Here is a 72,089-nt window from a genome sequence, read left to right as displayed (position 1 = left end):
TGATATCCAACTCCTTCCCATTCCAATCCTCAGACCCTTCCTATAGCATGAGATGTGATATCTCAATGCTTCTAATGTCAAACTTGAGACCCTACCTATAGCATGAGATGTGATATCCAAGTCCTTCCCATTCCAATCCTAAGACACTTCCTATAGCATGAGATGTGATATCTCAATGCTTCTAATACCAAACTTGAGACTCTTCCTATAACATGAGATGGGATATCCAACTCCTTCCCATTCCAATCCTGAGACCCTTTTGATAGCAGAGATGTGATATCTCAATGTTTATACCAAACCTGAGACCCTTCCTACGGCATGAGATGTCATATTCAACTCCTTCCCATTCCAATCCTGAGACCCTTCCTATAGCATGAGATTTGATATCCAACTGCTTCCCATTCCAATCCTGAGACCCTTCCTATAGCATGAGATGTGATATCTCAATGCTTCTAATACCAAACCTGAGATCCTTCCTCTAACATGAAATGTGATATCCAACTCCTTCCCTTTCCAAACCTAAGAGCCTATCTATAGCATGAGATGTGATATCCAAGTCCTTCACATTCCAACCCTTAGACCCTTCCTACAGCATGCAATATGATATCTCAATGATTCTAATAACAAACCTGAGACCCGTCCTATAACATGAGATGGGATATCCAACTCCTTCCCATTCCAATCCTGAGACACTTCCGATAGCAGAGATGTGATATCTCAATGCTTATACCAAACCTGAGACCCTTCCTATAACATGAGATGTGATATCCAAATCCTTCCCGTTCCAAACCTGAGACCCTTCCTTTAGCATGAGATGTGATATCCAGCTCCTTCCCATTCCAATCCTGAGACACTTCCGATAGCATGAGATGTGATATCTCAATGCTTCTAATATCAAAACTGAGACCCTCCCTATAGCATGATATGTGATATCTAAGTCCTTCCCATTCCAATCCTGAGACCCTCCCTATAGCATGAGATGTGATATCCAACTCCTTCCCATTCCAATCCTGAGACCCTTCCTATAGCATGAGATGTGATATATCAATGCTTATACCAAACCTGAGACCCTTCCTATAGCATGAGATGTGATATCCAACTCCTTCCCATTCCAATCCTGAGACCCTTCCTATAGCATGAGATGTGATATCTCAATGCTTCTAATACCAAACCTGAGATCCTTCCTATAACATGAGATGTGATATCCAACTCCTTCCATTCCAATCCTGAGACCCTTCCTATAGCATGAGATGTGATATATCAATGCTTATACCAAACCTGAGACCCTTCCTATAGCATGAGATGTGATATCCAACTCCTTCCCATTCCAATCCTGAGACCCTTCCTATAGCATGAGATGTGATATCTCAATGCTTCTAATACCAAACCTGAGATCCTTCCTCTAACATGAAATGTGAGATCCAACTCCTTCCCTTTCCAAACCTAAGAGCCTATCTATAGCATGAGATGTGATATCCAAGTCCTTCACATTCCAACCCTTAGACCCTTCCTACAGCATGCAATATGATATCTCAATGATTCCAATAACAAACCTGAGACCCGTCCTATAACATGAGATGGGATATCCAACTCCTTCCCATTCCAATCCTGAGACACTTCCGATAGCAGAGATGTGATATCTCAATGCTTATACCAAACCTGAGATCCTTCCTATAACATGAGATGTGATATCCAACTCCTTCCCATTCCAATCCTGAGACACTTCCTATAGCATGAGATGTGATATCTCACTGCTTATACCAAACCTGAGACCCTTCCCATAGCAGGAGATGTGATATCCAACTCCTTCCCATTCCAATCCTCAGACCCTTCCTATAGCATGAGATGTGATATCTCAATGCTTCTAATGTCAAACTTGAGACCCTACCTATAGCATGAGATGTGATATCCAAGTCCTTCCCATTCCAATCCTAAGACACTTCCTGTAGCATGAGATGTGATATCTCAATGCTTCTAATACCAAACTTGAGACTCTTCCTATAACATGAGATGGGATATCCAACTCCTTCCCATTCCAATCCTGAGACCCTTTTGATAGCAGAGATGTGATATCTCAATGTTTATACCAAACCTGAGACCCTTCCTACGGCATGAGATGTCATATTCAACTCCTTCCCATTCCAATCCTGAGACCCTTCCTATAACATGAGATTTGATATCCAACTCCTTCCCATTCCAATCCTGAGACCCTTCCTATAGCATGAGATGTGATATCTCAATGCTTCTAATACCAAAACTGAGATCCTTCCTCTAACATGTAATGTGAGATCCAACTCCTTCCCTTTCCAAACCTAAGAGCCTATCTATAGCATGAGATGTGATATCCAAGTCCTTCACATTCCAACCCTTAGACCCTTCCTACAGCATGCAATATGATATCTCAATGATTCCAATAACAAACCTGAGACCCGTCCTATAACATGAGATGGGATATCCAACTCCTTCCCATTCCAATCCTGAGACACTTCCGATAGCAGAGATGTGATATCTCAATGCTTATACCAAACCTGAGATCCTTCCTATAACATGAGATGTGATATCCAACTCCTTCCCATTCCAATCCTGAGACACTTCCTATAGCATGAGATGTGATATCTCACTGCTTATACCAAACCTGAGACCCTTCCCATAGCAGGAGATGTGATATCCAACTCCTTCCCATTCCAATCCTCAGACCCTTCCTATAGCATGAGATGTGATATCTCAATGCTTCTAATGTCAAACTTGAGACCCTACCTATAGCATGAGATGTGATATCCAAGTCCTTCCCATTCCAATCCTAAGACACTTCCTATAGCATGAGATGTGATATCTCAATGCTTCTAATACCAAACTTGAGACTCTTCCTATAACATGAGATGGGATATCCAACTCCTTCCCATTCCAATCCTGAGACCCTTTTGATAGCAGAGATGTGATATCTCAATGTTTATACCAAACCTGAGACCCTTCCTACGGCATGAGATGTCATATTCAACTCCTTCCCATTCCAATCCTGAGACCCTTCCTATAGCATGAGATTTGATATCCAACTCCTTCCCATTCCAATCCTGAGACCCTTCCTATAGCATGAAATGTGATGTCTCAATGCTTCTAATACCAAACCTGAGATCCTTCCTATAACATGAGATGTGATATCCAACTCCTTCCATTCCAATCCTGAGACCCTTCCTATAGCATGAGATGTGATATATCAATGCTTATACCAAACCTGAGACCCTTCCTATAGCATGAGATGTGATATCCAACTCCTTCCCATTCCAATCCTGAGACCCTTCCTATAGCATGAGATGTGATATCTCAATGCTTCTAATACCAAACCTGAGATCCTTCCTCTAACATGAAATGTGAGATCCAACTCCTTCCCTTTCCAAACCTAAGAGGCTATCTATAGCATGAGATGTGATATCCAAGTCCTTCACATTCCAACCCTTAGACCCTTCCTACAGCATGCAATATGATATCTCAATGATTCCAATAACAAACCTGAGACCCGTCCTATAACATGAGATGGGATATCCAACTCCTTCCCATTCCAATCCTGAGACACTTCCGATAGCAGAGATGTGATATCTCAATGTTTATACCAAACCTGAGACCCTTCCTATAACATGAGATGTGATATCCAACTCCTTCCCGTTCCAAACCTGAGACCCTTCCTTTAGCATGAGATGTGATATCCAGCTCCTTCCCATTCCAATCCTGAGACACTTCCGATAGCATGAGATGTGATATCTCAATGCTTCTAATATCAAAACTGAGACCCTCCCTATAGCATGATATGTGATATCTAAGTCCTTCCCATTCCAATCCTGAGACCCTTCCTATAGCATGAGATGTGATATCTCAATGCTTCTACCAAACCTGAGACCCTTCCTTTAGCATGAGATGTGATATCCAACTCCTTCCCATTCCAATCCTGAGACCCTTCCTATAGCATGAGATGTGATATCTCAATACTTCTAATACCAAACCTGAGATCCATACTATAACATGAGATGTGATATCCAACTCCTTCCCTTTCCAAACCTGAGAGCCGTTCTATAGCATGAGATGTGATATCCAGGTCCTTCCCATTCCAATCCTTAGACCCTTCCTACAGCATGCAATATGATATCTCAATGCTTATACCAAACCTGAGAACCTTCCTATGGCCTGAGATGTCATGGCCTGAGATGTCATATACAACTCCTTCCCATTCCAATCCTGAGACCCTTCCTTTAGCATGAGATGTGATATCTCAATGCTTATACCAAATCTGAGACCCTTCCTATAGCATGAGATGTGATATCCAATTCCTTCCCATTCCAATCCTGAGACCCTTCCTATAGCATGAGATGTGATATCTCAATGCTTATACCAAACCTGAGAGCCTACCTATAACATGAGATGTGATATCCAAGTCCATCCCATTCCAATCCTTAGACCCTTCCTACAGCATGCGATGTGATATCTCAATGATTCTAATACCAAACCAGAGACTCTTCCTATAACATGAGATGGGATATCCAACTCCTTCCCATTCCAATCCTGAGCCGCTTCCGATAGCAGAGATGTGATATCTCAATGCTTATACCAAACCTGAGACCCTTCCTATAACATGAGATGTGATATCCAACTCCTTCCCGTTCCAAACCTGAGACACTAACTATAGCATATGTGATATCCAACTCCTTCCCATTCCAAACATGAGACCCTTCCTATAGCAAGAAAGTAATATCCAACTCCTACCCATTCCAATCCTGAGACCCTTCCTATAGCAAGAGATGTGATATCCAAATCCTTCCCATTCCAATCCTGAGACCCTTCCTATAACATGAGATGTGATATCCCACTCCTTCCCATTCCAACCTGAGACACTTCCTATAGCATGAGAAGGGATATCCAACTCCTTCCCAATCCAATCCTGAGACCCTTCCGATAGCAGAGATGTGATATCTCAATGCTTATACCAAACGTGAGACCCTTCCTATGGCATGAGATGTGATATCCAACTCCTTGCCATTCAAATCCTGAGTCCCTTCCTATAGCATGAGAAGGGATATCCAACTCCTTCCCATCCAAACCTGAGACCCTTCCGATAGCAGCGACGTGATATCTCAATGCTTCTACCAAACCTGAGACCCTTCCTTTAGCATGAGATGTGATATCCAAATCCTTCACATTCCAATCCTGAGACCCTTCCTATAGCATGAGATGTGATATCTCAATGCTTCTAATACCAAACCTGAGATCCTTCCTATAACATGAGATGTGATATCCAATTCCTTCCCATTCCAAACCTGAGACCCTTCCTATTGGATGAGATGTGATATCCAACTCCTTCCCATTCCAACCCTGAGACCCTTCCTATAGCATGAGATGTGATGTCTCAATGCGTCTAATACCAAACCTGAGATCCTTCCTATAACATGAGATGTGATATCCAACTCCTTCCATTCCAATCCTGAGACCGGTCCTATAGCATGAGATGTGATATCTCAATGCTTATACCAAACCTGAGACCCTTCCTATAGCATGAGATGTGATATCCAACTGCTTCCCATTCCAATCCTGAGACCCTTCCTATAGCATGAGATGTGATATCTCAATGCTTCTAATACCAAACCTGAGATCCTTCCTCTAACATGAAATGTGATATCCAACTCCTTCCCTTTCCAAACCTAAGAGCCTATCTATAGCATGAGATGTGATATCCAAGTCCTTCACATTCCAACCCTTAGACCCTTCCTACAGCATGCAATATGATATCTCAATGATTCTAATAACAAACCTGAGACCCGTCCTATAACATGAGATGGGATATCCAACTCCTTCCCATTCCAATCCTGAGACACTTCCGATAGCAGAGATGTGATATCTCAATGCTTATACCAAACCTGAGACCCTTCCTATAACATGAGATGTGATATCCAAATCCTTCCCGTTCCAAACCTGAGACCCTTCCTTTAGCATGAGATGTGATATCCAGCTCCTTCCCATTCCAATCCTGAGACACTTCCGATAGCATGAGATGTGATATCTCAATGCTTCTAATATCAAAACTGAGACCCTCCCTATAGCATGATATGTGATATCTAAGTCCTTCCCATTCCAATCCTGAGACCCTCCCTATAGCATGAGATGTGATATCCAACTCCTTCCCATTCCAATCCTGAGACCCTTCCTATAGCATGAGATATGATATCTCAATACTTCTAATACCAAACGTGAGATCCTTCCGATAACATGAGATGTGATATCCAAATCCTTCCCCTTCCAAACCTGAGACCCTCCCTTTAGCATGAAATGTGATATCCAACTCCTTCCTATTCCAATCCTGAGACCCTTCCTATAGCATGAGATGTGATATCTCAATGCTTCTAATACCAAACCTGAGATCCTTCCTATAACATGAGATGTGATATCCAAATCCTTCCCCTTCCAAACCTGAGACCCTCCCTTTAGCATGAGATGTGATATCTCAATGCCTCTAATACCAAACCTGAGATCCTTCCGATAGCATGAGATGTGATATCTCAATGCTTCTAATACCAAACCTGAGATCCTTCCTATAACATGAGATGTGATATCCAAATCCTTCCCATTCCATTCCTGAGACCCTTCTGATAGCATGAGATGTGATATCTCAATGCCTCTAATACCAAACCTGAGATCCTACCTCTAACATGAAATGAGATATCCAACTCTTTCCCCTTCCAAACCTGAGAGCCTTCCTATAGCATGAGAAGTGATATCCAAGTCCTTCCCATTCCAATACTGAGACCCTTCCTATAGCTTGAGATGTGATATCCAACTCCTTCCCATTCCAATTCTGAGACCCTTCCTATAGCATGAGATGTGATATCTCAATGCTTATACCAAACCTGAGAGCCTACCTATAGCATGAGATGTGATATCCAAGTCCATCCCATTCCAATCCTTAGACCCTTCCTACAGCATGCGATGTGATATCTCAATGATTCTAATACCAAACCAGAGACTCTTCCTATAACATGAGATGGGATATCCAACTCCTTCCCATTCCAATTCTGAGACCCTTCCTATACTATGAGACTTGATATCTCAATGCTTCTAATACCAAACCTGAGACCCGTAATATAACATGAGATGTGATATCCAAATCCTTCCCCTTCCAAACCTTAGACCCTTCCTTTATCATGAGATGTGATATCCAACTCCTTCCCATTCCAATCCTGAGACCCTTCCGATATCATGAGATGTGATATCTCAAAGCTTCTAATATCAAACTTGAGACCCTCCCTATAGCATGAGATGTGATATCCAAGTCCTTCCCATTCCAATCCTGAGACCCTTCCTATAGCATGAGATGTGATATCTCAATGCTTCTAATACCAAACCTGAGACCCTTCCTATAACATGAGATGGGAATATCCAACTCCTTCCCATTCCAATCTTGAGACCCTTCCGATAGCAGAGATGTGATATCTCAATGCTTATACCAAACCTGAGATCCTTCCTATAACATGAGATGTGATATCCAACTCCTTCCCATTCCAATCCTGAGACACTTCCTATAGCATGAGATGTGATATCTCACTGCTTATACCAAACCTGAGACCCTTCCCATAGCAGGAGATGTGATATCCAACTCCTTCCCAATCCAATCCTGAGACCCTTCCGATAGCAGAGATGTGATATCTCAATGCTTATACCAAACCTGAGACCCTTGCTATGGCATGAGATGTGATATCCAACTCCTTGCCATTCAAATCCTGAGACCCTTCCTATAGCATGAGAAGGGATATCCAACTCCTTCCCAATCCAATCCTGAGACCCTTCCGATAGCAGCGACGTGATATCTCAATGCTTCTACCAAACCTGAGACCCTTCCTTTAGCATGAGATGTGATATCCAAATCCTTCACATTCCAATCCTGAGACCCTTCCTATAGCATGAGATGTGATATCTCAATGCTTCTAATACCAAACCTGAGATCCTTCCTATAACATGAGATGTGATATCCAATTCCTTCCCATTCCAAACCTGAGACCCTTCCTATTGGATGAGATGTGATATCCAACTCCTTCCCATTCCAACCCTGGAACCCTTCCTATAGCATGAGATGTGATGTCTCAATGCGTCTAATACCAAACCTGAGATCCTTCCTATAACATGAGATGTGATATCCAACTCCTTCCATTCCAATCCTGAGACCCGTCCTATAGCATGAGATGTGATATCTCAATGCTTATACCAAACCTGAGACCCTTCCTATAGCATGAGATGTGATATCCAACTGCTTCCCATTCCAATCCTGAGACCCTTCCTATAGCATGAGATGTGATATCTCAATGCTTCTAATACCAAACCTGAGATCCTTCCTCTAACATGAAATGTGATATCCAACTCCTTCCCTTTCCAAACCTAAGAGCCTATCTATAGCATGAGATGTGATATCCAAGTCCTTCACATTCCAACCCTTAGACCCTTCCTACAGCATGCAATATGATATCTCAATGATTCTAATAACAAACCTGAGACCCGTCCTATAACATGAGATGGGATATCCAACTCCTTCCCATTCCAATCCTGAGACACTTCCGATAGCAGAGATGTGATATCTCAATGCTTATACCAAACCTGAGACCCTTCCTATAACATGAGATGTGATATCCAAATCCTTCCCGTTCCAAACCTGAGACCCTTCCTTTAGCATGAGATGTGATATCCAGCTCCTTCCCATTCCAATCCTGAGACACTTCCGATAGCATGAGATGTGATATCTCAATGCTTCTAATATCAAAACTGAGACCCTCCCTATAGCATGATATGTGATATCTAAGTCCTTCCCATTCCAATCCTGAGACCCTCCCTATAGCATGAGATGTGATATCCAACTCCTTCCCATTCCAATCCTGAGACCCTTCCTATAGCATGAGATGTGATATATCAATGCTTATACCAAACCTGAGACCCTTCCTATAGCATGAGATGTGATATCCAACTCCTTCCCATTCCAATCCTGAGACCCTTCCTATAGCATGAGATGTGATATCTCAATGCTTCTAATACCAAACCTGAGATCCTTCCTCTAACATGAAATGTGAGATCCAACTCCTTCCCTTTCCAAACCTAAGAGGCTATCTATAGCATGAGATGTGATATCCAAGTCCTTCACATTCCAACCCTTAGACCCTTCCTACAGCATGCAATATGATATCTCAATGATTCCAATAACAAACCTGAGACCCGTCCTATAACATGAGATGGGATATCCAACTCCTTCCCATTCCAATCCTGAGACACTTCCGATAGCAGAGATGTGATATCTCAATGTTTATACCAAACCTGAGACCCTTCCTATAACATGAGATGTGATATCCAACTCCTTCCCGTTCCAAACCTGAGACCCTTCCTTTAGCATGAGATGTGATATCCAGCTCCTTCCCATTCCAATCCTGAGACACTTCCGATAGCATGAGATGTGATATCTCAATGCTTCTAATATCAAAACTGAGACCCTCCCTATAGCATGATATGTGATATCTAAGTCCTTCCCATTCCAATCCTGAGACCCTTCCTATAGCATGAGATGTGATATCTCAATGCTTCTACCAAACCTGAGACCCTTCCTTTAGCATGAGATGTGATATCCAACTCCTTCCCATTCCAGTCCTGAGACCCTTCCTATAGCATGAGATGTGATATCTCAATACTTCTAATACCAAACCTGAGATCCATACTATAACATGAGATGTGATATCCAACTCCTTCCCTTTCCAAACCTGAGAGCCGTTCTATAGCATGAGATGTGATATCCAGGTCCTTCCCATTCCAATCCTTAGACCCTTCCTACAGCATGCAATATGATATCTCAATGCTTATACCAAACCTGAGAACCTTCCTATGGCCTGAGATGTCATGGCCTGAGATGTCATATACAACTCCTTCCCATTCCAATCCTGAGACCCTTCCTTTAGCATGAGATGTGATATCTCAATGCTTATACCAAATCTGAGACCCTTCCTATAGCATGAGATGTGATATCCAATTCCTTCCCATTCCAATCCTGAGACCCTTCCTATAGCATGAGATGTGATATCTCAATGCTTATACCAAACCTGAGAGCCTACCTATAACATGAGATGTGATATCCAAGTCCATCCCATTCCAATCCTTAGACCCTTCCTACAGCATGCGATGTGATATCTCAATGATTCTAATACCAAACCAGAGACTCTTCCTATAACATGAGATGGGATATCCAACTCCTTCCCATTCCAATCCTGAGCCGCTTCCGATAGCAGAGATGTGATATCTCAATGCTTATACCAAACCTGAGACCCTTCCTATAACATGAGATGTGATATCCAACTCCTTCCCGTTCCAAACCTGAGACACTAACTATAGCATATGTGATATCCAACTCCTTCCCATTCCAAACATGAGACCCTTCCTATAGCAAGAAAGTAATATCCAACTCCTACCCATTCCAATCCTGAGACCCTTCCTATAGCAAGAGATGTGATATCCAAATCCTTCCCATTCCAATCCTGAGACCCTTCCTATAACATGAGATGTGATATCCCACTCCTTCCCATTCCAACCTGAGACACTTCCTATAGCATGAGAAGGGATATCCAACTCCTTCCCAATCCAATCCTGAGACCCTTCCGATAGCAGAGATGTGATATCTCAATGCTTATACCAAACCTGAGACCCTTCCTATGGCATGAGATGTGATATCCAACTCCTTGCCATTCAAATCCTGAGTCCCTTCCTATAGCATGAGAAGGGATATCCAACTCCTTCCCATCCAAACCTGAGACCCTTCCGATAGCAGCGACGTGATATCTCAATGCTTCTACCAAACCTGAGACCCTTCCTTTAGCATGAGATGTGATATCCAAATCCTTCACATTCCAATCCTGAGACCCTTCCTATAGCATGAGATGTGATATCTCAATGCTTCTAATACCAAACCTGAGATCCTTCCTATAACATGAGATGTGATATCCAATTCCTTCCCATTCCAAACCTGAGACCCTTCCTATTGGATGAGATGTGATATCCAACTCCTTCCCATTCCAACCCTGAGACCCTTCCTATAGCATGAGATGTGATGTCTCAATGCGTCTAATACCAAACCTGAGATCCTTCCTATAACATGAGATGTGATATCCAACTCCTTCCATTCCAATCCTGAGACCCGTCCTATAGCATGAGATGTGATATCTCAATGCTTATACCAAACCTGAGACCCTTCCTATAGCATGAGATGTGATATCCAACTGCTTCCCATTCCAATCCTGAGACCCTTCCTATAGCATGAGATGTGATATCTCAATGCTTCTAATACCAAACCTGAGATCCTTCCTCTAACATGAAATGTGATATCCAACTCCTTCCCTTTCCAAACCTAAGAGCCTATCTATAGCATGAGATGTGATATCCAAGTCCTTCACATTCCAACCCTTAGACCCTTCCTACAGCATGCAATATGATATCTCAATGATTCTAATAACAAACCTGAGACCCGTCCTATAACATGAGATGGGATATCCAACTCCTTCCCATTCCAATCCTGAGACACTTCCGATAGCAGAGATGTGATATCTCAATGCTTATACCAAACCTGAGACCCTTCCTATAACATGAGATGTGATATCCAAATCCTTCCCGTTCCAAACCTGAGACCCTTCCTTTAGCATGAGATGTGATATCCAGCTCCTTCCCATTCCAATCCTGAGACACTTCCGATAGCATGAGATGTGATATCTCAATGCTTCTAATATCAAAACTGAGACCCTCCCTATAGCATGATATGTGATATCTAAGTCCTTCCCATTCCAATCCTGAGACCCTCCCTATAGCATGAGATGTGATATCCAACTCCTTCCCATTCCAATCCTGAGACCCTTCCTATAGCATGAGATATGATATCTCAATACTTCTAATACCAAACGTGAGATCCTTCCGATAACATGAGATGTGATATCCAAATCCTTCCCCTTCCAAACCTGAGACCCTCCCTTTAGCATGAAATGTGATATCCAACTCCTTCCTATTCCAATCCTGAGACCCTTCCTATAGCATGAGATGTGATATCTCAATGCTTCTAATACCAAACCTGAGATCCTTCCTATAACATGAGATGTGATATCCAAATCCTTCCCCTTCCAAACCTGAGACCCTCCCTTTAGCATGAGATGTGATATCTCAATGCCTCTAATACCAAACCTGAGATCCTTCTGATAGCATGAGATGTGATATCTCAATGCTTCTAATACCAAACCTGAGATCCTTCCTATAACATGAGATGTGATATCCAAATCCTTCCCATTCCATTCCTGAGACCCTTCTGATAGCATGAGATGTGATATCTCAATGCCTCTAATACCAAACCTGAGATCCTACCTCTAACATGAAATGAGATATCCAACTCTTTCCCCTTCCAAACCTGAGAGCCTTCCTATAGCATGAGATGTGATATCCAAGTCCTTCCCATTCCAATACTGAGACCCTTCCTATAGCTTGAGATGTGATTTCCAACTCCTTCCCATTCCAATTCTGAGACCCTTCCTATAGCATGAGATGTGATATCTCAATGCTTATACCAAACCTGAGAGCCTACCTATAGCATGAGATGTGATATCCAAGTCCATCCCATTCCAATCCTTAGACCCTTCCTACAGCATGCGATGTGATATCTCAATGATTCTAATACCAAACCAGAGACTCTTCCTATAACATGAGATGGGATATCCAACTCCTTCCCATTCCAATTCTGAGACCCTTCCTATACTATGAGACTTGATATCTCAATGCTTCTAATACCAAACCTGAGACCCGTAATATAACATGAGATGTGATATCCAAATCCTTCCCCTTCCAAACCTTAGACCCTTCCTTTATCATGAGATGTGATATCCAACTCCTTCCCATTCCAATCCTGAGACCCTTCCGATATCATGAGATGTGATATCTCAAAGCTTCTAATATCAAACTTGAGACCCTCCCTATAGCATGAGATGTGATATCCAAGTCCTTCCCATTCCAATCCTGAGACCCTTCCTATAGCATGAGATGTGATATCTCAATGCTTCTAATACCAAACCTGAGACCCTTCCTATAACATGAGATGGGAATATCCAACTCCTTCCCATTCCAATCTTGAGACCCTTCCGATAGCAGAGATGTGATATCTCAATGCTTATACCACACCTGAGATCCTTCCTATAACATGAGATGTGATATCCAACTCCTTCCCATTCCAATCCTGAGACCCTTCCTATAGCATGAGATGTGATATCTCAATGCTTCTAATGTCAAACTTGAGACCCTACCTATAGCATGAGATGTGATATCCAAGTCCTTCCTATTCCAATCCTGAGACACTTCCTATAGCATGAGATGTGATATCTCAATGCTTCTAATACCAAACCTGAGACTCTTCCTATAACATGAGATGGGATATCCAACTCCTTCCAATTCCAATCCTGAGACCCTTTTGATAGCAGAGATGTGATATCTCAATGTTTATACCAAACCTGAGACCCTTCCTACGGCATGAGATGTCATATTCAACTCCTTCCCATTCCAATCCTGAGACCCTTCCTATAGCATGAGATTTGATATCCAACTCCTTCCCATTCCAATCCTGAGACCCTTCCTATAGCATGAGATGTGATGTCTCAATGCTTCTAATACCAAACCTGAGATCCTTCCTATAACATGAGATGTGATATCCAACTCCTTCCATTCCAATCCTGAGACCCTTCCTATAGCATGAGATGTGATATCTCAATGCTTATACCAAACCTGAGACCCTTCCTATAGCATGAGATGTGATATCCAACTCCTTCCCATTCCAATCCTGAGACCCTTCCTATAGCCTGAGATGTGATATCTCAATGCCTCTAATACCAAACCTGAGATCCTTCCTCTAACATGAAATGTGATATCCAACTCCTTCACTTTCCAAACCTGAGAGCCTATCTATAGCATGAGATGTGATATCCAAGTCCTTCGCATTCCAATCCTTAGACCCTTCCTACAGCATGCAATATGATATCTCAATGATTCTAATAAAAAACCTGAGACCCGTCCTATAACATGAGATGGGATATCCAACTCCTTCCCATTCCAATCCTGAGACACTTCCGATAGCAGAGATGTGATATCTCAATGTTTATACCAAACCTGAGACCCTTCCTATAACATGAGATGTGATATCCAACTCCTTCCCGTTCCAAACCTGAGACCCTTCCTTTAGCATGAGATGTGATATCCAGCTCCTTCCTATTCCAATCCTGAGACACTCCCGATAGCATGAGATGTGATATCTCAATGCTTCTAATATCAAAACTGAGACCCTCCCTATAGCATGATATGTGATATCTAAGTCCTTCCCATTCCAATCCTGAGACCCTTCCTATAGCATGAGATGTGATATCTCAATGCTTCTACCAAACCTGAGACCCTTCCTTTAGCATGAGATGTGATATCCAACTCCTTCCCATTCCAATCCTGAGACCCTTCCTATAGCATGAGATGTGATATCTAAATACTTCTAATACCAAACCTGAGATCCATCCTATAACATGAGATGTGATATCCAAATCCTTCCCCTTCCAAACCTGAGACCCTCCCTTTAGCATGAGATGTGATATCCAACTCCTTCCCATTCCAATCCTGAGACCCTTCTGATAGCATAAGATATGATATCTCAATGCTTCTATACCAAACCTGAGATCCTTCCGATAGCATGAGATGTGATATCTCAATACTTCTAATACCAAACCTGAGATCCTTCCTATAACATGAGATGTGATATCCAAATCCTTATCTTCCAAACCTGAGACCCTCCCTTTACCATGAGATGTGATATCCAACTCCTTCCCATTCCAATCCTGAGACTCTTCTGATAGCATAAGATATGATATCTCAATGCTTCTATACCAAACCTGAGATCCTTCTGATAGCATGAGATGTGATATCTCAATGCTTCTAATACCAAACCTGAGATCCTACCTCTAACATGAAATGTGATATCCAACTCTTTCCCCTTGCAAACCTGAGAGCCTTCCTATAGCATGAGATGTGATATCCAAGTCCTTCCCATTCCAATCCTGAGACCCTTCCTATAACATGAGATGTGATATCCAACTCCTTCCCATTCCAACCTGAGACCCTTCCTATAGCATGAGATGGGATATCCAACTCCTTCCAAATCCAATCCCGATACCCTTCTGATAGCATGAGATGTGATAACCCAATGCTTCTACCAAACCTGAGACCCATATTATGGCATGAGATGTGATATCAAACTCCTTCCCATTCTAATCCTGAGACCCTTCCTATAGCTTGAAATGTGATATCCAACTCCTTCCCATTCCAATTCTGAGACCCTTCCTATACCATGAGACTTGATATATCAATGCTTCTAATACCAAACCTGAGACCCGTCCTATAACATGAGATGTGATATCCAAATCCTTCCCCTTCCAAACCTTAGACCCTTCCTTTATCATGAGATGTGATATCCAACTCCTTCCCATTCCAATCTTGAGACCCTTCCGATATCATGAAATGTGATATCTCAATGCTTCTATCAAACTTGAGACCCTCCCTATAGCATGAGATGTGATATCCAAGTCCTTCCCATTCCAATCCTGAGACCCTTCCTATAGCATGAGATGTGATATCTCAATGCTTCTAATACCAAACCTGAGACCCTTCCTATAACATGAGATGGGAATATCCAACTCCTTCCCATTCCAATCCTTAGACCCTTCCTACAGCATGCAATATGATATCTCAATGATTTTAATAAAAAACCTGAGACCCGTCCTATAACATGAGATGGGATATCCAACTCCTTCCCATTCCAATCCTGAGACACTTCCGATAGCAGAGATGTGATATCTCAATGTTTATACCAAACCTGAGACCCTTCCTATAACATGAGATGTGATATCCAACTCCTTCCCATTCCAATCCTGAGACCCTTCCTATAGCATGAGATGTGATATCCAACTCCATCCCATTCCAATCCTGAGACCCTTCCTATAGCATGAGATGTGATGTCTCAATGCTTCTAATACCAAACCTGAGATCCTTCCTTTAACATGAGATGTGATATCCAACTCCTTCCATTCCAATCCTTAGACCCTTCCTACAGCATGCAATATGATATCTCAATGATTTTAATAAAAAACCTGAGACCCGTCCTATAACATGAGATGGGATATCCAACTCCTTCCCATTCCAATCCTGAGACACTTCCGATAGCAGAGATGTGATATCTCAATGTTTATACCAAACCTGAGACCCTTCCTATAACATGAGATGTGATATCCAACTCCTTCCCGTTCCAAACCTGAGACCCTTCCTTTAGCATGAGATGTGATATCCAGCTCCTTCCCATTCCAATCCTGAGACACTTCCGATAGCATGAGATGTGATATCTTAATGCTTCTAATATCAAAACTGAGACCCTCCCTATAGCATATGTGATATCTAAATCCTTCCCATTCCAATCCTGAGACCCTATAGCATGAGATGTGCTATCTCAATGCTTATCCTTGATTCCTGTAGTAAATTGATTTCCTTTGCAGGCCGACTCCTGTCACGAATGCCTTGTCTGCATGCATTCTCTCCTGGCCATTCGCTCACCGTGGCTATTTGCCTACCCCCTTCCTCTCTCAGTGGATGGACTTCTCCATCCTAGCCTCCTACCACTCAACTCCGCCTACTTGGAGAATTCAACATGAACCTGTATGCTTCCTGACCTGGAATTTTACGAGATCTGCAACTCTTCATGTCGCTGGCCCTACACACTGCAGGGAATACTCAGGATTTTCTGATCTCAGACCTCCCCCTCTGTAACCCTCTCAACAATCCTCTCCCGTGGTGATCAAGTTCTCATCTCCAAAGAAGGCTAACTGCCAGCTATTCCTCCTCAGAGGAGTTCTCCCTTTCTGTCCCTGCTCCCTGCACAGTTTCGCGATGCAAACACTCGCTTTCCTGCTCTCTGGCTTAGACGCTTTTCCTTCTCAGAGGCCTTCTTCCTTTCTGCCCTTTTCGCGTTGCAAGTACTCGCTTCCCAGCTCTCTGGTTTAGACGCGTGTTCCCTGCCTTCTCTCCTCTTCCCGCTGCCTTCAAATCAAAAAATGAGCTCCAAAAGATACACAGTGCTCAGAATGCTCTATAACACCCATTATTCAACATATAGCCGTAACCCGCTAGACGTATTGAAACGTGCTGTAAACTAGCAAAAACAGCTAGAACATGTACTTTCCTCGCGTTTTTGTAAATGCTAATTCTGATGGGTTCCCATGTATGTACTGTCCGTGCGTTTGTTGTCGAATCCTGAAGTTTTTAACCACTGTTCTCCCATACAAGGGGGGGTCAACGTCTACTGCTGTTCACAGGCTGAATGTATACGGCTGAAATCTTCAAGGCATTATCAGCTTTCCTGACTGTTTTGGAACGTGTATTTGCCATCTGTTAATGCAGTCGCCCTGTGTTCATCGTCCCTTCTACTTCACAGGCTGCACTCCCCTGGTGATCACATTCTCCTCTCCAGAGCAGGCTGACTACCAGCTGCTCCTCCTCATAGGCGTTCATCCTTTCTGTCCCTGCTCCCTGCACCGTTCCGCGTTGCATGTACTCGCTTCCCAGCTCTCTGGTTTAGATGCGTGTTCCCTGCCTTCTCTCCTCTTCCTACAGCCTTCCAATGAGCTCCACAAGATAGTGTTCAGAATGCTTTATAACCCCATTATTCAACATATAGCTGTAACCCGCTAGACGTATTGAAACGTGCTAAAAACGAGCAGAAACAGCTCGAAAAGGGGGGCCCCGGGGGGAACGCGAAGCGTTTCCCCCCGGGGAGATTTTTGGCGATGCACATGGCCAGCGAGTGGCCGTGGGGCAGAGCGTCTCCTGGGGGGGGTATTTAAGGGCTCAGGGAAGGTTCGGGAGGCAGGCGACAGTTAGGACTTGATGATTGTCAGGTCCTGTTGCCTGCTCCCGAGCCTTCCCTGTGGTTCCGGGGCCTAGGTGACGAGTGTAGTGCAGGTGAGGTGGGGGAATAGTAGAGGAGGAGGGCGGGTAGGTCTTAAAAAAAAAAAAAAAAAAATTAATAATAATAATAATTTCATTTCGTTTGTTTAGCGTGTGTAGGAGGGGTGCCGTATATAAGACACCCCTCGCGTCTTACCGGGTCTTCAGGTTTCCTTTTTCACGCCGAGGGTATCCCGTGAGCGGGGGGCGTGGGGGCTCCGCGGTGTGTGGCTGGTTTTGTGTGGGAAGTGTCTCCCGTGCTCGGGCCCGCTGTGCGTTTGGGGCCTGGGGGTGGGGGCGGAGATCCAGCGGCTTTGCCGCGGCTCCGCGGGGGAACTTTCGTCGCCTTTTTTGACGAGCGTTGGTGTCGTAGCAGCGCTCGTACAGTAAGAGGGTTGGGCAAGGTTCTTAAAGGGGCCGTGTCCCTCGCGTGTAGAGGGAGTGCGGTGTTGGTGTGTCACCGCCAGGGGGCAGTGTTCTCTGCCGGTCAGGGAGCACTAAGTGCTTGGCTACAGTGGTGGGGAGGGCTCTCGTGGGTTTCGTGTCCAGGGTAGAGAGGGGGGGGGGTTGAAGAGGAAATTTTAGTTATTTAGGTTTAAAAAAAAAAAAAAAAATTTATATTAATTTTATATTTTGCAATTTATCATTAAGGAAGCTGATAGTAAAAAAAAAAAAAAAAAAAAAAAAAAAGCTAATTTGGGAAGTTTATTTTGGGAAAATTTTTTCCTTTTATGAATTGGCAGTATTAGGGAGGTTAATTTACAGGGTAGCACACTAGGTGTGTTTTGTGGTTCTGGGGGGCGGTTAAGTTAGGGTGAGGGTTGTGAGGGTTCTCAGGGCCAAGGGTGCTAGTCCACGGGTAGGTCCCGGCTCGGGGGCATAGAGTAATTAGTGCAATTTTAGGGGGCATATTTCTGGGTATTTAGGGAAAATCTTTGAAAGGGTGATTCTGCTGGGCACACACATTTTAGTGTGCACAATGACAGGCCGGGGGGCGAGCAAGAAGGGGCTGGTGGATGCCGGGGCCTTGAAGAAGGCCCTGGAAATCATTAGCAGGGCCACTAAAGCCCAAGTGGAAACTGCGGTAGGGGAAGTTACGGGAGAGGAAGGGAGCGGTGGGGGCCGGCCGCAGCGCAGAGCGGCGGCAGACGGTGCATTGGCGGCGGTGGTGGCTTGCACCCCTACGGCAGGAAAAGGGGAGATTTGGGAATCTAGGGGCAGGAAGATGAGGAGGGAGAGAGACAGGAGGGCAGATGGGGGTTTAATGAGTTCAGGGGGTCAGCCAGAAAGGGAGGAAGGGTATGATAGCTCCAGGGTAGAGGGGAGTTCTAGAGAGGGTAGAGACCGAGGGAACAACAGTGGGGGCAGGGGTGGAGGGCAGGTGGGTGTGGCAGGGCAGAGAGGAAGAGGGGGAAAATACCTGCAGAAGAGCGCAGGTGGGAGAAGGAGGGAGAGGTCCCCGTCAATTGAGGAGGGCAGGGTGGGGCGCGGAACGGCCCCCCCGGATAGGAGGAGTGGGGGCGGAGGGCGCTGCGCAGCCCCCGCTGTGCAGGTGGAGGGTGAGGGTTTCGGTACGGCCCCTCCTCGGTTAGTGCAAGGAGAGCCTAGAGGGCACAGCACAGCCCCTAGCAACGAGGACGTCAGGGTGGAGGTCGGAACGCCTCGCCCAAGAGAAGAGGACCAGGCAGAGGTTCCCACAGCCCCGCCGAGAAGACGTCAGAGGGGTGGCGGGGCGGACGCCCCGGGCTCGGAGGAAGATCAGCAAATCATCTCGGGCAGGAGCCCGCATCCTCAATGGTATTTAAGGGGTGATGAAGTTGGTTGGGAGGAATACGGGGGGCAATGGGAACGTGAGGATTACAGGACGGAAATGGAAAGGGCGAAGGAGAGAAGAAGTTCAAGGTGGGACGGGGAAAGGGAAGTACAAGGGGGTCGGGGCGAAGCGGGTCGAGGAAATTATTGGCTGGGCGATTGTGATGACATGTTTTGTCCCCGCAGCAGGAGCCCTCTAAGAATGGAGAGGAGGAGCACCGGTGTGGAGGCCAGGCCGCAGATGGCAGGCGTGGAAAGAGGTGAGAGGGAAAGGGAATGGTCATCTGCATGGCAGAGAGGGGTCACAAATAGGGGGTTGGGGGATGACCGGGGTGGTCTACAAGGTGTGATGAAGGAAGTAGGGGTGCAGGCTTTTGGAGCCGAAGGGGTTGGAAAGAACATTTGCTCAGTGGAGGTCCAAACGGACAAAGTGGTGGAGCCATTGGGGCTCGAGGTGCAGGCGGGAAAAGATAAAGAGGTGGAGGTAAAGGGAAAGGAGAAGAAATTGCCATACATGGGGATAACAAAACCATTGGGGGCACATTTGATGGCAGCGACCAGGGAGAAGATACAGGGAGGAGAATTTGTGGATGTCTTCAAGTTGCTGCATAGGGAGGTGAGAGCGAAAGAGGGGTCTAAGGAGGAAGAGAGAGAGCTGGCTTCACGCCCGAGGGTCCCGGTGACCATTGAAAATTGGACGTCGGCGTTTATCATTTATGCCAGCGTGTATTGCGAAAAATTCCCGGAGCGTTGTGTGGCCCTGCTTAAATACATGGATGTAGTAAGGAAGGCTTTCACGAGCTTTGGGGGCTTTGCTTGGGTAAGGTATGATGAGGAATTTAGAGCGAGAATGGCGGAGGACAGTCAGGCGGTCTGGGGGGAGATAGATATGGATCTTTGGCTGCAATGGATGGCCCCAACGAGGCCAGCCCCGACATTGCACACAGCGAGTGGGCTGCCTGTGCCTTACCGGCCCTTTCTTGGTCGCCCCGCCCATGAGGGGGTGGGGGGAGGAGGCGGAGGACAGCCCTCAACTGCATGTTGGGCGTTCAATAAAGATGGCTGCACGAGGTGGATGTGCAAATTTAAACACGAGTGCAGCAGGTGTGCGGGTCGGCATCCGGTTACAGAGTGTTTTCAGGCAGAGGACAGTGGGTCAGGGCGAGGAGCGGGGCAAGGAAGTGGGGGGGAAGGACCGCATACCAGGTAAATTGGGGTGTGCTGGTAGGTCGGGCTCAGTTTAAGGTAAAGTAGGGGGGGGGCACAAGGTTTGATGAAAGATGGTTGGGGGCAACTGAAAGGGGGGCAGAAGAAGGGTGAGGAGGAAGACGCGTAGGTAGGGGAGGGCCGCAGGGGGATGTAACGGTGGTAATTGTTAAGGGGAGGTAGCTGTCGTTTGGAGGGCATGGACGACGGGGGTGAAGCTCTCACGCTTGCCGCACGACAAGGTGAGTAGGCTTCAGGCTGCATGGACGGAGGTGCGGGAGCGCCTCTGGTGCAGCAGGGGGAAGTGAGGATTTGGGTCTGCATGGACGGGGGTGCACTAGGGCCCCTGGTGCAGCTATAAAAAAAAAAAAAAAAGTGGAACAGAGAAGCGAGGTGCCGGAAGAGGAATTTATGTGGAATGGTCTGCATGGACGGGGGCGCAGGTTTGGCCCCTGGTGCAGCGGTGGAGAGGAGTAAAAGAAAAAAAAAAAAAAAAAAAGGGGGCCTGCATGGACGGGGGTGCACTAGGCCCCCTGGTGCAGGTGGGAAACAGGTGGTAATGGACGCAAGTAGCTTGAAGATGGGGATATGGAAGGAACTGCATGGACGGGGGCGCAGGTTTGGCTCCTGGTGCAGCGGTGGAGAGGAGTAAGGCAGAAAAGGGGCCTGCATGGACGGGGGTGCATTAGGGCTCCTGGTGCAGGCGGGGAAAGGAAAAAAAAAAAAAAAAAAAAGGTGGTAATGGATGCGAGGAGCTTGAAGAGTTATAGGGAAGGGACTGCATGGACGGGGGTGCAGGTTTGGGCCCCTTGGTGCAATGGCGAGAGGAGGAATAAACTAAAGGGCCTGCATGGACGGGGGTGCACGTGGGCCCCCGGTGCAGGGGGGGACAATGCAGGAATGTAAAGGAATAAACTGGGCACAACAAGTGGAACAAATAGTTATTGTTTGTAGGGGAGCTGTCTGCGACTTGTTTTACGTGGTTATTGTTTGGGGGCTTTCAGGGTTTTTTGAGTTGGTCGGGGGAAAAGGGGGGGTAGTGGGACTGTAGTGGGAAGATGTTCAAATTACAGAAGAAGGTTTAGACATCAAGATTAAAAGGTCTAAGACGGATAAGAAGGGAAGGGGCTCGGGTTTTCGGCTGGGTCGTGGGAGCAAGGTCTTATGCCCAGTTCCAGGTGTTAGGGGTATCGCGGAAGGAGTTGGTGGCAGTGGGAGAAAAGGAAGAGGATTTCGGGACTCATTATTTAGGATGGGCGCAGCATCTGTGGGTACCAGGCTGGGTTTTTTCAGAAGACAAGGTGAAAAGATTGGGACGTTGGAGGTCTGGGAAATATAAGGGGTACGGCAGGGAGTTTGATAATGGGGTTGTTGAAAAGGTGGTTAGGACTTGGTGGGCCAACTGTTGTTGAAATATTTTTGACTTGTCAGTGATTTTGTATTTTCTTTTTCAGATGCTGCGCGAAAGGAAGGGGAGTTGGCGCAAGTTTTGATTTGTTGGCCATTGAATTGTTAAGTGGGTTGGGAAGGAAGTGGGGAAAAGGGGTTTGGAAGGTAACAGGGGTGCAGTTACAAGGAAGTGGGGGTGAGACGGCACGGGTTGGGGGGCCTGCGGGGGGGATCAGCTGCTTCCTATAGTGGCAGGGTTGAGGGAACGCTTGGGGTTACAGAGGTGGTGATTTTGCATGCAGGGGAGAATGACCTGGTGAGGAATACGGGTGGCTCTTCTTAGTTTCTGGGCTGGGAGACTGGGTAAAAAGTTTGAGGTAGAAAAGTTTGGGGGGGGGGGTGGGGCAGAAAGAACTCCTCGGGGGAGGGTTTTTCTGGTGCCGGGGGCATGGCCCCTTTTGATGTGGGGGGAGGGAAGCACAATGGGGGAATGACACGGGAAAGGATGGGGTGGCGCTGTTTGCACAAGCAGGTCACCCCGGGGGAACAGGTATTGAGCCTGGAGGGGCATGGCCCCTGGGAGAAAGCGGGACGCCTGGAAAAGGGGCAAGGAGACGGTAGGATCCAAGGGATCATTAGGGAGGAATTAGGTTATTTAATTATTTAATTGTTGGGGGGAAAATGAAAATGTTTAATTTATTTAAGTGGTGGTTAAAATATTCCTTTAGTTTGTTAGGCCATGGAGCCAGTTAAGCGTTTGATTGTAAGCTTTGGCCTGTCACATTAAAGCGACCTTTTCCACTTTTAAACGAGTCTGGGTTTTTTGTGCATTAAGCCAAAAGGGGGGCCCCGGGGGGAACGCGAAGCGTTTCCCCCCGGGGAGATTTTTGGCGATGCACATGGCCAGCGAGTGGCCGTGGGGCAGAGCGCCTCCTGGGGGGGGTATTTAAGGGCTCAGGGAAGGTTCGGGAGGCAGGCGACAGTTAGGACTTGATGATTGTCCCGCCCTCCCACCCTTTTCATTTTCGTTAGGGTAGTGTCTGGGTATGTAATATGGTGGGATCCATTGTTCATGGGATGATGCAGGGGTTTTTTAGATGGCATGGCGGGTTCATGAGTTTTGGGGTCTGTTAGGAAGGTAGGGTTGGTGGTTTTGTGTGACAGGTCAGGGCATTGGGAAAGTTGTGTGTAATATATGTTGCTGATGTGGCAGGTCAGGCTGGCTGCAGGTCATAGGAAGGGGGAGTTTGGTGTAGAGGGGAGTTTGAAGGGTGTTGGAGTGGGTCGGGGCGCCGGGGGCATGGCCCCTTTTGATGTGGGGGGAGGGAAGCACAATGGGGGAATGACACGGGAAAGGATGGGGTGGCGCTGTTTGCACAAGCAGGTCACCCCGGGGGAACAGGTATTGAGCCTGGAGGGGCATGGCCCCTGGGAGAAAGCGGGACGCCTGGAAAAGGGGCAAGGAGACGGTAGGATCCAAGGGATCATTAGGGAGGAATTAGGTTATTTAATTATTTAATTGTTGGGGGGAAAATGAAAATGTTTAATTTATTTAAGTGGTGGTTAAAATATTCCTTTAGTTTGTTAGGCCATGGAGCCAGTTAAGCGTTTGATTGTAAGCTTTGGCCTGTCACATTAAAGCGACCTTTTCCACTTTTAAACGAGTCTGGGTTTTTTGTGAATTAAGCCAAAATGTACTTTTCTCGCGTTTTGGTAAATGCGAATTCTGGTGGATTCCCATTTTGTACTCTGTTCGTGCGTTTGTTCAGTCGAATCCTGGTCTTTTGAACCACTCTTCTCCCATACAAAGGAGGGTCAAAATGTGTTGTTCACAGGCTGAATTTATACTGCTGAAATGCTCGTTTCCCTGCTCTCTGGTTTAGATGCGTGTTCCCTGCCTTCTCTCCTCTTCCTACAGCCTTCCAATGAGCTCCACTAGATAGTGTTCAGAATGCTTTATAACCCCATTATTCAACATATAGCTGTAACCCGCTAGACGTATTGAAACGTGCTAAAAACTAGCAAAAATAGCTAGAAAATGTACTTCCCTCGCGTTTTTGTAAATGCGAATTCTGGTGGGTTCCCATGTTGTATGTACTGTGTCCGTGCGTTTGTGTCGAATCCTGACGTTTTTAACCACTGTTCTCCCATACTAGGGAGGGGGGGTCAACATCTGCTGTTCACAGGCTGAATGTATACGGCTGAAATCTTCAAGGCATTATCAGCTTTCCTGACTGTTTTGGAACGTGTATTTGCCATCTGTTAATGCAGTCGCCCTTTGTTCATCGTTCCTTCTAGTTTACAGGCTGCACTCCCCTAGTGATCACATTCTTCTCTCCTATGCAGGCTAACTACCAGCTGCTCCTCCTCATAGGTGTTCATCCTTTCTGTCCCTGCTCCCTGCACCGTTTCGCGTTGCATGTACTCGCTTCCCAGCTCTCTGGTTGAGATGCGTGTTCCCTGCCTTCTCTCCTCTTGCTACAGCCTTCCAATTTGCTCCACAAGATACAGTGTTCAGAATGCTTTATAACACCCATTATTCAACATATAGCTGTAACCCGATAGACGTATTGAAACGTGCTAAACACTAGCAAAAACAGCTAGAAAATGTACTTCCCTCGCGTTTTGGTAAATGCAGGGTACACACGTCTAAACCAGAGAGCAGGGAAGCGAGCATTTCAGCAGTATAAATTCAGCCTGTGAACAACACATTTTGACCCTCCCTTGTATGGGAGAAGAGTGGTTCAAAAGACCAGGATTCGACTGAACAAACGCACGAACAGAGTACAAAATGGGAATCCACCAGAATTCGCATTTACCAAAACGCGAGGAAAGTACATGTTCTAGCTGTTTCTGCTCGTTTTTAGCACGTTTCAATACGTCTAGCGGGTTACAGCTATATGTTGAATAATGGGTGTTATAAAGCATTCTGAACACTGTATCTTGTGGAGCTCATTGGAAGGCTGTAGGAAGAGGAGAGAAGGCAGGGAACACGCATCTAAACCAGAGAGCTGGGAAGCGAGTACATGCAACGCGAAACGGTGCAGGGAGCAGGGACAGAAAGGATGAACGCCTATGAGGAGGAGCAGCTGGTAGTCAGCCTGCTCTGGAGAGGAGAATGTGATCACCAGGGGAGTGCAGCCTGTAAAGTAGAAGGGACTATGAACACAGGGCGACTGCATTAACAGATGGCAAATACACGTTCCAAAACAGTCAGGAAAGCTGATAATGCCTTGAAGATTTCAGCCGTATACATTCAGCCTATGAACAGCAGTAGACGTTGACCCCCCCCCCACCTTGTATGGGAGAACAGTGGTTAAAAACTTCAGCATTCGACAACAAACGCACGGACAGTATACATGGGAACCCATCAGAATTAGCATTTACAAAAACGCGAGGAAAGTACATTTTCTAGCTGTTTTTGCTAGTTTACAGCACGTATCAATACGTCTAGCGGGTTACGGCTATATGTTGAATAATGGGTGTTATAGAGCATTCTGAGCACTGTGTATCTTTTGGAGCTCATTTTTTGATTTGAAGGCAGCGGGAAGAGGAGAGAAGGCAGGGAACACGCGTCTAAACCAGAGAGCTGGGAAGCGAGTACTTGCAACGCGAAAAGGGCAGAAGGGGGGCCCCGGGGGGAACGCGCAGCGTTTCCCCCCGGGGAGTATTTTGGCGCTGCACACGGCCAGCGAGTGGCCGTGGGGGGGTAGAGCGCCTGGTCCCGGGGTATTTAAGGGCTCAGGGAAGGTTCGGGAGGCAGGCGACGGTTAGGACTTGTCGATTGTACAGGTCCCGTTGCCTGCTCCCGAGCCTTCCCTGTGTCCTTGGGCCTAGCTGTTGGTTAGTGCAGGTGAGGTGGGGGATTGAGGAAGAGTTAAGGAGGGTAGGTAACTTAATTCTAAAAAAAAAAAAAAAAAAAAATTCAGGTTGTTTGGGTAGCAGGGTAGGAGGGGTGCCGTAGATAAGACACCCCTCTCGGCTTACCGGCATATTTAGTTTGCTGGGTACTTCAGGTGGGCGGCCCGCGAGCGGGGGAAAGGCTTGTGGGGCTCCGCGGCGGCCGTATTTCATTTCGGGGCGACGGTTGGCTGAAAGGGGAGCGGAGCCTCAGCTGTTTACACAGAAGCGGGTACGCGGGGATTTCCTTGTGTTCCGCCCGCTCCGCTCTGTAAGTTTAGTTCAGTGTGCGTGGGCGTTTTTTCGTCAACGCTCGCGCTGATAAGGGGCTTTGCCGGCGGTTTTAAAGGAGCCGCGCCCAAGTTAGTTTAGAGTGCGGTGAGATCCTGACACAGCCAGGTGGCAGTGCTCTGCCTGTTAGCAAGTGCTAACGAAGGTTTTCTTTGGTGAGTCTTGTAGGGCCCCCGCTTTGGGAATAGGGGTTAGGAAAGGGGAGGGTAGGGTGTTAAGTGTTAGTGGGGCAGGGGGAATATCAAAAAAAAAAAAAAATAAATAATAATTTTTGGTTAATTTATTAATTTACTATTTAGCAGTAGGGAAGCAGTTTCCAAAAAAAAAAAAAAAAAAAAAATATATATATATACAGTAAAGGTAGGGTAGTTTAAAGTGGTGGCCGGTTATTATTGACTCTATTTGGTGCGTGTGTGGTTTGGGTTTCTTTTTGGGGGGCGCTTTGCTCCTTTTTGAGTTTCTGAGGGTACAAGTTGGAAAGGGCTAGTCCACGGGTAGGTCCCGGCTCGGGGGCATAGATTATTTAGGGCAAGTTTTGAGGGTTGTATTGGCTGGGCACACACATTTTAGTGTGCACAATGACAGGCCGGGGGGCGAGCAAGAAGGGGCTGGTGGATGCTGGGGCCTTGAGGAAGGCTCTGGAAATCATTAGCAGGGCAACCACAGCCCAATTGGAAAGTGCGGTAGGGGAAGTTACGGGAGAAGAAGGGAGCGGTGGGGGCCGGCCACAGCGCAGAGCGGCGGCAGACGGTGCATTGGCAGCGGTGGTAGCCTGCACCCCTACGGCAGGAAAAGGGGAGATGTGGGAATCTAGGGGCAGGAAGATGAGAAGGGAGATAGACAGGAGGGCAGAAGGGGGTTTAATGAGTTCAGGGGATCAGCCAGAAAGGGGAGAAGGGTATGATAGCCCCAGGGTAGAAGGGAGTTCTAGGGAAGGTAGAGTCCGAGGGAACAACAGTGGGGGCAGGGGTGGAGGACAGGTGGGTGTGGCGGGGCAGAGAGGAAGAGGGGGTAAATACCTACAGAAGAGTGCGGGTGGGAGAAGGAGGGAGAGGTCCCCGTCACTTGAGGAGGGTAGGGTGGGGCGCGGAACGGCCCCCCCGGATAGGAGGACTGGGGGCGGAGGGCGCTGCGCAGCCCCCGCGGTGCAGATGGAGGTTGAGGGTTTTGGTACGGCCCCTCCTCAGTCAAAGCAAGGAGAGCCTAGAGGGCACAGCACGGCCCCTAGCAACGAGGATGTCAGGGTGGAGGTCGGAACGCCTCACCCAAGAGAAGAGGACCAGGCAGAGGTTCCCACAGCCCCGCCGGGAAGACGTCAGAGGAGTGGCGGGGCGGACGCCCCGGGCTCGGAGGAAGATCTGCAAGTTATCTCGGGCAGGAGCCCGCATCCTCAATGGTATCTAAGGGGTGATGAAGTTGGTTGGGATGAATATGGGGGGCAATGGGAATTTGAGGATTACAGGGAGGAAAGGGGAAGGGCGGAGGAGAGAAGAAGTTCAAGGTGGGACGGGGAAAGGGAAGTACAAGGGGGTCGGGGCGAAACGGGTCGAGGAAATTATTGGCTGGGCGATTGTGCTGACATGTTTTGTCCCCGCAGCAGGAGCCCTCTGAGAATGGAGAGGAGGAGCAGCGGTGTGGAGGCCAGGCCGCAGATGGCAGGCGTGGAAAGAGGTGAGAGGGAAAGGGAATGGTCATCTGCATGGCAGAGAGGGGGCACAAATAGGGGGTTGGGGGATGACCGGGGTGGTCTACAAGGTGTGATGAAGGAAGTAGGGGTGCAGGCTTTTGGAGCGGAAGGGGTTGGAAAGAACATTTGCTCGGTGGAGGTCCAAACGGACAAGGTGGCGGAGCCATTGGGGCTCGAGGTGCAAGCGGGAAAAGATAAAGAGGGGGAGGTAAAGGGAAAGGAGAAGAAATTGCCATACATGGGGATAACAAAGCCATTAGGGGCGCATTTGATGGCAGCAACCAGGGAGAAGATACAGGGAGGTGAATTTGTGGATGTCTTCAAGTTGCTGCATAGGGAAGTGAGAGCGAAAGAGGGGTCCAAGGAGGAAGAGAGAGAGTTGGCTTCACGCCCGAGGGTCCCGGTGACCATTGAGAATTGGACGTCGGCGTTTATCATTTATGCCAGCGTGTATTGCGAAAAATTCCCGGAGCGTTGCGTGGCTCTGTTGAAATACATGGATGTAATAAGGAAGGCCTTCACGAGTTTTGGGGGCTTTGCTTGGGTAAGGTATGACGAAGAATTTAGAGCAAGAATGGCGGAGGACAGTCAGGCGGTCTGGGGGGAGATAGATATGGATCTGTGGCTACAATGGATGGCCCCAACGAGGCCAGCCCCGACATTACACACGGCGAGCGGGCTGCCAGTGCCTTTCCGGCCCTTTCTTGGTCGCCCCGCCCATGAAGGGGCGGGGGGAGGAGGCAGGGGCCAATCCTCAGCAGCATGCTGGGGGTACAATAAGGAGAACTGCGCAAGAACGATGTGTAGGTTTAAGCATGAGTGCAGCAAGTGCGGGGGGAAACACCCTCTCACGCAGTGTTTCCAACAAGGAGACAGGGGAAGGGGGAGAGGGGCAGGTAGAGGGGTTGGGGGGAAAAGCTTTTACTCCAATTAAAGTGGAGGCGCTGGAGGAGTGGTTGCAATTCTACCCGGATAGGGAAGGTGCTAAGATTTTGAGTGAGGGTTTTGGGCAGGGGTTTAGATTAGGTTACCAGGGTCCAAGGGTGCGGAGATGGGCGGAAAATCTGAAGTCAGCAAGAGAGAACATGGAAGTGGTAAGGAAAAAATTGAGCAAGGAATTGGAAGCGGGCAGGATGGTGGGTCCGTTTGATGAAGTACCGGGTGACCTAGTAATATCTCCACTGGGGGTGGTACCCAAGAAAGCCCCGGGGGAGTTCAGACTGATTCATCACTTGTCTTGGCCGGAGGGTATGTCAGTTAATGACTTTATTGCCCCGGAAGAGTGTGGGGTAGTGTACGCGAGTGTAGACCAGGCGGTGGAGCTAATAAGGAAAGAAGGGCGAGGGGCCTTCATGGCTAAGTGTGACATAAAAGCGGCATTTAGATTATTGCCAGTGCACCCAGAGGATTTTTGGTTGTTGGGGTTGCAGTTTGAGAACCATATTTACATAGACAAAGCATTGCCTATGGGTTGTGCAATCTCCTGCGCGCTGTTTGAGCGATTTAGCTCTTTTTTACAGTGGGTTTTCTCATTCAGCTCAGGGTGGGAGAGTGTGTTGCACTATCTGGATGACTTTCTGTTTATTAGCGGGGCAAAGAGGGAGGAGGATTGCAGAAGAATGCTAAAGTTGTTTCAAGACTTGATGGAGGAGTTGGGGGTACCATTAGCCGAAGACAAGACGGAAGGGCCGGCAGTGGTGTTAACATTCCTGGGAATTGAGTTGGATTCAGTGGCCATGACCTCACGCTTGCCGCACGACAAGGTGAGCAAATTGGTGGCACTGTTGGAGAAAACAGTAGGGGCCAAGAAAATGATGCTGGTAGAGATGCAGAGACTGGTGGGGCATCTGAACTTTGCATGTAAGGTGGTGGCCCCGGGGAGGACGTTTTGCAGAAATATGGCAAGGTCCATGGCGGGAGCGAAGTGCCCACATCACAGGATAAGAATATCGGGGGCAGTGCGGGAGGATTGCAGGATTTGGTTGCGTTTTCTGGAGAGTTTCAATGGAACGTCTATGTGGTTGCAGGGAGATCCAGTGACTTGGGAAGTTCAGATTCTCTCGGATGCAGCGGGGGCTGGTGGATTTGGAGTGTTTTGGGGAGGAAAATGGTGTGCCGAAAAATGGCCGGAGAGATGGTTGAAGGAAGGGAGGAGCATAGCGTTCCTGGAGTTTTTTCCATTACTAGTTGCATTGGAGTTGTGGGGGAAGGAGCTGCGAAATAAGAAGGTGAATTTCAATGTAGACAATGAGTGCGTGGTCCATGTGGTGAACAGGCAGTCAGCGAGGGATCAGAGGGTGGCAAGATTGATGAGAGAATTTGTCTTGCGTTGCATGGAATGGAATGTGGTGTTTAAAGCAACACATGTGCCAGGGAAGGATAATGGCATCGCTGATGCATTATCTCGTTTTCAATGGCAGAGATTCCGTGGATTGGCTCCGGAGGCAGATCGGGAGGGGCGGCAGATTCCGAAGGAGCTGTGGAAGATAGGAGGATGAGAGCGCTGGCACTGGTGGAGGGTTCATTGGCCGCGGCATCCAGGAAGTCATACAGGAGGGCCTGGGAGGAGTTTATTAGAGGAGGAGCTAGTAGTTGGAGGGGTAGATGGGATGCGGAAGAGCGGAGGAGGGATGATGTGATTAATTTCATACTTAGGTGCATTGACAGGGGCTGGTCAAGGGCAACAATAACAGGAAAACTAGCAGGGATTTCCTTTTACGGAAAATGGTTTTGGGGTTTTCAACCAAGTGGGGGGGAGATGGCAAGTAGGATGTTGGAAGGATGGGCAAGGGAGAGTAAGAGGGACAAAGATAGGAGGAGGCCGATATCGGCTGAATTACTGCAGAGTTTGATTGAGGTTTTGGGGGGAGTTTGCTGGTCGGTATGGGAAGTGGAATTGTTTGCAGCTTGCTTTACATGGTTATTTTTTGGGGCATTTAGGGTTTCTGAGCTGGTAGGGGGAAAAGGGGGGCTAGGGGGGCTGCAGTGGGATGATGTGCAGATCACAGAAGAAGGGCTAGACATCAAGATTAAAAAGTCAAAGACGGATCAGAAGGGAAGGGGCTCCTGGGTCCGGCTGGGTCGAGGGAGCGAGGGTCTATGCCCAATTAAAGTGGGCAAAGTATGGAGGGAGCGCTGCGGGTTTAGCTCTGGTCTGGTTTTCCAGCATGCGGATGGATCCCCGGTTTCAGCAGCGCAGGTTTTGGGAGTATTGCGTAAGGCGCTGGGCAGGGTAGGGGAACAGGGGGAGGAGTTTGGGACTCATTCTTTTAGGATGGGCGCAGCATCTGAGGGCAGCAGGTTGGGTTTTTCTGAAGAACGGTTGAAAAGCTTGGGGCGTTGGAGATCGGGAAAATGCAAGGGTTACGTCAGGGATTTTGGGAAGAGGGATTACTGAAGACAGTTGGTGGAGGACTTGGGGGGGCGAGTTGTTTTGTTTTGTGTAATAAGTTGACTTGTCAGTAATTTGTGTAATTTTTGTTTCAGATGCTGTGCAAAGAAAGGGGGAGTTGGCGCAAGTTTGGATTGTGGGACATTCAATTGTGAAGTGGGCTGGCAAAGAGGCGGAGAAAAGGGTGTTTGGTAGACAGCTGGGGTGCAGTTATAAAGAAGTGGTGGTGAGGTGGCATGGTTTGGGGGGCCTGAGATGGGATCAGCTGCTGCCCATACTGGCAGGAATGAGAGAGCGATATGGGGTTCCTCAGGTGGTGATGCTGCATGCTGGGGAGAATGACCTGGTTAGGGATACGGGGGTGGCTCTGCTGAGAAAGATGAAGAGGGACTTAGGTTGGGTTAGGGATATCTGGCCGCAAGCAGTGGTGGTGTGGACGAAGTTGTTGCCGAGAAGAGTTTGGAGGGGTGCAAGGAATGAGGGAGCGATAGAGCGGGCTAGGAAGGGGATAAATAGAGAAATGGAAAAATTTTGTGCGTCATTGAAAGTGAGGGTCATGGACCATAAGGAGATAACATATGAGGGGTTTCTGGTTTTTAGAGGGGATGGGGTACACTTGTCCATATACGGAAATAGCTACTACCTGGCGGATTTGAGTTCATGGCTGGGAGATTGGGTAAAAAGTTTGAGGTAGAAAGAGGGGGGGGGGTTTGGGGCAGAAAGAACTCCTCAGGGGAGGGTTTTTCTGGTGCCGGGGGCATGGCCCCTTTTGATGTGGGGGGGGAAGCACAATGGGGGAATGACACGGGAAAGGAGGGGGTGGCGCTGCTTGCACAAGCAGGTCACCCCGGTGGATCAGGTATTGAGCCTGGAGGGGCATGGCCCCTGGGGAAAAAGGGGGACACCTGGAAAAGGGGCAAGGATTCGGTAGGATCCAAGGGATCATTTGGGAGGAAATGGGTTATTTAATTATTTAATTGTTGGGGGAAAATGGGAAATGTTTAAGTTATTTTAATTGATTGTTTAAATAGCCATTTAGTTTGTTAGGCCATGGAGCCAGTTATGCGTTATGATTGTAAGCTTTGGCCTGTCACATTAAAGCGACCTTTTCCACTTTTAAATGAGTCTGGGTTTTTGTGCAGTAAGCCAAAAGGGGGGCCCCGGGGGGAACGCGCAGCGTTTCCCCCCGGGGAGTATTTTGGCGCTGCACACGGCCAGCGAGTGGCCGTGGGGGGGTAGAGCGCCTGGTCCCGGGGTATTTAAGGGCTCAGGGAAGGTTCGGGAGGCAGGCGACGGTTAGGACTTGTCGATTGTCCCTCCCTCCCACCCCTTCATTTTGTTTAAGGAAGTTATTTGTAATGGGGGGGTCGTTTTGGCAGGGGAGGATGAGGAAGAGGGGGGGGGGGTTTATGGTTTGGGGGTCGGTTAAGAGGGCGGGGTTGGTAGCTTGGCGTGACAGGTCAGGGCATCGGGGAAGTTATGTGTAATATTGTTGCTGATGTGGCAGGTCAGGCTGGCTGCAGGTCCCAGGTAAGAGGAGTTTGGTGTAGAGGGGAGTTAAAGGGGTCAAGAGTGTTCGGGTGGCCGGGGGCATGGCCCCTTTTGATGTGGGGGGGGGAAGCACAATGGGGGAATGACACGGGAAAGGAGGGGGTGGCGCTGCTTGCACAAGCAGGTCACCCCGGTGGATCAGGTATTGAGCCTGGAGGGGCATGGCCCCTGGGGAAAAAGCGGGACACCTGGAAAAGGGGCAAGGATTCGGTAGGATCCAAGGGATCATTTGGGAGGGAATGGGTTATTTAATTATTTAATTGTTGGGGGAAAATGGGAAATGTTTAAGTTATTTTAATTGATTGTTTAAATAGCCATTTAGTTTGTTAGGCCATGGAGCCAGTTATGCGTTATGATTGTAAGCTTTGGCCTGTCACATTAAAGCGACCTTTTCCACTTTTAAATGAGTCTGGGTTTTTGTGCAGTAAGCCAAAAAGCAAGAAGGCCTCTGAGAAGGAAAAGCGTCTAAACAAGAGAGCAGGGAAGCGAGTGTTTGCAACGCGAAACGGTGCAGGGAGCAGGGACAGAAAGGGAGAACTCCTCTGAGGAGGAACAGCTGGCAGTTAGCCTTCTTTGAAGATGAGAACTTGATCACCACGGGAGAGGATTGTTGAGAGGGTTACAGAGGGGGAGGTCTGAGATCAGAAAATCCTGAGTATTCCCTGCAGTGTGTAGGGCCAGCGACATGAAGTGTTGCAGATCTCGTAAAAGTCCAGGTCAGGAAGCATACAGGTTCATGTTGAATTCTCCAAGTAGGCGGAGTTGAGTGGTAGGAGGCTAGGACGGAGAAGTCCATCCACTGAGAGAGGAAGGGGGTAGGCAAATAGCCACGGTGAGAGAATGGCCAGGAGAGAATGCATGCAGACAAGGCATTCGTGACAGGAGTCGGCCTGCAAAGGAAATCAATTTACTACAGGAATCAAGGATAAGCATTGAGATATCACATCTCATGCTATAGGAAGGGTCTCAGGATTGGAATGGGAAGGACTTAGATATCACATATCATGCTATAGGGAGGGTCTCAGTTTAGATATTAGAAGCATTGAGATATCACATCTCATGCTATCGGAATTGTCTCAGGATTGGAATGGGAAGGAGCTGGATATCACATCTCATGCTAAAGGAAGGGTCTCAGGTTTGGAACGGGAAGGAGTTGGATATCACATCTCATGTTATAGGAAGGGTCTCAGGTTTGGTATAAACATTGAGATATCACATCTCAGGCTATAGGAAGGGTCTCAGGATCTCAGGATTGGAATGGGAAGGAGTTGGATATCACATCTCATGCTATAGGAAGGGTCTCAGGATTGGAATGGGAAGGAGTTGGATATCACATTGGATATTCCCATCTCATGTTATAGGAAGGATCTCAGGTTTGGTATTAGAAGCATTGAGATATCACATCTCATGCTATAGGAAGGGTCTCAGGATTGGAATGGGAAGGACTTGGATATCACATCTCATGCTATAAGGAGGGTCTCAAGTTTGATATTAGAAGCATTGAGATATCACATTTCATGATATCGGAAGGGTCTCAAGATTGGAATGGGAAGGAGTTGGATATCACATCTCATGATAAGGAAGGGTCTAAGGTTTGGAAGGGGAAGGATTTGGATATCACATCTCATGTTATAGGACGGGTCTCAGGTTTGGTATTAGAAGCATTGAGATATCAAGTCTCATGGTATAGGAAGGGTCTCAGAATTGGAATGGGAAGGAGTTGGATATCACATCTCAAGCTATAGGAAGGGTCTCAGGATTAGAATGGGAAGGAGTTTGATATCACATCTCATGCCATAGTATGGGTCTCAGGTTTGGTAGAAGCATTGGGATATCACATCTCATGCTATCGGAAGGTTATCAGGATTGGATTTGGAAGGAGTTGGATATCCCATCTCATGCTATAGGAAGGGTCTCAGGTTGGAATGGGAAGGAGTTGGATATCACATCTCATGTTATAGGACGGGTCTCAGGATTGGAATGGGAAGGACTTGGATATCACATCTCATGCTATAGGAAGGCTCTCAGGTTTGCAAGGGGAAAGAGTTGGATATCACATTTCATGTTAGAGGTAGGATCTCAGGTTTGGTATTAGAAGTATTGAGATATCACATCTCATGCTATCAGAAGGATCTCAGGTTTGGTATAGAAGCATTGAGATATCATATCTTATGCTATCAGAAGAGTCTCAGGATTGGAATGGGAAGGAGTTGGATATCACATCTCATGGTAAAGGAAGGGTCTCAGGTTTGGAAGATAAGGATTTGGATATCACATCTCATGTTATAGGAAGGATCTCAGGTTTGGTATTAGAAGTATTGAGATATCACATCTCATGCTATCGGAAGGATCTCAGGTTTGGTATAGAAGCATTGAGATATATCTTATGCTATCAGAACGGTCTCAGGATTGGAATGGGAAGGAGTTGGATATCACATCTCATGCTAAAGGGAGGGTCTCAGGTTTGGAAGGGGAAGGATTTGGATATCACATCTCATGTTATAGGATGGATCTCAGGTTTGGTATTAGAAGTATTGAGATATCACATCTCATGTTATCGGAAGGATCTCAGGTTTGGTATTAGAAGTATTGAGATATCACATCTCATGCTATAGGAAGGGTCTCAGGATTGGAATGGGAAGGAGTTGGATATCACATCTCATGCTAAAGGAAGGGTCTCAGGTTTGGTAGAAGCATTGAGGTATCACATCTCATGCTATAGGAAGGCTCTCAGGATTGGAATGGGAAGGACTTAGATATCACATATCATGCTATAGGGAGGGTCTCGGTTTTGATATTAGAAGCATTGAGATATCACATCTCATGCTATCGGAAGTGTCTCAGGATTGGAATGGGAAGGAGCTGGATATAACATCTCATGCTAAAGGAAGGGTCTCAGGTTTGGAACGGGAAGGAGTTGGATATCACATCTCATGTTATAGGAAGGGTCTCAGGTTTGGTATAAACATTGAGATATCACATCTCTGCTATCGGAAGTGTCTCAGGATTGGAATGGGAAGGAGTTGAATATCCCATCTCATGTTATAGGACGGGTCTCAGGTTTTTTATTAGAATCATTGAGATATCATATTGCATGATGTAGGAAGGGTCTAAGGATTGGAATGGGAAGGACTTAGATCTCACATCTCATGCTATAGATAGGCTCTCAGGTTTGGAAAGTGAAGGAGTTGGATATCACATTTCATGTTAGAGGAAGGATCTCAGGTTTGGTATTAGGGGCATTGAGATATCACATCTCAGGCTATAGGAAGGGTCTCAGGATTGGAATGGGAAGGAGTTGGATATCACATCTCATGCTATAGGAAGGGTCTCAGGTTTGGTAGAACCATTGAGATATCACATCTCATGCTATAGGAAGGGTCTCAGGATTGGAATGGAAGGAGTTGGATATCACATCTCATGTTATAGGAAGGATATCAGGTTTGGTATTAGAAGCATTGAGACATCACATCTCATGCTATAGGAAGGGTCTCAGGATTGGAATGGGAAGGAGTTGGATATCACATCTCATGCTATAGGAAGGGTCTCAGGATTGGAATGGGAAGGAGTTGAATATGACAACTCATGCCGTAGGAAGGGTCTCAGGTTTGGTATAAACATTGAGATATCACATCTCTGCTATCAAAAGGGTCTCAGGATTGGAATGGGAAGGAGTTGGATTCCCCATCTCATGTTATAGGAAGAGTCTCAGGTTTGGTATTAGAAGCATTGAGATATCACATCTCATGCTATAGGAAGTGTCTCAGGATTGGAATGGGAAGGACTTGGATATCACATCTCATGCTATGGGAAGGGTCTCAGGTTTGGTATAAGCAGTGAGATATCACATCTCATGCTATAGGAAGTGTCTCAGGACATCTCATGTTATAGGAAGGATCTCAGGTTTGGTATAAGCATTGAGATATCACATCTCTGCTATCGGAAGGGTCTCAGGATTGGAATGGGAAGGAGTTGGATATTCCCATCTCATGTTATAGGAAGGGTCTCAGGTTTGGTATTAGAAGCATTGAGATATCACATCTCATGCTATAGGAAGGGTCTCAGGATTGGAATGGGAAGGACTTGGATATCACATCTCACGCTATAGGGAGGGTCTCAAGTTTGATATTAGAATCTTTGAGATATCACATCTCATGATATCGGAAGGGTCTCAGGATTGGAATGGGAAGGAGTTGGATATCACATCTCATGCTAAAGGGAGGGTCTCAGGTTTGGAAGGGGAAGGATTTGGATATCACATCTCATGTTATAGGAAGGATCTCAGGTTTGGTATTAGAAGCATTGAGATATCACATCTCATGCTATCGGAAGGATCTCAGGTTTGGTATTAGAAGCATTGAGATATCACATCTCATGCTATCAGAAGAGTCTCAGGATTGGAATAGGAAGGAGTTGGATATCACATCTCATGCTAAAGGGAGGGTCTCAGGTTTGGAAGGGGAAAGATTTGGATATCACATCTCATGTTATCGGAAGGATCTCACGTTTGGTATTAGAAGTATTGAGATATCATATCTCATGCTATAGGAAGGGTCTCAGGATTGGAATGGGAAGGAGTTGGATATCACATCTCATGCTAAAGGAAGGGTCTCAGGTTTGGAACGGGAAGGATTTGGATATCACATCTCATGTTATAGGAAGGGTCTCAGGTTTGGTATAAGCATTGAGATATCACATCTCTGCTATCGGAAGTGTCTCAGGATTGGAATGGGAAGGAGTTGGATATCCCATCTCATGTTATAGGACGGGTCTCAGGTTTGTTATTAGAATCATTGAGATATCATATTGCATGCTGTAGTAAGGGTCTAAGGGTTGGAATGTGAAGGACTTGGATATCACATCTCATGCTATAGATAGGCTCTTAGGTTTGGAAAGGGAAGGAATTGGATATCACATTTCATGTTAGAGGAAGGATCTCAGGTTTGGTATTAGAAGCATTGAGATATCACATCTCATGCTATAGGAAGGGTCTCAGGATTGGAATGGGAAGCAGTTGGATATCACATCTCATGCTATAGGAAGGGTCTCAGGTTTGGTATAAGCATTGAGATATCACATCTCATGCTATAGGACGGGTCTCAGGATTGGAATGGAAGGAGTTGGATATCACATCTCATGTTATAAGGAAGGATCTCAGGTTTGGTATTAGAAGCATTGAGACATCACATCTCATGCTATAGGAAGGGTCTCAGGGTTGGAATGGGAAGGAGTTGGATATCACATCCCATCCAATAGGAAGGGTCTCAGGTTTGGAATGGGAAGGAATTGGATATCACATCTCATGTTATAGGAAGGATCTCAGGTTTGGTATTAGAAGCATTGAGATATCACATCTCATGCTATAGGAAGGGTCTCAGGATTGGAATGTGAAGGATTTGGATATCACATCTCATGCTAAAGGAAGGGTCTCAGGTTTGGTAGAAGCATTGAGATATCACGTCTCTGCTATCGGAAGGGTCTCAGGATTGGATTGGGAAGGAGTTGGATATCCCTTCTCATGCTATAGGAAGAGTCTCAGGATTTGAATGGCAAGGAGTTGGATATCCCTTCTCATGCTATAGGAAGTGTCTCAGGTTGGAATGGGAAGGAGTTGGATATCACATCTCATGTTATAGGAAGGGTCTCAGGATTGGAATGGGAAGGATTTGGATATCACATCCCTTGCTATAGGAAGGGTCTCAGGATTGGAATGGGTAGGAGTTGGATATTACTTTCTTGCTATTGGAAGGGTCTCATGTTTGGAATGGGAAGGAGTTGGATATCACATATGCTATAGTTAGTGTCTCAGGTTTGGAACGGGAAGGAGTTGGATATCACATCTCATGTTATAGGAAGGGTCTCAGGTTTGGTATAAGCATTGAGATATCACATCTCTGCTATCGGAAGCGGCTCAGGATTGGAATGGGAAGGAGTTGGATATCCCATCTAATGTTATAGGAAGAGTCTCTGGTTTGGTATTAGAATCATTGAGATATCACATCGCATGCTGTAGGAAGGGTCTAAGGATTGGAATGGGATGGACTTGGATATCACATCTCATGCTATAGGTAGGCTCTCAGGTTTGTTATAAGCATTGAGATATCACATCTCATGCTATAGGAAGGGTCTCAGGATTGGAATGGGAAGGAATTGGATATCACATTATGCTATAGGAAGGGTCTCAGATTTGGTATAAGCATTGAGATATCACATCTCATGCTAAAGGAAGGGTCTCAGGATTGGAATGGGAAGGAGTTGTATATGACATCTCAGGCCATAGGAAGGTTCTCAGGTTTGGTATAAGCATTGAGATATCACATCTCTGCTATCGGAAGTGTCTCAGGATTGGAATGGGAAGGAGTTGGATATCCCATCTCATGTTATAGGACGGGTCTCAGGTTTGTTATTAGAATCATTGAGATATCATATTGCATGCTGTTGGAAGGGTCTAAGGGTTGGAATGGGAAGGACTTGGATATCACATCTCATGCTATAGATAGGCTCTTAGGTTTGGAAAGGGAAGGAGTTGGATATCACATTTCATGTTAGAGGAAGGATCTCAGGTTTGGTATTAGAAGCATTGAGATATCACATCTCATGCTATAGGAAGGGTCTCAGGATTGGAATGGGAAGCAATTGGATATCACATCTCATGCTATAGGAAGGGTCTCAGGTTTGGTATAAGCATTGAGATATCACATCTCATGCTATAGGACGGGTCTCAGGATTGGAATGGAAGGAGTTGGATATCACATCTCATGTTATAGGAAGGATCTCAGGTTTGGTATTAGAAGCATTGAGACATCACATCTCATGCTATAGGAAGGGTCTCAGGGTTGGAATGGGAAGGAGTTGGATATCACATCTCATCCAATAGGAAGGGCCTCAGGTTTGGAATGGGAAGGAATTGGATATCACATCTCATGTTATAGGAAGGATCTCAGGTTTGGTATTAGAAGCATTGATATATCACATCTCATGCTATAGGAAGGGTCTCAGGATTGGAATGTGAAGGATTTGGATATCACATCTCATGCTAAAGGAAGGGTCTCAGTTTTGGTAGAAGCATTGAGATATCACGCCTCTGCTATCGGAAGGGTCTCAGGATTGGATTGGGAAGGAGTTGGATATCACATCTCATGCCATAGGAAGGGTCTCAGGTTTGGTATAAGCATTGAGATATCACATCTCTGCTATCGGAAGGGTCTCAGGTTTGGATTGGGAAGGAGTTGGATATCCCTTCTCATGCTATAGGAAGTGTCTCAGGTTGGAATGGGAAGGAGTTGGATATCACATCTCATTCATGTTATAGGAAGGGTCTCAGGATTGGAATGGGAAGGATTTGGATATCACATCTCTTGCTATAGGAAGGGTCTCAGGATTGGAATGGGTAGGAGTTGGATATTACTATCTTGCTATAGGAGGGGTCTCATGTTTGGAATGGGAAGGAGTTGGATATCACATATGCTATAGTTAGTGTCTCAGGTTTGCAACGGGAAGGAGTTGGATATCACATCTCATGTTATAGGAAGGGTCTCAGGTTTGGTATAAGCATTGAGATATCACATCTCTGCTATCGGATGCGGCTCAGGATTGGAATGGGAAGGAGTTGGATATCCCATCTCATGTTATAGGAAGAGTCTCTGGTTTGGTATTAGAATCATTGAGATATCACATCGCATGCTGTAGGAAGGGTCTAAGGATTGGAATGGGATGGACTTGGATATCACATCTCATGCTATAGGTAGGCTCTCAGGTGGTTTGGTATAAGCATTGAGATATCACATCTCATGCTATAGGAAGGGTCTCAGGATTGGAATGGGAAGGAATTGGATATCACATCTCATGCTATAGGAAGGGTCTCAGATTTGGTATAAGCATTGAGATATCACATCTCATGCTAAAGGAAGGGTCTCAGGATTGGAATGGGAAGGAGTTGTATATGACATCTCAGGCCATAGGAAGGTTCTCAGGTTTGGTATAAGCATTGAGATATCACATCTCTGCTATCGGAAGGGTCTCAGGATTGGAATGGGAAGGAGTTGGATATCCCATCTCATGTTATAGGAAGGGTCTCAGGTTTGGTATTAGAAGCATAGAGATATCACATCTCATGCTATAGGAAGGGTCTCAGGATTTGAATGGCAAGGAGTTGGATATCACATCTCATGCCATAGGAAGGGTCTCAGGTTTGGTATAAGCATTGAGATATCACATCTCTGCTATCGGAAGGGTCTCAGGATTGGATTGGGAAGGAGTTGGATATCCCTTCTCATGCTATAGGAAGTGTCTCAGGTTGGAATGGGAAGGAGTTGGATATCACATCTCATGTTATAGGAAGGGTCTCAGGATTGGAATGGGAAGGATTTGGATATCACATCTCTTGCTATAGGAAGGGTCTCAGGATTGGAATGGGTAGGAGTTGGATATTACTTTCTTGCTATAGGAAGGGTCTCATGTTTGGAATGGGAAGGAGTTGGATATCACATATGCTATAGTTAGTGTCTCAGGTTTGGAACGGGAAGGAGTTGGATATCACATCTCATTTTATAGGAAGGGTCTCAGGTTTGGTATAAGCATTGAGATATCACATCTCTGCTATCAGAAGCGGCTCAGCATTGGAATGGGAAGGAGTTGGATATCCCATCTCATGTTATAGGAAGAGTCTCTGGTTTGGTATTAGAATCATTGAGATATCACATCGCATGCTGTAGGAAGGGTCTAAGGATTGGAATGGGATGGACTTGGATATCACATCTCATGCTATAGGTAGACTCTCAGGTTTGGTATAAGCATTGAGATATCACATCTCATGCTATAGGAAGGGTCTCAGGATTGGAATGGGAAGGAATTGGATATCACATCTCATGCTATAGGAAGGGTCTCAGATTTGGTATAAGCATTGAGATATCACATCTCATGCTAAAGGAAGGGTCTCAGGATTGGAATGGGAAGGAGTTGTATATGACATCTCAGGCCATAGGAAGGTTCTCAGGTTTGGTATAAGCATTGAGATATCACATCTCTGCTATCGGAAGGGTCTCAGGATTGGAATGGGAAGGAGTTGGATATCCCATCTCATGTTATAGGAAGGGTCTCAGGTTTGGTATTAGAAGCATAGAGATATCACATTTCATGCTATAGGAAGGGTCTCAGGATTTGAATGGCAAGGAGTTGGATATCACATCTCATGCCATAGGAAGGGTCTCAGGTTTGGTATAAGCATTGAGATATCACATCTCTGCTATCGGAAGGGTCTCAGGATTGGATTGGGAAGGAGTTGGATATCCCTTCTCATGCTATAGGAAGTGTCTCAGGTTGGAATGGGAAGGAGTTGGATATCACATCTCATGTTATAGGAAGGGTCTCAGGATTGGAATGGGAAGGATTTGGATATCACATCTCTTGCTATAGGAAGGGTCTCAGGATTGGAATGGGTAGGAGTTGGATATTACTTTCTTGCTATAGGAAGGGTCTCATGTTTGGAATGGGAAGGAGTTGGATATCACATATGCTATAGTTAGTGTCTCAGGTTTGGAATGGGATGGACTTGGATATCACATCTCATGCTATAGGAAGGGTCTCAGATGTGGTATAAGCATTGAGATATCACATCTCATGCTAAAGGAAGGGTCTCAGGATTGGAATGGGAAGGAGTTGTATATGACATCTCAGGCCATAGGAAGGTTCTCAGGTTTGGTATAAGCATTGAGATATCACATCTCTGCTATTGGAAGGGTCTCAGGATTGGAATGGGAAGGAGTTGGATATCCCATCTCATGTTATAGGAAGGGTCTCAGGTTTGGTATTAGAAGCATTGAGATATCACATCTCATGCTATAGGAAGGGTCTCAGGATTGGAATGTGAAGGATTTGGATATTACATCTCATGCTAAAGGAAGGGTCTCAGGTTTGGTAGAAGCATTGAGATATCACGTCTCTGCTGTCGGAAGGGTCTCAGGATTGGATTGGGAAGGAGTTGGATATCCCTTCTCATGCTATAGGAAGGGTCTCAGGATTTGAATGGCAAGGAGTTGGATATCACATCTCATGCCATAGGAAGGGTCTCAGGTCTGGTATAAGCATTGAGATATCACATCTCTGCTATCGGAAGGGTCTCAGGATTGGATTGGGAAGGAGTTGGATATCCCTTCTCATGCTATAGGAAGTGTCTCAGGTTGGAATGGGAAGGAGTTGGATATCACATCTCATGTTATAGGAAGGGTCTCAGGATTGGAATGGGAAGGATTTGGATATCACATCTCTTGCTATAGGAAGGGTCTCAGGATTGGAATGGGTAGGAGTTGGATATTACTTTCTTGCTATAGGAAGGGTCTCATGTTTGGAATGGGAAGGATTTGGATATCACATATGCTATAGTTAGTGTCTCAGGTTTGGAACGGGAAGGAGTTGGATATCACATCTCATGTTATAGGAAGGGTCTCAGGTTTGGTATAAGCATTGAGATATCACATCTCTGCTATCGGAAGCGGCTCAGGATTGGAATGGGAAGGAGTTGGATATCCCATCTCATGTTATAGTAAGAGTCTCTGGTTTGGTATTAGAATCATTGAGATATCACATCGCATGCTGTAGGAAGGGTCTAAGGATTGGAATGGGATGGACTTGGATATCACATCTCATGCTATAGGAAGGGTCTCAGATTTGGTATAAGCATTGAGATATCACATTTCATGCTAAAGGAAGGGTCTCAGGATTGTAGGCTCTCAGGTTTGGTATAAGCATTGAGATATCACATCTCATGCTATAGGAAGGGTCTCAGGATTGGAATGGGAAGGATTTGGATATCACATCTCATGCTATAGGAAGGGTCTCAGATTTGGTATAAGCATTGAGATATCACATCTCATGCTAAAGGAAGGGTCTCAGGATTGGAATGGGAAGGAGTTGTATATGACATCTCAGGCCATAGGAAGGGTCTCAGGTTTGGTATAAGCATTGAGATATCACATCTCTGCTATCGGAAGGGTCTCAGGATTGGAATGGGAAGGAGTTGGATATCCCATCTCATGTTATAGGAAGGGTCTCAGGTTTGGTATTAGAAGTATAGAGATATCACATCTCATGCTATAGGAAGGGTCTCAGGATTGGAATGGGAAGGACTTGGATGTCACATCTCATGCTATAGGGAGGGTCTCAAGTTTGATATTAGAAGCATTGAGATAACAAATCTCATGATATCGGAAGGGTCTCAGGATTGGAATGGGAAGGAGTTGGATACCACATCTCATGATAAAGGAAGGGTCTAAGGTTTGGAAGGGGAAGGATTTGGATATCACATCTCATGTTATAGGACGGGTCTCAGGTTTGGTATTAGAAGCATTGAGATATCAAGTCTCATGGTATAAGAAGGGTCTCAGAATTGGAATGGGAAGGAATTGGATATCACACCTCAAGCTATAGGAAGGGTCTCAGGATTGGAATGGGAAGGAGTTTGATATCACATCTCATGCCATAGTATGGGTCTCAGGTTTGGTAGAAGCATTGGGACATCACATCTCATGCTATCGCAAGGGTATCAGTATTGGATTTGGAAGAAGTTGGATATCCCATCTCATGCTATAGGAAGGGTCTCAGGTTGGAATGGGAAGGAGTTGGATATCACATTTCATGTTATAGGAAGGGTCTCAGGATTGGAATGGGAAGGACTTGGATATCATATCTCATGCTATAGGACGGGTCTCAGGTTTGTTATTAGAATCATTGAGATATCATATTGCATGCTGTAGGAAGGGTCTAAGGTTTGGAAAGGGAAGGAGTTGGATATCACATTTCATGTTAGAGGAAGGATCTCAGGTTTGGTATTAGAAGCATTGAGATATCACATCTCATGCTATAGGAAGGGTCTCAGGATTGGAATGGGAAGTAGTTGGATATCACATCTCATGCTATAGGAAGGGTCTCAGGTTTGGTATAAGCATTGAGATATCACATCTCATGCTATAGGACGGGTCTCAGGATTGGAATGGAAGGAGTTGGATATCACATCTCATGTTATAGGAAGGATCTCAGGTTTGGTATTAGAAGCATTGAGACATCACATCTCATGCTATAGGAAGGGTCTCAGGGTTGGAATGGGAAGGAGTTGGATATCGCATCTCATCCAATAGGAAGGGTCTCAGGTTTGGAATGGGAAGGAATTGGATATCACATCTCATGTTATAGGAAGGATCTCAGGTTTGGTATTAGAAGCATTGAGATATCACATCTCATGCTATAGGAAGGGTCTCAGGATTGGAATGTGAAGGATTTGGATATCACATCTCATGCTAAAGGAAGGGTCTCAGGTTTGGTAGAAGCATTGAGATATCAGATCTCTGCTATCGGAAGGGTCTCAGGATTGGATTGGGAAGGAGTTGGATATCCCTTCTCATGCTATAGGAAGGGTCTCAGGATTTGAATGGGAAGGAGTTGGATATCACATCTCATGTTATAGGAAGGGTCTCAGGATTGGAATGGGAAGGATTTGGATATTACTTTCTTGCTATAGGAAGGGTCTCATGTTTGGAATGGGAAGGAGTTGGATATCACATATGCTATAGTTAGTGTCTCAGGTTTGGAACGGGAAGGAGTTGGATATCACATCTCATGTTATAGGAAGGATCTCATGTTTGGTATAAGCATTGAGATATCACATCTCTGCTATCGGAAGCGGCTCAGGATTGGAATGGAAAGGAGTTGGATATCCCATCTCATGTTATAGTAAGAGTCTCTGGTTTGGTATTAGAATCATTGAGATATCACATCGCATGCTGTAGGAAGGGTCTAAGGATTGGAATGGGATGGACTTGGATATCACATCTCATGCTATAGGTAGGCTCTCAGGTTTGATATAAGCATTGAGAGGTTTGATATAAGCATTGAGATATCACATCTCATGCTAGAGGAAGGGTCTCAGGATTGGAATGGGAAGGATTTGGATATCACATCTCATGCTATAGGAAGGGTCTCAGATTTGGTATAAGCATTGAGATATCACATCTCATGCTAAAGGAAGGGTCTCAGGATTGGAATGGCAAGGAGTTGTATATGACATCTCAGGCCATAGGAAGGGTCTCATGTTTGGTATAAGCATTGAGATATCACATCTCTGCTATCGGAAGGGTCTCAGGATTGGAATGGGAAGGAGTTGGATATCCCATCTCATGTTATAGGAAGGGTCTCAGGTTTGGTATTAGAAGCATAGAGATATCACATCTCATGCTATAGGAAGGGTCTCAGGATTGGAATGGGAAGGACTTGGATGTCACATCTCATGCTATAGGGAGGGTCTCAAGTTTGATATTAGAAGCATTGAGATAACAAATCTCATGATATCGGAAGGGTCTCAGGATTGGAAAGGGAAGGAGTTGGATACCACATCTCATGATAAAGGAAGGGTCTAAGGTTTGGAAGGGGAAGGATTTGGATATCACATCTCATTTTATAGGAAGGGTCTCAGGTTTGGTATTAGAAGCATTGAGATATCAAGTCTCATGGTATAAGAAGGGTCTCAGAATTGGAATGGGAAGGAGTTGGATATCACACCTCAAGCTATAGGAAGGGTCTCAGGATTGGAATGGGAAGGAGTTTGATATCACATCTCATGCCATAGTATGGGTCTCAGGTTTGGTAGAAGCATTGGGATATCACATCTCATGCTATCGGAAGGGTATCAGTATTGGATTTGGAAGAAGTTGGATATCCCATCTCATGCTATAGGAAGGGTCTCAGGTTGGAATGGGAAGGAGTTGGATATCACATTTCATGTTATAGGAAGGGTCTCAGGATTGGAATGGGAAGGACTTGGATATCATATCTCATGCTATAGGACAGGTCTCAGGTTTGTTATTAGAATCATTGAGATATCATATTGCATGCTGTAGGAAGGGTCTAAGGATTGGAACGGGAAGGACTTGGATATCACATCTCATGCTATAGATAGGCTCTTAGGTTTGGAAAGGGAAGGAGTTGGATATCACATTTCATGTTAGAGGAAGGATCTCAGGTTTGGTATTAGAAGCATTGAGATATCACATCTCATGCTATAGGAAGGGTCTCAGGATTGGAATGGGAAGTAGTTGGATATCACATCTCATGCTATAGGAACGGTCTCAGGTTTGGTATAAGCATTGAGATATCACATCTCATGCTATAGGACGGGTCTCAGGATTGGAATGGAAGGAGTTGGATATCACATCTCATGTTATAGGAAGGATCTCAGGTTTGGTATTAGAAGCATTGAGACATCACATCTCATGCTATAGGAAGGGTCTCAGGGTTGGAATGGGAAGGAGTTGGATATCACATCTCATCCAATAGGAAGGGTCTCAGGTTTGGAATGGGAAGGAATTGGATATCACATCTCATGTTATAGGAAGGATCTCAGGTTTGGTATTAGAAGCATTGAGATATCACATCTCATGCTATAGGAAGGGTCTCAGGATTGGAATGTGAAGGATTTGGATATCACATCTCATGCTAAAGGAAGGGTCTCAGGATTGGTAGAAGCATTGAGATATCACGTCTCTGCTATCGGAGGGGTCTCAGGATTGGATTGGGAAGGAGTTGGATATCCCTTCTCATGCTATAGGAAGGGTCTCAGGATTTGAATGGCAAGGAGTTGGATATCACATCTCATGCCATAGGAAGGGTCTCAGGTTTGGTATAAGCATTGAGATATCACATCTCTGCTATCGGAAGGGTCTCAGGATTGGAATGGGAAGGAGTTGGATATTCCCATCTCATGTTATAGGAAGGGTCTCAGGTTTGGTATTAGAAGCATTGAGATATCACATCTCATGCTATAGGAAGGGTCTCAGGATTGGAATGGGAAGGAGTTGGATATCCCATCTCATGTTAAAGGAAGGGTCTCAGGTTTGGTATAAGCATTGAGATATCACATCTCTGCTATCAGAAGCGGCTCAGCATTGGAATGGGAAGGAGTTGGATATCCCATCTCATGTTATAGGAAGAGTCTCTGGTTTGGTATTAGAATCATTGAGATGTCACATCGCATGCTGTAGGAAGGGTCTAAGGATTGGAATGGGATGGACTTGGATATCACATCTCATGCTATAGGTAGACTCTCAGGTTTGGTATAAGCATTGAGATATCACATCTCATGCTATAGGAAGGGTCTCAGGATTGGAATGGGAAGGAGTTGTATATGACATCTCAGGCCATAGGAAGGTTCTCAGGTTTGGTATAAGCATTGAGATATCACATCTCTGCTATCGGAAGGGTCTCAGGATTGGAATGGGAAGGAGTTGGATATCCCATCTCATGTTATAGGAAGGGTCTCAGGTTTGGTATTAGAAGCATAGAGATATCACATCTCATGCTATAGGAAGGGTCTCAGGATTTGAATGGCAAGGAGTTGGATATCACATCTCATGCCATAGGAAGGGTCTCAGGTTTGGTATAAGCATTGAGATATCACATCTCTGCTATCGGAAGGGTCTCAGGATTGGATTGGGAAGGAGTTGGATATCCCTTCTCATGCTATAGGAAGTGTCTCAGGTTGGAATGGGAAGGAGTTGGATATCACATCTCATGTTATAGGAAGGGTCTCAGGATTTGAATGGGAAGGATTTGGATATCACATCTCTTGCTATAGGAAGGGTCTCAGGATTGGAATGGGTAGGAGTTGGATATTACTTTCTTGCTATAGGAAGGGTCTCATGTTTGGAATGGGAAGGAGTTGGGTATCACATATGCTATAGTTAGTGTCTCAGGTTTGGAATGGGATGGACTTGGATATCACATCTCATGCTATAGGAAGGGTCTCAGATTTGGTATAAGCATTGAGATATCGCATCTCATGCTAAAGGAAGGGTCTCAGGATTGGAATGGGAAGGAGTTGTATATGACATCTCAGGCCATAGGAAGGTTCTCAGGTTTGGTATAAGCATTGAGATATCACATCTCATGCTATAGGAAGGGTCTCAGGATTGGAATGGGAAGGATTTGGATATCACATCTCATGCTATAGGAAGGGTCTCAGATTTGGTATAAGCATTGAGATATCACATCTCATGCTAAAGGAAGGGTCTCAGGATTGGAATGGGAAGGAGTTGTATATGACATCTCAGGCCATAGGAAGGGTCTCAGGTTTGGTATAAGCATTGAGATATCACATCTCTGCTATCGGAAGGGTCTCAGGATTGGAATGGGAAGGAGTTGGATATCCCATCTCATGTTATAGGAAGGGTCTCAGGTTTGGTATTAGAAGTATAGAGATATCACATCTCATGCTATAGGAAGGGTCTCAGGATTGGAATGGGAAGGACTTGGATGTCACATCTCATGCTATAGGGAGGGTCTCAAGTTTGATATTAGAAGCATTGAGATAACAAATCTCATGATATCGGAAGGGTCTCAGGATTGGAATGGGAAGGAGTTGGATACCACATCTCATGATAAAGGAAGGGTCTAAGGTTTGGAAGGGGAAGGATTTGGATATCACATCTCATGTTATAGGACGGGTCTCAGGTTTGGTATTAGAAGCATTGAGATATCAAGTCTCATGGTATAAGAAGGGTCTCAGAATTGGAATGGGAAGGAGTTGGATATCACACCTCAAGCTATAGGAAGGGTCTCAGGATTGGAATGGGAAGGAGTTTGATATCACATCTCATGCCATAGTATGGGTCTCAGGTTTGGTAGAAGCATTGGGACATCACATCTCATGCTATCGGAAGGGTATCAGTATTGGATTTGGAAGAAGTTGGATATCCCATCTCATGCTATAGGAAGGGTCTCAGGTTGGAATGGGAAGGAGTTGGATATCACATTTCATGTTATAGGAAGGGTCTCAGGATTGGAATGGGAAGGACTTGGATATCATATCTCATGCTATAGGACGGGTCTCAGGTTTGTTATTAGAATCATTGAGATATCATATTGCATGCTGTAGGAAGGGTCTAAGGTTTGGAAAGGGAAGGAGTTGGATATCACATTTCATGTTAGAGGAAGGATCTCAGGTTTGGTATTAGAAGCATTGAGATATCACATCTCATGCTATAGGAAGGGTCTCAGGATTGGAATGGGAAGTAGTTGGATATCACATCTCATGCTATAGGAAGGGTCTCAGGTTTGGTATAAGCATTGAGATATCACATCTCATGCTATAGGACGGGTCTCAGGATTGGAATGGAAGGAGTTGGATATCACATCTCATGTTATAGGAAGGATCTCAGGTTTGGAATGGGAAGGAGTTGGATATCGCATCTCATCCAATAGGAAGGGTCTCAGGTTTGGAATGGGAAGGAATTGGATATCACATCTCATGTTATAGGAAGGATCTCAGGTTTGGTATTAGAAGCATTGAGATATCACATCTCATGCTATAGGAAGGGTCTCAGGATTGGAATGTGAAGGATTTGGATATCACATCTCATGCTAAAGGAAGGGTCTCAGGTTTGGTAGAAGCATTGAGATATCAGATCTCTGCTATCGGAAGGGTCTCAGGATTGGATTGGGAAGGAGTTGGATATCCCTTCTCATGCTATAGGAAGGGTCTCAGGATTTGAATGGGAAGGAGTTGGATATCACATCTCATGTTATAGGAAGGGTCTCAGGATTGGAATGGGAAGGATTTGGATATTACTTTCTTGCTATAGGAAGGGTCTCATGTTTGGAATGGGAAGGAGTTGGATATCACATATGCTATAGTTAGTGTCTCAGGTTTGGAACGGGAAGGAGTTGGATATCACATCTCATGTTATAGTGAGGGTCTCATGTTTGGTATAAGCATTGAGATATCACATCTCTGCTATCGGAAGCGGCTCAGGATTGGAATGGGAAGGAGTTGGATATCCCATCTCATGTTATAGTAAGAGTCTCTGGTTTGGTATTAGAATCATTGAGATATCACATCGCATGCTGTAGGAAGGGTCTAAGGATTGGAATGGGATGGACTTGGATATCACATCTCATGCTATAGGTAGGCTCTCAGGTTTGATATAAGCATTGAGAGGTTTGATATAAGCATTGAGATATCACATCTCATGCTATAGGAAGGGTCTCAGGATTGGAATGGGAAGGATTTGGATATCACATCTCATGCTATAGGAAGGGTCTCAGATTTGGTATAAGCATTGAGATATCACATCTCATGCTAAAGGAAGGGTCTCAGGATTGGAATGGGAAGGAGTTGTATATGACATCTCAGGCCATAGGAAGGGTCTCAGGTTTGGTATAAGCATTGAGATATCACATCTCTGCTATCGGAAGGGTCTCAGGATTGGAATGGGAAGGAGTTGGATATCCCATCTCATGTTATAGGAAGGGTCTCAGGTTTGGTATTAGAAGTATAGAGATATCACATCTCATGCTATAGGAAGGGTCTCAGGATTGGAATGGGAAGGACTTGGATGTCACATCTCATGCTATAGGGAGGGTCTCAAGTTTGATATTAGAAGCATTGAGATAACAAATCTCATGATATCGGAAGGGTCTCAGGATTGGAATGGGAAGGAGTTGGATACCACATCTCATGATAAAGGAAGGGTCTAAGGTTTGGAAGGGGAAGGATTTGGATATCACATCTCATGTTATAGGACGGGTCTCAGGTTTGGTATTAGAAGCATTGAGATATCAAGTCTCATGGTATAAGAAGGGTCTCAGAATTGGAATGGGAAGGAGTTGGATATCACACCTCAAGCTATAGGAAGGGTCTCAGGATTGGAATGGGAAGGAGTTTGATATCACATCTCATGCCATAGTATGGGTCTCAGGTTTGGTAGAAGCATTGGGACATCACATCTCATGCTATCGGAAGGGTATCAGTATTGGATTTGGAAGAAGTTGGATATCCCATCTCATGCTATAGGAAGGGTCTCAGGTTGGAATGGGAAGGAGTTGGATATCACATTTCATGTTATAGGAAGGGTCTCAGGATTGGAATGGGAAGAACTTGGATATCATATCTCATGCTATAGGACGGGTCTCAGGTTTGTTATTAGAATCATTGAGATATCATATTGCATGCTGTAGGAAGGGTCTAAGGTTTGGAAAGGGAAGGAGTTGGATATCACATTTCATGTTAGAGGAAGGATCTCAGGTTTGGTATTAGAAGCATTGAGATATCACATCTCATGCTATAGGAAGGGTCTCAGGATTGGAATGGGAAGTAGTTGGATATCACATCTCATGCTATAGGAAGGGTCTCAGGTTTGGTATAAGCATTGAGATATCACATCTCATGCTATAGGACGGGTCTCAGGATTGGAATGGAAGGAGTTGGATATCACATCTCATGTTATAGGAAGGATCTCAGGTTTGGTATTAGAAGCATTGAGACATCACATCTCATGCTATAGGAAGGGTCTCAGGGTTGGAATGGGAAGGAGTTGGATATCGCATCTCATCCAATAGGAAGGGTCTCAGGTTTGGAATGGGAAGGAATTGGATATCACATCTCATGTTATAGGAAGGATCTCAGGTTTGGTATTAGAAGCATTGAGATATCACATCTCATGCTATAGGAAGGGTCTCAGGATTGGAATGTGAAGGATTTGGATATCACATCTCATGCTAAAGGAAGGGTCTCAGGTTTGGTAGAAGCATTGAGATATCAGATCTCTGCTATCGGAAGGGTCTCAGGATTGGATTGGGAAGGAGTTGGATATCCCTTCTCATGCTATAGGAAGGGTCTCAGGATTTGAATGGGAAGGAGTTGGATATCACATCTCATGTTATAGGAAGGGTCTCAGGATTGGAATGGGAAGGATTTGGATATTACTTTCTTGCTATAGGAAGGGTCTCATGTTTGGAATGGGAAGGAGTTGGATATCACATATGCTATAGTTAGTGTCTCAGGTTTGGAACGGGAAGGAGTTGGATATCACATCTCATGTTATAGGAAGGGTCTCATGTTTGGTATAAGCATTGAGATATCACATCTCTGCTATCGGAAGCGGCTCAGGATTGGAATGGGAAGGAGTTGGATATCCCATCTCATGTTATAGTAAGAGTCTCTGGTTTGGTATTAGAATCATTGAGATATCACATCGCATGCTGTAGGAAGGGTCTAAGGATTGGAATGGGATGGACTTGGATATCACATCTCATGCTATAGGTAGGCTCTCAGGTTTGATATAAGCATTGAGAGGTTTGATATAAGCATTGAGATATCACATCTCATGCTATAGGAAGGGTCTCAGGATTGGAATGGGAAGGATTTGGATATCACATCTCATGCTATAGGAAGGGTCTCAGATTTGATATAAGCATTGAGATATCACATCTCATGCTAAAGGAAGGGTCTCAGGATTGGAATGGGAAGGAGTTGTATATGACATCTCAGGCCATAGGAAGGGTCTCATGTTTGGTATAAGCATTGAGATATCACATCTCTGCTATCGGAAGGGTCTCAGGATTGGAATGAGAAGGAGTTGGATATCCCATCTCATGTTATAGGAAGGGTCTCAGGTTTGGTATTAGAAGCATAGAGATTTCACATCTCATGCTATAGGAAGGGTCTCAGGATTGGAATGGGAAGGACTTGGATGTCACATCTCATGCTATAGGGAGGGTCTCAAGTTTGATATTAGAAGCATTGAGATAACAAATCTCATGATATCGGAAGGGTCTCAGGATTGGAATGGGAAGGAGTTGGATACCACATCTCATGATAAAGGAAGGGTCTAAGGTTTGGAAGGGGAAGGATTTGGATATCACATCTCATTTTATAGGACGGGTCTCAGGTTTGGTATTAGAAGCATTGAGATATCAAGTCTCATGGTATAAGAAGGGTCTCAGAATTGGAATGGGAAGGAGTTGGATATCACACCTCAAGCTATAGGAAGGGTCTCAGGATTGGAATGGGAAGGAGTTTGATATCACATCTCATGCCATAGTATGGGTCTCAGGTTTGGTAGAAGCATTGGGATATCACATCTCATGCTATCGGAAGGGTATCAGTATTGGATTTGGAAGAAGTTGGATATCCCATCTCATGCTATAGGAAGGGTCTCAGGTTGGAATGGGAAGGAGTTGGATATCACATTTCATGTTATAGGAAGGGTCTCAGGATTGGAATGGGAAGGACTTGGATATCATATCTCATGCTATAGGACAGGTCTCAGGTTTGTTATTAGAATCATTGAGATATCATATTGCATGCTGTAGGAAGGGTCTAAGGATTGGAACGGGAAGGACTTGGATATCACATCTCATGCTATAGATAGGCTCTTAGGTTTGGAAAGGGAAGGAGTTGGATATCACATTTCATGTTAGAGGAAGGATCTCAGGTTTGGTATTAGAAGCATTGAGATATCACATCTCATGCTATAGGAAGGGTCTCAGGATTGGAATGGGAAGTAGTTGGATATCACATCTCATGCTATAGGAAGGGTCTCAGGTTTGGTATAAGCATTGAGATATCACATCTCATGCTATAGGACGGGTCTCAGGATTGGAATGGAAGGAGTTGGATATCACATCTCATGTTATAGGAAGGATCTCAGGTTTGGTATTAGAAGCATTGAGACATCACATCTCATGCTATAGGAAGGGTCTCAGGGTTGGAATGGGAAGGAGTTGGATATCACATCTCATCCAATAGGAAGGGTCTCAGGTTTGGAATGGGAAGGAATTGGATATCACATCTCATGTTATAGGAAGGATCTCAGGTTTGGTATTAGAAGCATTGAGATATCACATCTCATGCTATAGGAAGGGTCTCAGGATTGGAATGTGAAGGATTTGGATATCACATCTCATGCTAAAGGAAGGGTCTCAGGATTGGTAGAAGCATTGAGATATCACGTCTCTGATATCGGAGGGGTCTCAGGATTGGATTGGGAAGGAGTTGGATATCCCTTCTCATGCTATAGGAAGGGTCTCAGGATTTGAATGGCAAGGAGTTGGATATCACATCTCATGCCATAGGAAGGGTCTCAGGTTTGGTATAAGCATTGAGATATCACATCTCTGCTATCGGAAGGGTCTCAGGATTGGAATGGGAAGGAGTTGGATATTCCCATCTCATGTTATAGGAAGGGTCTCAGGTTTGGTATTAGAAGCATTGAGATATCACATCTCATGCTATAGGAAGGGTCTCAGGATTGGAATGGGAAGGAGTTGGATATCCCATCTCATGTTAAAGGAAGGGTCTCAGGTTTGGTATAAGCATTGAGATATCACATCTCTGCTATCAGAAGCGGCTCAGCATTGGAATGGGAAGGAGTTGGATATCCCATCTCATGTTATAGGAAGAGTCTCTGGTTTGGTATTAGAATCATTGAGATATCACATCGCATGCTGTAGGAAGGGTCTAAGGATTGGAATGGGATGGACTTGGATATCACATCTCATGCTATAGGTAGACTCTCAGGTTTGGTATAAGCATTGAGATATCACATCTCATGCTATAGGAAGGGTCTCAGGATTGGAATGGGAAGGAATTGGATATCACATCTCATGCTATAGGAAGGGTCTCAGATTTGGTATAAGCATTGAGATATCACATCTCATGCTAAAGGAAGGGTCTCAGGATTGGAATGGGAAGGAGTTGTATATGACATCTCAGGCCATAGGAAGGTTCTCAGGTTTGGTATAAGCATTGAGATATCACATCTCTGCTATCGGAAGGGTCTCAGGATTGGAATGGGAAGGAGTTGGATATCCCATCTCATGTTATAGGAAGGGTCTCAGGTTTGGTATTAGAAGCATAGAGATATCACATCTCATGCTATAGGAAGGGTCTCAGGATTTGAATGGCAAGGAGTTGGATATCACATCTCATGCCATAGGAAGGGTCTCAGGTTTGGTATAAGCATTGAGATATCACATCTCTGCTATCGGAAGGGTCTCAGGATTGGATTGGGAAGGAGTTGGATATCCCTTCTCATGCTATAGGAAGTGTCTCAGGTTGGAATGGGAAGGAGTTGGATATCACATCTCATGTTATAGGAAGGGTCTCAGGATTGGAATGGGAAGAATTTGGATATCACATCTCAGGCCATAGGAAGGTTCTCAGGTTTGGTATAAGCATTGAGATATCACATTTCTGCTATCGGAAGGGTCTCAGGATTGGAATGGGAAGGAGTTGGATATCCCATCTCATGTTATAGGAAGGGTCTCAGGTTTGGTATTAGAAGCATAGAGATATCACATCTCATGCTATAGGAAGGGTCTCAGGATTTGAATGGCAAGGAGTTGGATATCACATCTCATGCCATAGGAAGGGTCTCAGGTTTGGTATAAGCATTGAGATATCACATCTCTGCTATCGGAAGGGTCTCAGGATTGGATTGGGAAGGAGTTGGATATCCCTTCTCATGCTATAGGAAGTGTCTCAGGTTGGAATGGGAAGGAGTTGGATATCACATCTCATGTTATAGGAAGGGTCTCAGGATTGGAATGGGAAGAATTTGGATATCACATCTCTTGCTATAGGAAGGGTCTCAGGATTGGAATGGGTAGGAGTTGGATATTACTTTCTTGCTATATGAAGGGTCTCATGTTTGGAATGGGAAGGAGTTGGATATCACATATTCTATAGTTAGTGTCTCAGGTTTGGAATGGGATGGACTTGGATATCACATCTCATGCTGTAGGAAGGGTCTCAGATTTGGTATAAGCATTGAGATATCACATCTCATGCTAAAGGAAGGGTCTCAGGATTGGAATGGGAAGGAGTTGTATATGACATCTCAGGCCATAGGAAGGTTCTCAGGTTTGGTATAAGCATTGAGATATCACATCTCTGCTATCGGAAGGGTCTCAGGATTGGAATGGGAAGGAGTTGGATATCCCATCTCATGTTATAGGAAGGGTCTCAGGTTTGGTATTAGAAGCATTGAGATATCACATCTCATGCTATAGGAAGGGTCTCAGGATTTGAATGGGAAGGATTTGGATATCACATCTCTTGCTATAGGAAGGGTCTCAGGATTGGAATGGGTAGGAGTTGGATATTACTTTCTTGCTATAGGAAGGGTCTCATGTTTGGAATGGGAAGGAGTTGGGTATCACATATGCTATAGTTAGTGTCTCAGGTTTGGAATGGGATGGACTTGGATATCACATCTCATGCTATAGGAAGGGTCTCAGATTTGGTATAAGCATTGAGATATCGCATCTCATGCTAAAGGAAGGGTCTCAGGATTGGAATGGGAAGGAGTTGTATATGACATCTCAGGCCATAGGAAGGTTCTCAGGTTTGGTATAAGCATTGAGATATCACATCTCATGCTATAGGAAGGGTCTCAGGATTGGAATGGGAAGGATTTGGATATCACATCTCATGCTATAGGAAGGGTCTCAGATTTGGTATAAGCATTGAGATATCACATCTCATGCTAAAGGAAGGGTCTCAGGATTGGAATGGGAAGGAGTTGTATATGACATCTCAGGCCATAGGAAGGGTCTCAGGTTTGGTATAAGCATTGAGATATCACATCTCTGCTATCGGAAGGGTCTCAGGATTGGAATGGGAAGGAGTTGGATATCCCATCTCATGTTATAGGAAGGGTCTCAGGTTTGGTATTAGAAGTATAGAGATATCACATCTCATGCTATAGGAAGGGTCTCAGGATTGGAATGGGAAGGACTTGGATGTCACATCTCATGCTATAGGGAGGGTCTCAAGTTTGATATTAGAAGCATTGAGATAACAAATCTCATGATATCGGAAGGGTCTCAGGATTGGAATGGGAAGGAGTTGGATACCACATCTCATGATAAAGGAAGGGTCTAAGGTTTGGAAGGGGAAGGATTTGGATATCACATCTCATGTTATAGGACGGGTCTCAGGTTTGGTATTAGAAGCATTGAGATATCAAGTCTCATGGTATAAGAAGGGTCTCAGAATTGGAATGGGAAGGAGTTGGATATCACACCTCAAGCTATAGGAAGGGTCTCAGGATTGGAATGGGAAGGAGTTTGATATCACATCTCATGCCATAGTATGGGTCTCAGGTTTGGTAGAAGCATTGGGACATCACATCTCATGCTATCGGAAGGGTATCAGTATTGGATTTGGAAGAAGTTGGATATCCCATCTCATGCTATAGGAAGGGTCTCAGGTTGGAATGGGAAGGAGTTGGATATCACATTTCATGTTATAGGAAGGGTCTCAGGATTGGAATGGGAAGGACTTGGATATCATATCTCATGCTATAGGACGGGTCTCAGGTTTGTTATTAGAATCATTGAGATATCATATTGCATGCTGTAGGAAGGGTCTAAGGTTTGGAAAGGGAAGGAGTTGGATATCACATTTCATGTTAGAGGAAGGATCTCAGGTTTGGTATTAGAAGCATTGAGATATCACATCTCATGCTATAGGAAGGGTCTCAGGATTGGAATGGGAAGTAGTTGGATATCACATCTCATGCTATAGGAAGGGTCTCAGGTTTGGTATAAGCATTGAGATATCACATCTCATGCTATAGGACGGGTCTCAGGATTGGAATGGAAGGAGTTGGATATCACATCTCATGTTATAGGAAGGATCTCAGGTTTGGAATGGGAAGGAGTTGGATATCGCATCTCATCCAATAGGAAGGGTCTCAGGTTTGGAATGGGAAGGAATTGGATATCACATCTCATGTTATAGGAAGGATCTCAGGTTTGGTATTAGAAGCATTGAGATATCACATCTCATGCTATAGGAAGGGTCTCAGGATTGGAATGTGAAGGATTTGGATATCACATCTCATGCTAAAGGAAGGGTCTCAGGTTTGGTAGAAGCATTGAGATATCAGATCTCTGCTATCGGAAGGGTCTCAGGATTGGATTGGGAAGGAGTTGGATATCCCTTCTCATGCTATAGGAAGGGTCTCAGGATTTGAATGGGAAGGAGTTGGATATCACATCTCATGTTATAGGAAGGGTCTCAGGATTGGAATGGGAAGGATTTGGATATTACTTTCTTGCTATAGGAAGGGTCTCATGTTTGGAATGGGAAGGAGTTGGATATCACATATGCTATAGTTAGTGTCTCAGGTTTGGAACGGGAAGGAGTTGGATATCACATCTCATGTTATAGTGAGGGTCTCATGTTTGGTATAAGCATTGAGATATCACATCTCTGCTATCGGAAGCGGCTCAGGATTGGAATGGGAAGGAGTTGGATATCCCATCTCATGTTATAGTAAGAGTCTCTGGTTTGGTATTAGAATCATTGAGATATCACATCGCATGCTGTAGGAAGGGTCTAAGGATTGGAATGGGATGGACTTGGATATCACATCTCATGCTATAGGTAGGCTCTCAGGTTTGATATAAGCATTGAGAGGTTTGATATAAGCATTGAGATATCACATCTCATGCTATAGGAAGGGTCTCAGGATTGGAATGGGAAGGATTTGGATATCACATCTCATGCTATAGGAAGGGTCTCAGATTTGGTATAAGCATTGAGATATCACATCTCATGCTAAAGGAAGGGTCTCAGGATTGGAATGGGAAGGAGTTGTATATGACATCTCAGGCCATAGGAAGGGTCTCAGGTTTGGTATAAGCATTGAGATATCACATCTCTGCTATCGGAAGGGTCTCAGGATTGGAATGGGAAGGAGTTGGATATCCCATCTCATGTTATAGGAAGGGTCTCAGGTTTGGTATTAGAAGTATAGAGATATCACATCTCATGCTATAGGAAGGGTCTCAGGATTGGAATGGGAAGGACTTGGATGTCACATCTCATGCTATAGGGAGGGTCTCAAGTTTGATATTAGAAGCATTGAGATAACAAATCTCATGATATCGGAAGGGTCTCAGGATTGGAATGGGAAGGAGTTGGATACCACATCTCATGATAAAGGAAGGGTCTAAGGTTTGGAAGGGGAAGGATTTGGATATCACATCTCATGTTATAGGACGGGTCTCAGGTTTGGTATTAGAAGCATTGAGATATCAAGTCTCATGGTATAAGAAGGGTCTCAGAATTGGAATGGGAAGGAGTTGGATATCACACCTCAAGCTATAGGAAGGGTCTCAGGATTGGAATGGGAAGGAGTTTGATATCACATCTCATGCCATAGTATGGGTCTCAGGTTTGGTAGAAGCATTGGGACATCACATCTCATGCTATCGGAAGGGTATCAGTATTGGATTTGGAAGAAGTTGGATATCCCATCTCATGCTATAGGAAGGGTCTCAGGTTGGAATGGGAAGGAGTTGGATATCACATTTCATGTTATAGGAAGGGTCTCAGGATTGGAATGGGAAGAACTTGGATATCATATCTCATGCTATAGGACGGGTCTCAGGTTTGTTATTAGAATCATTGAGATATCATATTGCATGCTGTAGGAAGGGTCTAAGGTTTGGAAAGGGAAGGAGTTGGATATCACATTTCATGTTAGAGGAAGGATCTCAGGTTTGGTATTAGAAGCATTGAGATATCACATCTCATGCTATAGGAAGGGTCTCAGGATTGGAATGGGAAGTAGTTGGATATCACATCTCATGCTATAGGAAGGGTCTCAGGTTTGGTATAAGCATTGAGATATCACATCTCATGCTATAGGACGGGTCTCAGGATTGGAATGGAAGGAGTTGGATATCACATCTCATGTTATAGGAAGGATCTCAGGTTTGGTATTAGAAGCATTGAGACATCACATCTCATGCTATAGGAAGGGTCTCAGGGTTGGAATGGGAAGGAGTTGGATATCGCATCTCATCCAATAGGAAGGGTCTCAGGTTTGGAATGGGAAGGAATTGGATATCACATCTCATGTTATAGGAAGGATCTCAGGTTTGGTATTAGAAGCATTGAGATATCACATCTCATGCTATAGGAAGGGTCTCAGGATTGGAATGTGAAGGATTTGGATATCACATCTCATGCTAAAGGAAGGGTCTCAGGTTTGGTAGAAGCATTGAGATATCAGATCTCTGCTATCGGAAGGGTCTCAGGATTGGATTGGGAAGGAGTTGGATATCCCTTCTCATGCTATAGGAAGGGTCTCAGGATTTGAATGGGAAGGAGTTGGATATCACATCTCATGTTATAGGAAGGGTCTCAGGATTGGAATGGGAAGGATTTGGATATTACTTTCTTGCTATAGGAAGGGTCTCATGTTTGGAATGGGAAGGAGTTGGATATCACATATGCTATAGTTAGTGTCTCAGGTTTGGAACGGGAAGGAGTTGGATATCACATCTCATGTTATAGGAAGGGTCTCATGTTTGGTATAAGCATTGAGATATCACATCTCTGCTATCGGAAGCGGCTCAGGATTGGAATGGGAAGGAGTTGGATATCCCATCTCATGTTATAGTAAGAGTCTCTGGTTTGGTATTAGAATCATTGAGATATCACATCGCATGCTGTAGGAAGGGTCTAAGGATTGGAATGGGATGGACTTGGATATCACATCTCATGCTATAGGTAGGCTCTCAGGTTTGATATAAGCATTGAGAGGTTTGATATAAGCATTGAGATATCACATCTCATGCTATAGGAAGGGTCTCAGGATTGGAATGGGAAGGATTTGGATATCACATCTCATGCTATAGGAAGGGTCTCAGATTTGATATAAGCATTGAGATATCACATCTCATGCTAAAGGAAGGGTCTCAGGATTGGAATGGGAAGGAGTTGTATATGACATCTCAGGCCATAGGAAGGGTCTCATGTTTGGTATAAGCATTGAGATATCACATCTCTGCTATCGGAAGGGTCTCAGGATTGGAATGAGAAGGAGTTGGATATCCCATCTCATGTTATAGGAAGGGTCTCAGGTTTGGTATTAGAAGCATAGAGATTTCACATCTCATGCTATAGGAAGGGTCTCAGGATTGGAATGGGAAGGACTTGGATGTCACATCTCATGCTATAGGGAGGGTCTCAAGTTTGATATTAGAAGCATTGAGATAACAAATCTCATGATATCGGAAGGGTCTCAGGATTGGAATGGGAAGGAGTTGGATACCACATCTCATGATAAAGGAAGGGTCTAAGGTTTGGAAGGGGAAGGATTTGGATATCACATCTCATTTTATAGGACGGGTCTCAGGTTTGGTATTAGAAGCATTGAGATATCAAGTCTCATGGTATAAGAAGGGTCTCAGAATTGGAATGGGAAGGAGTTGGATATCACACCTCAAGCTATAGGAAGGGTCTCAGGATTGGAATGGGAAGGAGTTTGATATCACATCTCATGCCATAGTATGGGTCTCAGGTTTGGTAGAAGCATTGGGATATCACATCTCATGCTATCGGAAGGGTATCAGTATTGGATTTGGAAGAAGTTGGATATCCCATCTCATGCTATAGGAAGGGTCTCAGGTTGGAATGGGAAGGAGTTGGATATCACATTTCATGTTATAGGAAGGGTCTCAGGATTGGAATGGGAAGGACTTGGATATCATATCTCATGCTATAGGACAGGTCTCAGGTTTGTTATTAGAATCATTGAGATATCATATTGCATGCTGTAGGAAGGGTCTAAGGATTGGAACGGGAAGGACTTGGATATCACATCTCATGCTATAGATAGGCTCTTAGGTTTGGAAAGGGAAGGAGTTGGATATCACATTTCATGTTAGAGGAAGGATCTCAGGTTTGGTATTAGAAGCATTGAGATATCACATCTCATGCTATAGGAAGGGTCTCAGGATTGGAATGGGAAGTAGTTGGATATCACATCTCATGCTATAGGAAGGGTCTCAGGTTTGGTATAAGCATTGAGATATCACATCTCATGCTATAGGACGGGTCTCAGGATTGGAATGGAAGGAGTTGGATATCACATCTCATGTTATAGGAAGGATCTCAGGTTTGGTATTAGAAGCATTGAGACATCACATCTCATGCTATAGGAAGGGTCTCAGGGTTGGAATGGGAAGGAGTTGGATATCACATCTCATCCAATAGGAAGGGTCTCAGGTTTGGAATGGGAAGGAATTGGATATCACATCTCATGTTATAGGAAGGATCTCAGGTTTGGTATTAGAAGCATTGAGATATCACATCTCATGCTATAGGAAGGGTCTCAGGATTGGAATGTGAAGGATTTGGATATCACATCTCATGCTAAAGGAAGGGTCTCAGGATTGGTAGAAGCATTGAGATATCACGTCTCTGATATCGGAGGGGTCTCAGGATTGGATTGGGAAGGAGTTGGATATCCCTTCTCATGCTATAGGAAGGGTCTCAGGATTTGAATGGCAAGGAGTTGGATATCACATCTCATGCCATAGGAAGGGTCTCAGGTTTGGTATAAGCATTGAGATATCACATCTCTGCTATCGGAAGGGTCTCAGGATTGGAATGGGAAGGAGTTGGATATTCCCATCTCATGTTATAGGAAGGGTCTCAGGTTTGGTATTAGAAGCATTGAGATATCACATCTCATGCTATAGGAAGGGTCTCAGGATTGGAATGGGAAGGAGTTGGATATCCCATCTCATGTTAAAGGAAGGGTCTCAGGTTTGGTATAAGCATTGAGATATCACATCTCTGCTATCAGAAGCGGCTCAGCATTGGAATGGGAAGGAGTTGGATATCCCATCTCATGTTATAGGAAGAGTCTCTGGTTTGGTATTAGAATCATTGAGATATCACATCGCATGCTGTAGGAAGGGTCTAAGGATTGGAATGGGATGGACTTGGATATCACATCTCATGCTATAGGTAGACTCTCAGGTTTGGTATAAGCATTGAGATATCACATCTCATGCTATAGGAAGGGTCTCAGGATTGGAATGGGAAGGAATTGGATATCACATCTCATGCTATAGGAAGGGTCTCAGATTTGGTATAAGCATTGAGATATCACATCTCATGCTAAAGGAAGGGTCTCAGGATTGGAATGGGAAGGAGTTGTATATGACATCTCAGGCCATAGGAAGGTTCTCAGGTTTGGTATAAGCATTGAGATATCACATCTCTGCTATCGGAAGGGTCTCAGGATTGGAATGGGAAGGAGTTGGATATCCCATCTCATGTTATAGGAAGGGTCTCAGGTTTGGTATTAGAAGCATAGAGATATCACATCTCATGCTATAGGAAGGGTCTCAGGATTTGAATGGCAAGGAGTTGGATATCACATCTCATGCCATAGGAAGGGTCTCAGGTTTGGTATAAGCATTGAGATATCACATCTCTGCTATCGGAAGGGTCTCAGGATTGGATTGGGAAGGAGTTGGATATCCCTTCTCATGCTATAGGAAGTGTCTCAGGTTGGAATGGGAAGGAGTTGGATATCACATCTCATGTTATAGGAAGGGTCTCAGGATTGGAATGGGAAGAATTTGGATATCACATCTCAGGCCATAGGAAGGTTCTCAGGTTTGGTATAAGCATTGAGATATCACATTTCTGCTATCGGAAGGGTCTCAGGATTGGAATGGGAAGGAGTTGGATATCCCATCTCATGTTATAGGAAGGGTCTCAGGTTTGGTATTAGAAGCATAGAGATATCACATCTCATGCTATAGGAAGGGTCTCAGGATTTGAATGGCAAGGAGTTGGATATCACATCTCATGCCATAGGAAGGGTCTCAGGTTTGGTATAAGCATTGAGATATCACATCTCTGCTATCGGAAGGGTCTCAGGATTGGATTGGGAAGGAGTTGGATATCCCTTCTCATGCTATAGGAAGTGTCTCAGGTTGGAATGGGAAGGAGTTGGATATCACATCTCATGTTATAGGAAGGGTCTCAGGATTGGAATGGGAAGAATTTGGATATCACATCTCTTGCTATAGGAAGGGTCTCAGGATTGGAATGGGTAGGAGTTGGATATTACTTTCTTGCTATATGAAGGGTCTCATGTTTGGAATGGGAAGGAGTTGGATATCACATATTCTATAGTTAGTGTCTCAGGTTTGGAATGGGATGGACTTGGATATCACATCTCATGCTGTAGGAAGGGTCTCAGATTTGGTATAAGCATTGAGATATCACATCTCATGCTAAAGGAAGGGTCTCAGGATTGGAATGGGAAGGAGTTGTATATGACATCTCAGGCCATAGGAAGGTTCTCAGGTTTGGTATAAGCATTGAGATATCACATCTCTGCTATCGGAAGGGTCTCAGGATTGGAATGGGAAGGAGTTGGATATCCCATCTCATGTTATAGGAAGGGTCTCAGGTTTGGTATTAGAAGCATTGAGATATCACATCTCATGCTATAGGAAGGGTCTCAGGATTGGAATGTGAAGGATTTGGATATTACATCTCATGCTAAAGGAAGGGTCTCAGGTTTGGTAGAAGCATTGAGATATCACGTCTCTGCTATCGGAAGGGTCTCAGGATTGGATTGGGAAGGAGTTGGATATCCCTTCTCATGCTATAGGAAGGGTCTCAGGATTTGAATGGCAAGGAGTTGGATATCACATCTCATGCCATAGGAAGGGTCTCAGGTTTGGTATAAGCATTGAGATATCACATCTCTGCTATCGGAAGGGTCTCAGGATTGGATTGGGAAGGAGTTGGATATCCCTTCTCATGCTATAGGAAGTGTCTCAGGTTGGAATGGGAAGGAGTTGGATATCACATCTCATGTTATAGGAAGGGTCTCAGGATTGGAATGGGAAGGATTTGGATATCACATCTCTTGCTATAGGAAGGGTCTCAGGATTGGAATGGGTAGGAGTTGGATATTACTTTCTTGCTATAGGAAGGGTCTCATGTTTGGAATGGGAAGGATTTGGATATCACATATGCTATAGTTAGTGTCTCAGGTTTGGAACGGGAAGGAGTTGGATATCACATCTCATGTTATAGGAAGGGTCTCAGGTTTGGTATAAGCATTGAGATATCACATCTCTGCTATCGGAAGCGGCTCAGGATTGGAATGGGAAGGAGTTGGATATCCCATCTCATGTTATAGTAAGAGTCTCTGGTTTGGTATTAGAATCATTGAGATATCACATCGCATGCTGTAGGAAGGGTCTAAGGATTGGAATGGGATGGACTTGGATATCACATCTCATGCTATAGGAAGGGTCTCAGATTTGGTATAAGCATTGAGATATCACATTTCATGCTAAAGGAAGGGTCTCAGGATTGTAGGCTCTCAGGTTTGGTATAAGCATTGAGATATCACATCTCATGCTAAAGGAAGGGTCTCAGGATTGGAATGGGAAGGAGTTGTATATGACATCTCAGGCCATAGGAAGGGTCTCAGGTTTGGTATAAGCATTGAGATATCACATCCCTGCTATCGGAAGGGTCTCAGGATTGGAATGGGAAGGAGTTGGATATCCCATCTCATGTTATAGGAAGGGTCTCAGGTTTGGTATTAGAAGTATAGAGATATCACATCTCATGCTATAGGAAGGGTCTCAGGATTGGAATGGGAAGGACTTGGATGTCACATCTCATGCTATAGGGAGGGTCTCAAGTTTGATATTAGAAGCATTGAGATAACAAATCTCATGATATCGGAAGGGTCTCAGGATTGGAATGGGAAGGAGTTGGATACCACATCTCATGATAAAGGAAGGGTCTAAGGTTTGGAAGGGGAAGGATTTGGATATCACATCTCATGTTATAGGACGGGTCTCAGGTTTGGTATTAGAAGCATTGAGATATCAAGTCTCATGGTATAAGAAGGGTCTCAGAATTGGAATGGGAAGGAGTTGGATATCACACCTCAAGCTATAGGAAGGGTCTCAGGATTGGAATGGGAAGGAGTTTGATATCACATCTCATGCCATAGTATGGGTCTCAGGTTTGGTAGAAGCATTGGGACATCACATCTCATGCTATCGGAAGGGTATCAGTATTGGATTTGGAAGAAGTTGGATATCCCATCTCATGCTATAGGAAGGGTCTCAGGTTGGAATGGGAAGGAGTTGGATATCACATTTCATGTTATAGGAAGGGTCTCAGGATTGGAATGGAAAGGACTTGGATATCATATCTCATGCTATAGGACGGGTCTCAGGTTTGTTATTAGAATCATTTTTTTTTTTTTTTTTTTTAAACTTTTATTTTTGCTGGCAGTGGCAGTTGACATACACACACATCAGATCGAGAGTATGGTCTTTAAACATGACAAAGTACATTACACTGGGATGTTCACACATAGTAGCATACATTTGCAGATAAAGATCAGCTTAGTGCCATATTGGGGAGCACAATGTACAGAAATGGGGTCTAGGGCGTGCTATCAGCCAAAGAGGTAGCATCAAGAGCGTTGAGATAGCTGTTGAAGGCAGTCCAAATGTTTTTGGGCCGGGACCGGCCTGGGAGGGTAATAATGTAGTCCTCCTCGCAGTCTCGGGACCAGGTCACCAAGTTAAGCCATTTCTGGAAAGTGGGGGGTGCCGAGCGGTTCCAGTTTTGAAGAATACATTTTTTAGCAATTGCACAGCATACATTTAATAGTCTGGCCTCTCCTCTGGCGCCCTCAGCATCCCACTGACCAAACAACACCCCCATCGGGTCAGGCTCAAGCACCGCATCACAAAGTGCGGACATGGTCTTAAGAATCTCATCCCAGAATGGGGCCAGGTTGGGGCAATCCCAGAACATGTGGAGATGACCGGCATCTTCCGCCCCACAACGGGGGCAGAGTCGCTTGTCGGAGTGGGCGAATTTGGAGAGTCTGCGTGGCGTATAGTATAGCCTATTCAGCAGCTTGTACTGCATGGTGCGATGACGAAAATTAAGGGAGACCCTACTGGTGTGGGAGCACATTTTACCCCACAGCTGCTCTGAAATAACAATCCCCAGTTCAGAGGCCCAGTCCTCCCTCGCCCTGGGGGGTGGTGTTGCTGAAGCAGTGAGCAGGAGTTTGTACAATGATGAGACCACTCCCCGCGCCCCCCCGGAGTTGGCAATGTAGGAGATGGCAGGGTGGTCTGGGGGTTCGCTGGGGAAAGTGGGCCAGGCCGCCCGGAACGCCGCGCGGAGACGGTAATACTGAAGTAGCTCGAGTGGCGAGCCCGAGTGGGCTGGTTTCCACGTCTGTGGCGTTATGAATACCCCATCCGGGTAAAAGTCTGTAAGGGCCAGATAGCCCAAGTCCCGCCAGTGCCGTGCCAGGGCTGAGTCATTCGTGGGCTCCAAACTGGGGACCCGCCATGCGGGGAGCCATTTGTAGTAAGGGTGAGTCTCGGGGGCCGCAGCGAATATCTGCCTCCAGGCAAACAAGGTGGTCTGGACGGGGTCTACGGGAGAGTCAGGTTCATATTTCGGGTGTAGAAGTAAGGACATAATGTTAGCACCGGAGGCGGCAATGATTTCAAGCCTGACATGCGGGCGGGGAGGAGGACCAGGATACCAGTATGTGGCAAATTGTGCCTGCGCCGCAGTCCAATAGCTCATCAAGTCAGGGGCCGTGAACCCGCCCCTATCATAGGGAAGGGACATAGCACCCCACTTTTTCCGCACCGCGCCGGAATGCCACAAGAATTGGGCACACAGCTTGTGCAGATCAGTGAAGAAACCATTTCCAGGCCAGATGGGAACATTTGTAAACGTGTACAGGAACTTAGGGAGCAGTATCATCTTGACCAGCGACAGCCGCCCGGCTAATGATAAGGGAAGAGAGCGCCAGCGCTCTAGTTTGGTTTCGGCCAGTGCAGCCAATGTCACATAGTTGTCAGCCAGAAGGGTCTCCCTGGCCAGGGACACATGAACCCCCAGATATTTGATCCCATTGGGAGACCACCTGAGCGGGTATTCAGTGGCCGGGTGGAGTGTGGAGTGTGTGAGGGGGAAAAGTTCGGACTTTGTGTAATTTATAGCGAAGCCTGAAAAAGTCCCGATGCGGGTGATGTCCCGGAGGAGAGGGTCGAGGTAGAGATCTGGGTCCCTGACGAACAGAAGGACATCGTCCGCGTATAGGGAGACCACCTCGGAGGTGCCCCGGAGAGGTATTCCCCCGCGCACGTGTCGTTCCCTGATAAAGTCCGCCATAGGCTCGATGGCAAGGGCGAACAGAATTGGGGAGAATGGGCATCCCTGGCGGGTACCCCGGAAGAGTGGAAACAGTGTAGAAGTTTGAGAGTTGACGCGGACCCTGGCAACCGGGGAGGTGTATAATAATCTGATGTAGGAGATCATTCCAGGACCGACGCCCATGGTTTCCAGAACCAGCCACATGTATCTCCAGGAAACCATGTCAAAAGCCTTCTGGGCATCCAATGTTACCGCAACCGCACTCACGCTCTGGTCTATGCGGGCCATTACGTTGAACAGCCGTCTAATATTGTGTGATGTGGATCTGCCAGGGACAAAACCGGACTGGTCCTCATGAACCATATAAGGCATGACCGGGAGAAAGCGATTGGCATTAACCTTGGCGAAGATCTTCGTATCTAGGTTCATGAGTGAGAGGGGGCGATACGAACCACATTCATCGGGCGGCTTGCCAGGCTTAAGGAGAACCGTGATAACGGCTTCACGTAGGGATGGGGGAAGAGAGCCCAGGCGCAGGGATTCATTCCAGACCTCAAGCAATTCGGGGCCCAATATGGCCACGTGCTCCTGAAAGAATTCGGCCGTAAGCCCGTCGGGGCCCGGTGCTTTACCCTTCGGAAGGCTGGAAATGGCCTCCACTATTTCGTCCAGGGTGAAAGGGGAATCTAGCTGTTCCCTTGTAGCATGGGAGACGACAGTGGTGGGGATCTGGGCAAGGAGCTCGCGCATCAGCGATTCGCTATGTTCGGGTGGCTGCGAGTACAGTTCGGAGTAAAAGTCTGTGAAGGTCTCTAAAATATGTTGGTCTAACCACTGGGTCGACCCATCGCTACCTTTGACGCAGGTGATTTGGGCTGGCCCCCACTCCCCTCTGGCCAGGGCGGCCAGAGTTTTACCGGGTCTGTCCCCCTCACCGTATTTCCGCACCGCCTGAGGTCGGCTAAAATACTGCACCTCCCTGCCGGCCTGCTCGTTGAACAGCTTCAGTTCCTCACTTATCTGGGAGAGGATGACAGGGTCAACAGAGGTGGGGTGGGCCCGCTCAAGATCTCGCAATTTGGCTTCAGATCGCGACAGGGAGGCCCTAATGGACTTGAGAACCCCGGATTCCCTAGAGATGGCTGCCCCCCGAATGAAAACCTTGAAGGCGTCCCAGCGGACCCCCCGGGTGGTGTCCTGTGGCGAGTTGAATTCAAAGTAGGACCGAATATCCGACAGAATGTCTGCCTTGAAAACGATGTCTTGCAGGGCGGCCGATTTAAAGCGCCAAGTATTCATGGTGGGGGCTTGGAAGCCCATGTTAATGATCAGTACGACCGGTGAATGATCAGACAGAGTTCGCGCAAGTATACGAATATCTGAAACCCCACCAATGAGTTGGGCCGACAGTAGGATCAGATCAATTCTAGAAGAGCTGTCATGTACCGATGAATAATACGTGTATTCTCGCGCTAACGGATGGAGAGCTCTCCAACTGTCCAGGATATCCAGTGACTTGCAGTGTGTCAAGAGCCTGCGCGCTGCGCTCGCTAAGGGTCTGGGGGCAGAGCCAGTCCTGTCCACGGCAGGGTCTAAGATAAAATTCATGTCCCCACCCCAGATGATCTGTACACCCACGTATCTCAGGAGTATGGACACCACCTGATCAATAAACTCAGGGGAGTCTACATTGGGGCCATAAGTGTTAACGAGTAGGTAATCTCTGTCAGCGATGGCGCAATGGAGGATGACGTACCTCCCCCCCGGGTCAATATAGCTTCTGTGGAGAGAGAATTTAAGGGACTTATGAATTAGTGTCAGCACTCCACGGGCCCTTGTTGAGTAGGTCGTGAAGTACCTGAGGGGACCCCATGTGGGCGCAATGCTTCTGGCCAACGGGCCAGTGGAGTGTGTTTCCTGCAGGAGTAACACCTTGCAGTGGTGCCTATTAGCGTAAGCCATGATCCTGCGACCCTTGGTGTAATTGCTGAGGCCCCGGACATTCCATGTCATTATCGTCACAGCCATACTAGTATCCCAATCAATAACATCCCATTGCGGAGAAACCAGAGATAGTGATCCAACGTCAGGGGACGCCAGATCCCACCCCCCCAACACCGGCCCCCAGTGCAATGGTCACCGGATCTCCCAGTGACAGAGTACCCATGACCGAAGCGGACAGATATATCTCATTGAGCTTAGTGAACATCCCACCACAGGTGCTGAAATGCAGAAACAGAATGATGTACAATTAGAGCATTGCGATCCGGTGCGCGACCTGCTGTCAGTCCGCCACTGCCATTTTCGAAAACATGTCCCCAATCCCCATCCCACCCGCGTCCCACCCTCACTGCCCACCCCCAACTTGCAGTGTGAAACCCCCACCCCTCCCCGCAGGTATCTCCAGCTAACCCGACACTCCCCAGAGCATGGAGGTCGGGGGGCGACATCCAACAGGGATGACACCCTACCCATGCCCAACAGGGGCACCAAAGCAGTGGGAACCAAAAAAACAAGAACATTGCAAATGCAGCGAGGTGTGCTGTGGCCGTGTGGGCGGCTTTAAGAACAAATATGCATGACAGCAACGCCGTCTGTGGCAGGTTCTGCAGTATCCGGATCAGAAGACAGGCCATCGTAGCCAGCCGAGCACTTCGCCCGGCTAGGCACACAGGGGGCCTGAGACCATAGGACTGTTGTGAGTTGTTACAATGACCACGTTCCAATTGACGAGTACCACGGACAAGATAGAGCAGGCCAGTTAGTGTGTGGCATCGACTCAGATATCCTCAGCCTGAGCACCCGCCGGGCTGGGAAGTGGTAGGTGCGCCTCGATGAATTTCACCGCCTCCTCTGGTACAGTGAAAAAGTACAATTTCCCATTGTGTGTGATTTTGAGACGGGCTGGAAACAGGATAGCGTAGGGGACATTCCGTTCTCTGAGTAGTTTCTTGACTCCAATAAAGTGACGCCTCTCTTGCTGGACC

The 72,089-nt window shown here is 45.7% G+C and overlaps 1 protein-coding gene across 1 annotated transcript; it reads left to right on the top strand.

Annotated features, from left to right (window-relative positions):
- The first annotated feature begins 26,904 nt into the window (after positions 1-26,904).
- LOC138523146 (uncharacterized) lies at positions 26,905-67,210 on the top strand. The gene is made up of 4 exons (XM_069635414.1): positions 26,905-28,045; positions 28,247-28,320; positions 31,823-32,417; positions 67,201-67,210. The coding sequence occupies exons 1-4, from the start codon at positions 27,228-27,230 to the stop codon at positions 67,208-67,210; spliced, it is 1,497 nt and encodes a 498-aa protein (XP_069491515.1). The 5' UTR covers positions 26,905-27,227.
- The last annotated feature ends 4,879 nt before the right edge of the window (positions 67,211-72,089 follow it).

Source organism: Ambystoma mexicanum, chromosome 1q (genome assembly GCF_040938575.1).
Source record: "Ambystoma mexicanum isolate Mex_15411 chromosome 1q, UKY_AmexF1_1, whole genome shotgun sequence".
Classification (NCBI taxonomy): domain Eukaryota; kingdom Metazoa; phylum Chordata; class Amphibia; order Caudata; family Ambystomatidae; genus Ambystoma; species Ambystoma mexicanum.
The sequence above is the reverse complement of the archived record's forward strand: the minus strand, read 5'-3'. Positions and strand labels throughout refer to the sequence as shown.

Excerpts from the sequence above, each read along its gene's own strand:
- LOC138523146 (XM_069635414.1), top strand. The coding sequence starts at position 27,228 with ATGACAGGCCGGGGGGCGAGCAAGAAGGGGCTGGTGGATGCTGGGGCC. Across the intron at positions 28,046-28,246 it reads AGGAGCCCGCATCCTCAATG|CAGGAGCCCTCTGAGAATGG; the intron begins GTATCTAAGGGG and ends TTGTCCCCGCAG. Across the intron at positions 28,321-31,822 it reads GATGGCAGGCGTGGAAAGAG|ATGCTGTGCAAAGAAAGGGG; the intron begins GTGAGAGGGAAA and ends TTTTTGTTTCAG.